Raw genomic sequence first — 71,510 nt, 5'->3', positions numbered from 1 at the left:
ACATAGTCCTCTGCTTTTTCATTTTGTCTATCTTTCTGTGATTGTGGTTTTTGTCCCGCCGGCTGCAGGATTGTAGTTCTTCTTGCTTCTGCTGTCTGCCCTTTGGTGGATGAGGCTATCTAAGAGGCTTGTTCAAGCTTCCTGATGGGAGGGACTGGTCCACATACATTCTTTTTTGAATATTCTTTTCCATTATGGTTTATCCCAGGAGCTTGGATACAGTTTCCTGTGTTATACAGTAGGACCTTGTTGTTTACCCTTTCTAAATGTCATAGTTTGCATCTGTTAACCCCAACTCCCAGTCCATCCCTCTCCACTCCCCCCTCCCCCTTGGCAACCAGAAGTCTGTTCTCTATGTCTGTGAGTCTGTTTCTGTTTTGTAGATAAGTTCATTTGTGCCATATTTTAGATTCCACATATAAGTAATATCATACGGTAATTGTCTTTCTCTTTCTGACTGACTTCACTTAGTGTGATCATCTCTAGTTGCATCCATGTTGCTGCAAAAGGCATTATTTTGTTCTTTTTTATGGATGAGCAATATTCCATTGTATAGATGTACCACCTCGTCTTTATCCATTCCTCTGTTGATGGACATTTTAGTTGTTTCCATGTCTTGGCTATTGTAAATAGTGCTGCTATGAACATAGGGGTGCATGTATCTTTTTGAATTATAGTTTTGTCTGGGTATATGCCCAGGGTGGGATTGCTGGATCATATGGTAATTCTATTTTTAGTTTTCTGAGGAGCCTCCAACTGTTTTCCGTAGAGGCTGCACCAACTTACATTCCTACCAACAGTGTATGAGTGTTCCCTTTTCTCCACACTCTCTCCAGCATTTGTTATTTGTAGACGTTTTAATGATGGCTATTCTGACTGCTATGACGTGATACCTCATTGCAGTTTTGATTTACCTTTCTGTAATAATTAGTGATGTTGAGCATCTTTTCATGTGCCTACTGGCCATCTGTATGTCTTCTTTGGAGGAATGTCTATTAAGGTCTTCTGTCCATTTTTCAATTGGGTTGTTTTCTTTTTGTTGTTGTTATTGAGCTGTGTGAACTGTTTGTATATTTTGGAGATTAAGTGTTTGTTAGTCACATCACTTGCAAGTATTTCTCCCATTCAGTAAGTTGTCTTATCATTTTGTGTATGGTTTCCCTTGTTGTGCAAAAGCTTGTAAGTTTGATTAGGTCCTATTTGGGGTTTTTTTGTTTTTATTTCTATTGCCTTGGGAGACTGACCTAAGAAAACACTGGTACAGTTTATGTAAAGAATGTTTTGCTTATGTTCTCTTCTAGGAGTTTTATGGTATCATGTCTTATGTTTAAGTCTCTAAGCCATTTTGAGTTTATTTTTGTGCATGGAGTGAGGGTGTGTAAAGAACTTCATTTACTTCTTAGTCAAGGACAGAAACTTTCTTCTGGGAACCTGGATAGGACAAGTCTGAATGGGTTGAGATCAGAGTATATACACTGCTGCCTCATCTTGCTTTCAGAATATGGACAGAAAATATAGCAAGGGAAGAAGCATTTTTGGTGATGAAAAATATTAGGAGAAAAATAGAGGTGACTTGGTAATTAGTCTTAGAACTTATACCATCAAATTAAGTAACATTTACAAAATGTCACTTGTCACCAATCAGCATCTAATTTTACCTTTAATTTATATTTCAAGACTCAGAAAGAAGTAACTTTTATTTTATTTTAAAACTTTTTTGTAGGTACCTCATTGGGAAGGCAATTACTGGGACTGCCCTTCTGGACTTCAACCCAGTAGCCCTTTTCTCTTTTTTATTCTGCTAAACAGAGTCAGAAACCCACGGTCGTTTTTATTTCCCACGTAGAGTCACATCGATGATTGGTCCACATCTTCCATCATCATAGAGCAGCCATTGTCCTTGCTATTAATCCCTTTCATTAATCCTATTGTTTTCCTCCCTCCAAGGAGATGGTATTTTTCTTCTATCAAATATTCTAAAACAGTTTCTAAATCATTTCAATATAAGTAGACCTCTAGTCAGACAAAATGTTCTTTTTATTTTTAAAAGGGACAGATTAATTTTCTTCCTGTCATTGAGAGAAAAATCATGCAATAAAAACAACAATAACAAAACAAATAAAAACATCTAACACATACGGACTGGAATGCTGTTGCTACTTTAAACGGAGCCTTCACTGTTATCATAGTAAGGCTGCTAACATTTGTCAACAAGCCCTTTTAAACAATCTCTTCTATTCATCTGTGTCGGATTAAAATAGCAAGAGAAAGTGTTGTGAGAATTCTTGAACCTAGAAAAGAAGGACAAAAATTTGCAAATACTTGCAATGAACAAGGCACTCTTTCAGGTGTCTTATATGTGTTATGTTATTTTCTATTCACAGAAAAACCCATTTTACATAGAGAAAACTAAATTTCTGGGACTACATTTAACAACCTAGCCAAAGTCTCCATTGCTGGGTTTTGAAGAAAGGATTTAAACACAGAGATGCTTGAATATAAAAACAGTGTGCCTCTGCTCCCACACAATAGCTTTTGAATTCTCAGACAAAAGCAGAGGAAACTAAATCAAGACTACAGGTAAGATGCTTTAATTAATATGACTAAAATCAGGACCATGAGACATTTAAGAAATGCTGAAAGTGAGATAGGAAAAAAAATCCTGCAACTTTCCCTAGGGTCTGCTTGAATCATAGAGGATTTTTTTTTCTGTACATTTTACCAGTGAAGGACAAACTGTCTGCAGGCCAGTATTTACATCTCATTTTGAATTATCAACAACAGCTTGTCTTTTTACACTTCCGTCCTTGAAAATGTTCTTCAAGCCCCAGCTTCTTTTTCAAAGTCTGTCTCTTAATTTGTAGCTCAAATGCAGAAGCAGAACTTACCCTTGAGAAAACATTCGGAGCCATCCCTTAATTTAGGGTATGAGTCAGAAACGAGCAAAGCCATCCCATAATTCTACAGTGTACAATTCAGCTTTGGGTATCAGACTAGCAAGACAAATTCATAAAAATAATGAGAAATAAAAATTCTTCTAAAATCTCTTGAAAAAGATAAACTTGAAAACTCATAAATTCTTATTATGTTTATCGGCATCAATGGATTCAATTATAACACTGTACAAGAAACTTTTCGTGTGTATCCAAACATTTTCAATAATTAACTCGTATTTTTTCATGTTGCCTACCACTTGCTGGCACCAACAGTGCACTAATCTCCATAGAGGGCCAAAGAAATCAAGGGTAATGATCTCCTACTGTTAATCCACAGGGAGGTTTGCAGTTTTTACTGTAGGAAGTAAATTGCAGATTCACCATCACTGAACAAACAGCTTGAAATGATAGCTGAAAGAAAGGAGATGAAACTAGGGGGAAATGCATGGATGCATACATAGCCCTAAATTTACGTCACAGAATCTTCTAGATAAATACATAGTGAGGAAAAGTAGTCTAAGATTAGGGCTTATGACAAAGATTTAGAGACTTTTTAGGTTTAAAATAAATTACTGTAATAAAGAAGCTTTCAAAAAAGCAAATGCTATTTCAGGCTTTATTAATAAACGTATAGGCTGAGAGTAACTGACATTCTATCTGTGTTGATTGCCCCACCTGCTAAAGGGACTGTTCTCCAGATGGACACAGTAAAAATTTGGAAAATTTCCATATGGGGAATGATCAAAGGAAATAGGGATTACTCCATATAAGTGGATATAACATAAAAATAGAGGACCATTGCCCTCAAATATTTAAAAGACAGTCATCTAGAAGAAGGATTAAAATTAGTTTCCATGGCTTTGGCAAGCAAAATGAAGACCTAAGGATAGAAGTTATAACTAAGCTCCTTTTGACTTAAAATATGGAAATATCTCTAATGTTAGTCATACAAGTGACCCAATTGTCCCCAAAGTATTGTCTTAGATTTCTGGTGCTAAAGGAGGAGATATGGTTAGAAAAGATGCTTATGTCTGATACGGATGTGCTTCTAAATGGCTTCTGTGTTCTAGACTGTGGAAAAGGCTGAGCCAGGTGTCTTTAGAAGAACAAACTAAAGGGAGAAGATGATACTAATTTACAAATGAAACTTAAAAACAACAATCTAGGAATAGGTATAAGTTCTTAACCATAATACAAATACCCTATGACACATGTCTTAAGGGTATATTGAAAATTCTCTTTGGTTCCATGTTTGTTCATTTGTATTTTTAATGTACTTTCATGCTCTTTTTGAATATAAAAATTCTGAAACAATGAGGTGAAGCTTCTGCTCATTGTTTTTTGCTTAGTAAGTTTCTACAAGGTAGTGGTTAGTATTCTTCAGACAACCATGATCTCTCTTTCAACACATACAATGACACCAAACCCTTTATAACTGAGCAATCCCAAATCACTCTGGATTTTTATCTCTGATAAAAGATTTTATGATATCTACAATCCAATCTTCTCAAACCTGCATCAGTCTAGGTTACTGACTGACTTTTTAGGAATAGAGATTAAAGGTATCATTTCCTCACCCCTGAAACGCTAATTGATATCAACATAATGCCATCAAAATGGCCTTTTGGGGGGAAGTTAAATGTACTTCTAAACTAAATCATGCAATTCTGTATTACCTAAAAGCTTACTGTGGGTATGCACTTTGTGAGCTTTAAATAATGACAAACCTTTATTTTGAGCAGTGTCAGAATTGGAGTCATGAATAGGTGCATTCATGAAAGAAGCATGATTATAGACATCATTAGTTAAAAATATATTGTATGAACACTATAAAACATTTATACATAAGGATACAGGAGATTTTAAGAAAGAAGTAGTTTTCTGCAATTCTCTTATTTCCCTAAGAATATAGGGAATATGTAGAATATAAGAATATAAATACATGCCTACCCATTATTGAGACTTCCAGAATGCAGTTATTTCCCCAGGGCTATGTCTCCCTTGCGTCATTTTTACCATATATTCTTAAATAGTTATAAATCTTTCCCTTCTTTCCTCACCTTCTTGTCTCTCTTTTTCTCTCTTCCTGTCCTTCTTTCATCATCATTTCCCTCAAGGTCAAACAAGGACGATTTCTTTGGCTTCTCTTTCGGCCATCTGTGTAGTAACATAAGAGAATTAGACCCACTTATTCTCTAGAAAATGAGTGACATTTTATGGGGTTCGGAGCAGGTCACCCCAAAATATGACACTTTAGCATATTGATTATTTTGAATTAAAGTTACTGAAGAAACAGCCAGTGAAAGAAGGATACTCTGACCCTCCTCTATCCTCCTGAGAGAAGGAATAACTCCCATGTGAAAGGTACTCTCCCTGCACCAGGAAATAGAGAAACATCATTATTCCCAGAGATCCGGAGTGCAGGGCCAGGAAGGCTACGTAAGCAAACTCTGCGTAACCCTTTCACTAATTAGTACACAAGCCTAAATTCCTTTGTCTTGTCAGTTCTTCACAAATTTATTGCTTCTTTGTCTAAAAGGTACAGGTGTCCCTTGCTGTTCACATGGGGATTGGTTCCAGGAGCCCCCTGTAGATACCAAAATCCACGGATGCTCAAGTCCCTTATATAAAATGGGACAGCCTTCCACATCTGCAGGTTTCTCATCCATGGATTCAACAAACCCCGGCTCGAAATTTTGATCTGTGGTTTGTTGAATCCATGGATGCGAAACCTGTGAATAAGGAGCGCCAAGAGTATGCTTATTGAAAACAATCAGCGTATAAGTGGACCTATACATAGAACTTGTGCTGCTCCGGATCAACTGTACAAAAGCTGCCCGCTCTGGTCATTTCTCTGAGTCTCATATTTCTATAAACAACTGTAAGTACAAAATGAAAATTTGATTTTCCTCTGTAATCTGTGTCATGTCAGTTTAATTATTCGGCCAGCTAGGAGCACCTAGGAAAGAAAGAGCGTCTTCCCCAACAGTTGGCACAGTGAGACGGATAAGCTTCACTGGCTGAACGCTCTTTGAGCTGCGGCTGCTGCAGCTTGAGGAATCCCGGGACCTGTGACAGCACCGGCTGAACGTGCGGCTTCTTACCTGTCAGCCTCCTAAGTCTCTGCCTTCAGGGCCTGATGGAAATGAGAGTAGTTAGAACCCTTTTTTTTTCCTTTTGCTAAACTGAGATTAGCATGGGGCTTCCCTGGTGGCGCAGGGGTTAAGAATCTGCCTGCCAATGCAGGGGACAGGGGTTTGAGCCCTGGTCTGGGAAGATCCCACATGCCATGGAGCAACTAAGCCCGCGAGCCACAGCTACTGAAGCCTGTGCACCCTAGAGCCTGTGCTCCACAACAAGAGAAGCCACCGCAATGAGAAGCCCACGCACCGCAACGAAGAGCAGCCCCAGCTCGCCGCAACTAGAGAAAGCCCGCACACAGCAACGAAGACCCAACGCAAAATTAAAATAAATAAGTAAATTTATAAAAAAAATTTATTAAAAAAAATAAATTTAGATTAGCAGGAGAAAATATTTGTGGAACTAGTTTCTTTGGCATAGCCACTTTGGTAAAAAGTTGGTTTGAGTACTCTTGTTTTCTATTGATCGCTTTCCTCCCAGAGATAGTCACCGTGTTTCTCTGTCTCTGTTGTGTCATTTGTCATAAGGAGGAAAACCATAGGATGCGATTTTCCTTTTGCCTTGTTCTTTGTCTTGAGAGTTTGGCTTTGTGTCCGTGAGAACATTCTCTCTGGTCTCCTCAAGTCAGAAGATGCACATACTGGTGGCAGCCAGTCAAATAGACTGGAGTTCTGAGACACAGTCACAAGCAGCACTCTGTTTGGCCATGCCAGATCTTGGGGGGAATTTGTCTTAAAGTGTCTCAGTCCATAAGAGACTGCCCTGTAAGGCTAGAAAAGCCCCATTCCAATAGCACCTGCCCAGGTCAGAGATTAGCTGGTCTGTAGCTGGAGGCTTTTCAAGTTCCCATGAGAAGCTGCAGACACTCTTTTCCCTACACCATCCTTACCACCTGTATGACCAAGGCCTCTGATTTCTTAGGCTATCTTTGGGAGTGAAATTCATGGATCTTGTGAGGGTTACATCTTTCAGTCTCTTGTGGACCCCTCTTGAGCCCTTGGTTTAGCCATAAAAAGGCTTATTAGCTTGAGTCACTATTGAGATTAATAGATCCTACTTGTCAATGGCCAGATGATAGATCCTTTGAATGGATTATATTTAAAAGAAAAAAAAAAAATTTTTAGAGAGCTCTGATCCTCAAAAATTGTCTTATTGGTACATATGGAAAGTCCAAATTGAGAAGAGGACACAAAGAAATGTAATGGCTAGCCTTTGAAACTCTCTTAACAAGATGAAACAACAGAAATTAAACTTAGAACAAAATTAAAGTCCCCATCCAACATAAATTCCTCTTCTCGAAATTGGAACACATCTCATCAGCAAAACTGCTTAACTTTCAAAACCCCTCCATTTTCCCCAGAAAATTCAGTAAACACCCAGCTGCCTGTTTTAACTTTCCTTTCCTACAAGATTTACAGAGAGCACTCAGCCTAATCTTTAAACCTAAGATATACAGGTCACTCATGTAAATACTAGAAGTCAGGAAATAAATTTAACACAAGCACTCAGAACAGGCAGTAAGTCTCAAACATAAGATTTGTTTTCTGGGCTATATAATCAGGCCCTGCCAGCTTCAGACTTTCCTATGCAATGCTCCTTGTGGATATACCTTAGACCCTAACCACAGAGAATTTATTTCCCGTGGACAGCAACAGATCCTTTAAATTATAAAGCCCTTTTACCTTCACTTCAGAAGATCCTACCAAATTTAGAGAGGTCAAGAAAAAAAAAAAAACAAAACCACAAAATTTCTTTCTTTTTCTGTCCCTTGAAGTTGTAAGTTTTACCACGTTTTTTAAATATAAACACCATGGCTCACAATCGCCAGAGACTGAGCCTGGTTAATTTAATCAGCAAGGGGATTAAAGAGGGGAAAAAAGAAAAGAAAAGAAAAAGAAGAAAACTAGCCTTTTTAAAATACAGACTGCTGGAAAAGCTCTTTTCCCAAAATCTAGTTCACAGCCTCATTAAGATTACATGTCAAAGACCAATACAAATCTTAAACGTATTCTCCACAAATAGTAAAAACCTGTAGCCATCTGAATGGATATACTTAACTTATTCCAACTGTTATTTATAAACTTGTGAGTTTTATATTTGACTCTTGGCTAAAATTTTTAAATGAAAGCTATAAGATCTTTGTGTTTGTATGTATGTCTACCTATGGACATTACAGTTACGGTATTTTTCTACCTCTGGATGGTATTGCCAATATTAATTTGTAAAAGAACTCTAATTCGCTTAAAAATAAGCACTTATGAATTAAGCATTTCTAAATTTCAGAGATATAACAGAAACAAACTCAAATTTTTTGAAGTTCACATTATGTAGTATAATTTTCAGTAAGTAAAAAGAAGCTTAAGTTTGTTGGTTTAATTAATACAGGCACACCTTTAGAGTAATTGACACTAAGTCTAATACTTTTATCCTACCTAGATTTACTAAAAGTCAAGTAAGCTCATGTTATCTCTGTTACAAAATTTGTCAGCAAGAAAAATAACATAAGATGATGGCTAAGTGCTTTAATATCTTATAAAATGTTCATAAGCATAATTGTTAAAAACAAATGAATTCAATAGATGCAAGTAAGATGAGAGTTTTAAGGTAAATTTTTAGTGATGAGTTTTTAAATGATATATCTACTTAAATAGTTCCCCAAATCTCTTTGGTCACTTCCACACTTAGAATTTTGCAAGTTAAATTAAATGATGGGGGTCATTGATAGTCCAGATTATTTCCAGATAAGATAAGATACTGAAACCTTAGTTGCTAAATACATCTAAGTTTACCAACTTTTGACCTCTTATTATAGAGACTAAAGATATTTGCGTCTCTTAGTAAAAATAATTTATGCCACATTGAGAAATTGTACTATAAGGAAGCATATGTCTCCAAAAATTATGAAATGTACTCATAAATTTGCCAATATAAAGAATGCTGGTATAGAAAAAATTGACAGTTCACAATTGCTTCCTTCTTAGATATCACTAGAAATTAAAGTTTTTCAGATCAAAGAATTCTAATGAATACATGTAATTATAATTATTAGAACTAACAAAGGAAACAACCGTGTACACCAAAAAAAGTAGAATATATTTTTTGGTAAGAAAAGGTATGAAGAATGGCGATACATTTTTATTGAGGAAAGAGAAAGTAACATTTTTATTGAGGAAAGAGAAAGTTAGTTTGTCCTAAAGTAAAGCTTATTCTTTCTGAATAGGCAAAAAACAAGGGACAAACCAAAATGGACATAAAAATTTATAGAAGGGGCTTCCCTGGTGGTGCAGTGGTTAGGAATCCGCCTGTCAATGCAGGGGACACGGGCTCGAGCCCTGGTCTGGGAAGATCCTACATGCTGCAGAGCAACTAAGCCCGTGAGCTACAACTACTGAGCCCGTGCGCTACAACTACTGAGACTGTGCTCTAGAGCCCACGAGCCACAACTACTGAGCCCACGTGCCACAACTACTGAAGCCCACGTGCCTAAAGCCCGTGCTCCCCAACAAGAGAAGCCACCGCAATGAGAAGCCTGCGCACCGCAACGAAGAGTAGCCCCCGCTCGCCGCAACTAGAGAGAAGCCCACGCGCAGCAACAAAGACCCAATGCAGCCATAAGTAAAAAAAAGAAAAAAAAATTTATAGAAGGTTTGTGAAAAAGGAATCTTGGGAAAGTAGTTTTATATGTGATCAAGCTGGATAAGATTGAATCAATTTATTATAAGGGTTTTTGAAATAAGCATTACTGTCAATAGTGCACTCATCTAACACTGCATCTGAATGTTCTTTCACCTGCTAGAAAAACAAATTTCACTGGGACTGCTCTTATCACTCGGTTGCCTCAACTTGCCGTCTAAGCAGCTGATAAAGTTATGCCAAGCACACATAAAGGTTGAAAACATATTCCCTTGTCCCTTAAGATTATCTTTGCTGCAATTTTGGCTCTTGGGGCTCACAAACATAGCAGTGAGATTGAGTTATTGGTATAACACTGCCATAAAATGTGCCATGTTATGAAGTAATTTATTAGGTTGGTTGCCTAAGAGTTAACCTGCCAGAAATAAATGATATGAATCACAACTGTTTAACTGAACTAACCTATTCTCAGGACTGAGAGACCGGTTCAATGAGATATGGAACAATTTACTAAGTCAGCTACTAACCTAATTCTTGTTTCACAGCCACCAGCTAAGTTTAGGGTTAGGGTTAGGGAAACAGCAAGGTGGATACTCTGACCCCCCTCTCTGTCCCCCTGGAAGCAGGAAATACATCTACTAAGTGAAAGGTACTCTCCCTGCCCCAGGAGGTAGAGAGACAGCCTTGCTGCTGGAGATCAGGAGGAGCTGAGGGCAGGAAGGCTATGTAAACACCTCTGCGTAGCTTCTTCAGCAATCAGACCCAAGCCCAAGTCTTTGTCTTCTCAGTCCTTCACAAATTTATTGTTCCTTTATCTAAAAGGTTACGAACGCCACCTGCTTTGGTCATCTCTTTGAGGCTCATATTTCTGTAAACTCTTGTGGTTATGAAATTAAAATTCAAATTTCTCCTGTTAATCTGGGTCATATCAATTTAATTATCAGCCAGAAGGATCTGGAAGAGTAGAGGAAAATTTTTTTCTCCCCAAACCATTCAAAGGTCCTGGAGAAGATGAAGAAATATATATATTTGATCCTTTGTATAGTTCAAAGTGATTATATTTTTAAACTGTAAGCTAAATGTTTCAATAATTCACACACATTTTATAACTAAAAGTGAAATGAAAATAGGGAATACGGTTTATGCAAAAAAAGTTTTGGCTTTCACCAGCCTAGAAAGCATTGTTTATTTTATCATCAGTGGAAAGAAAAGCCCGGCGGCAGTTTCCAGCTCTTAGCGTCCTCTGGCCGCACGTGTCCACTACACGGATTATCACAGTGCCAGATAGGAACATTAGGTTACCAGCTCAGCGGCCACCCTAAGGATCACACCCTCCTCCCTGTCAATATAAACCAGTATTAAAGCAACTATTAAACAAGTATTAAAACAAGCTCTGAGGACAGCGACTTTCTGAAATGAAGTCTGTGCTAAAGGAGAGAAACTGCTCTCAGAAAAGTTGCCATCCAAAATACTAACTTCTCCTGGGAATGAGTTATAGAAACCTTCCCTTAGTTGGAAAAAAAAAAGGTACCTAACAAATTAGATTGTCAAGGCAACTGACGCTTATGCATACTTATAGGTTGCACAAATGCTAGGCTGAGAATAAAAGCTTATAATTTTGGTACCAGCTCCCCACATGAGAGACTAAACACAGACAATTACAAATGATAAAAATATATACACAGAATCCATTTCTTTGTTTAAAGATACATGTACCCAAAGCAATGGGAAAGCTAGCAAGAGAAATAGTCTGTCCAGAAAGGCTTCCAGAAGAATGTAAGCAGTGTAGAAAGAGGGCTTCAAATTTAGAACCTGAAGGCATCTTAAAATTATTCAGTCCACACTTCTGTTTTTCAGATATGGAACTAAAGAAATGATGTAAATGAAACAAAGACACAAAATTCAAAATTTCACACCGAAACTTGGATCTCTTGAGGACTCATTCAGAGTTCTTTCCACAACGACAAACATTCTATTCTGTAAGCACTTATTAAGGGACTAAAACATGGGTGGCAGCTGGTGACCGGAGCACCTAAAGATGAATCTTCACCCAAAAGACGTACACTATAGGAAGAGGATGCCATATGAAGAGCCTTTCTAACACAGTATAAAGTGGTGTGTGCCAGAAAGGAAGAGTAACCTAAGTTCTACCACATTAAACACAGCCTTTGAGAACTGGCAAATACTCAGCCAGTTTATAAACATGGTCCACGACCTGATAGTTTTGTTGTTGTTGATGATGATGACGTTTGAAGATATAAAAAGTCAGTGTTCTTTGGTTCTGGCTACTTTTGACTACAAATTATTCAGCCTTATTGTTTCCTTTATCTTTCATAAATTATTTGTTTCCCTTTTACCTTGCTTATTACCCTGTAATACATTAATACAACCTGGCTTGCGATTGGCATCTGCAGTGAGGAGTGGGGCAGTCTTGAGGGACCAGTGCCAGAGGGTTGCTCGGTGGTGCAGGAAAACCCGCCCCACTGGGTGCAGAACTTCAGATACTACTACCTAAATCCAAGCACAGGGCAGTACATTGTTTCCAACTGAAAATTAGTTGTCAGTAATACGATACACTCTAGATTTACTTAGTGGATTACAAACATTAAATGAGACTTGAAAGGAGAATATATTCAACTACATATTCCCTTTGAAATGAATCCGCCTAGCTTACATTTTGCATATAAGCTTTACTATAGTTTGGCTTTTACATTGTTCCTAGAATTCTCTCCTGAAAAGTAAGCTGGAAAGGAGGCTAGAAGTTAACTTGTTATCCACAATGAAGGAGGTGAAATGTGGACCAAGAAGTTTAGGGATTATTTGGAAAATGTCATTTATGTTAAATTTTTCCTTTGTTATCTTAAAGAAATAATGGAGAGGAGAAAACGCTATAGTTTCATTAAAATGTAAATTTCTATCACAATAAATCCCAGAAGTAATTTTATGGAAATTTCACAAAATATAAGAGAAAATCATTTCTTCATTTCTTTCTCTTCTTGTTATCAACACGTTCCTTACTTTTTTTCTTCCCAGTCATCACAAATTATCCCCATCAGTTTTCATAAAAGCTCAGGCCTCTGGAAAATTCTGGGAGCTGTTTATTTTAAAGGATTTTCTTAAAATATGTTTCTTCCACATGTGAGGATGATAGATAAAAACGTTCTTTGTTTAAATTAGTCGAAGACAACTTACTATGTGCTCTGTTATGTACTAAAATCCAGCTAAACCAATAAACAGAATATAGTATATCTGTACAGTGAATACGCTGTATCAATAAAAAGGAATGAAGTACTGATGCATGCTATAGCATGAGTAAAACTTGAAAATATTATGCTAAGTGAAAGAAGTCAGTCACAAAGGGCAACATGTTCTATGATTTCAGTTACATGAAATATTTAGACCAGGCAAATCAACAGAGATAGGAAGTAGTTTAGTCGTTGCTTGGCCTCAGGCCCGGGGCAAGGATATGGGGGCCTGGGCAATGACAGCTAATGTGCATGGGATGTTTTAGGTGAGTGTTGGAAATGTTCTAAAATTAGACTGTGGTGTTGGATGAACAACTATGTGAATTTACCAAAAAGCACTGAATTGTAAACTTTAAATAAGTGGATTTTATGGTACATGAAATGTTTATCAATAAAACTATAAAATGCAAAACAACACCGACATACACATAGATATATTAATTTGTATGGTTCTGTGAAATTTAAAATAATGTAAAATAATCATTAAGGTGATACAGGCACCTGATTATGAAATTAAACTACTCAGAATGCACCAAAAAACAATATCCTTATACATAAATTCTTTACACTGGTTGGTATATAACACTAGACTGAATCTCTAAAACTGAACTTGTTACATTGAAGAGTATGTAGATTTTAGTATGATTTTGTCAGATTGCTCCCAAAGTTGTACCCTTACCAACGAAAGAGTCCTAATTTCACCACACTCCCACCAATGGGCATTATATATCTTTTATTCTCATCTGTTTTTATCAAATCTGATGTCACATTTTTTAGTATTTATCATACATGCACTTAAAAAAAAATCCTGACAGCCTTCTACCTTCTTATGTCATTTTAAAAACTATGTAATTCCCTTGACTTCATTGGTTCTGGTTCTACAAAATATAAATTCATTATACTAGCCACGTAAGCCTTTTATCTTATCAATGTTTTTTTCATATTTCTCTCACAAATGTGTTACTTATAAGACTCAAAAGTTACTTTTCTATTCTGTGCTTTGTCATAATTTACATAACTATCCAAATAAGGAATCTGATGTTTCAGGTTTCCAATTTTAATATATTATTTTGTATTCTGACAAAACAATTTAAGTTAAATTATAGTTCCTTACTTGCACATAAGTTTAAAAAACCAGATTGATTTTTTCATGAATACATATTTTACCTAATATAGCCCATTGATGGTAAAGTTGCAAATTTATGTTTTAAATGTCTTTCATTTATCCCTCTTCTCTTTCTCTTACATATTGTCCTTTCCATGCACACACACATACAACACACATACGTACACATGCATGCACACACGTACATACAATTTACAGTAGGTCAAGAATGCAAAATGAGCATTATTGCAGGTATAACTTTCCTTGTTTGTAATTATTTCCTTAGGACAGATTTCCGTAAGTGGTATTACTATGTCAAGTATTTCTTTTTTATTGTTCTTGATATTATAATGTTGATTTCCAAACAGTGGTTATATCAACTAGTTACCATTAATTTTAGAAAATATAACTGTCATTGGTTATATAATAACTAGCATTGGTTTTTTATTCTGTATATCTGGTTAATTTAATTGGTGAAAGTGCTCTCACATTTATGTTTTAATTTGTATGTCTTTTTTGACTAGCATCATGGTACCAGCAAACAATGTTTCTTTACTAGTTCTATGTATCCTTGAGGAATATATAAACATGATTATCTATTCATGCTTTAAATTTGCATATTTTGAGTATAAAATATATAAATCTTATACTTTCCCATTTTTATATTTTAAGTATATTAACTCTTCATCATATGACTTTTTTTATCATTCTTTGGTTTTCTTTTTGTTGCTTTAGGATATGTTTGATTATGAGATTTGTGACACACAAAATTTTTCAGTTTTGAAGGAGTCACATCTGTCCTTTTCTTTTGTGATTACCACTGTCATTTTTAAGCTTAGACAGATATCACCTCCTCAAGACTTGGCAATTAATTAGCTTTAGTATCGTCTAGATTTTCCTGGTGTGCTGTTTGCATGCAAAATCTAGTTTAGGAAACAAATTACAAAAGCAACTGATTAATGATAAAACTCTTTCCAAATGACACAATCTGTTCCTATTGAAATTATTTTAGAAAGCTATTTAAAATAAATAGCTTAGCAATTTGTATGGGAGCAAAAAGGTGGACACTTTGATCCTTTTATTCAGTGAATCTTAAATTGTAGGTCAAAGTGGCAACAGATGCAAACACGCGTAGAGAGATTTTCCATAAATGTTGCACTTTAATATAAACCACTTTGCTTTTTATAGATTTTTAAATTGAAGTGTAGTTAACTTACAATTTTGTGTTAGTTTCTGGTATACAGCGCAGTGATTTATATATATATATATCCATACACACATTGTCTTTTTCATATTCTTTTCCGTCATAGGTTATTACAAGATATTGTGTATAGTTCCCTGTGCTATACAGTAATTCCTTGTTGGTTACCTATTTTATATATAATAGTGTGTATTTATATTAATCCCAAACTCTTAATTTATGTACTTTAAAAGAATAGAAAACTTTTCACTCTTTTATTTATTTTAATAACTTTTTCTGATTTAAAAGTAATACATACTGTATTAGTTTCCTTAACAAATTGCCACAAATTTAGCTGCCTGTAACAGCACATTACAGTTATTGGGGTCAGAAGTCAGAAATAAATACTTCTGGACCTACAGTCAAGGTGATGGCTGGGTTGGCACCTCCTGGAGACCCTAGGAAGACTCCGTTCTTTGCCTCTTCCAGGTCCAGAGGTTGCCACCCTCCAATCTCTGCTCCTGTTCTCACATCACCTTCCTTGACCAACTCTCCTGTTCCCTCTTATAAGAACCACTGTGATTCTATCACCCACCCAGATAATTCATGATAATCTAATTTAGATTACCCTAGATCACAACTGCAAAGACCTTTTGCCATATAAGGTAACATTCACAGGCTCTGGGGATTAGGACATGGAAATCTTTAGACCATTATTTAATCCACCACATGTCCTTATAAAATAGAAAAGCTTTAGAGAGCATGAAGTTGTTACAATTAAATCCACAAAGACAAAAAGTTATATTGTATTTCTGGAATGATTGATCATCCTAGTAAAAAGAAAACGTAGAGAAAACAAAGAAGCGGAAAAACAAGCTAAAAATATCATATTCTTTATTTTCTCATTCTTTCCTAAGTTTACACACAAATGGCTTTTTATTGTGCCTCTGTATTTGCACCCTCTTCATTCCATCATTCAATAACAGCTGCCACTGAAGCTACCCTCTAAAGCATTGGAATGGATGGAAACTCCACCCAATTTTCCCAGAAGATCCAAAAAAGAAAAATGTAATGACATATATTTAAATATTGCTCACTGATATTTCACAATAACATAGATTTGCTCAATTCACTTAGTAAGAATATGTAAGGAGGAGGACAGTAGACAACAATGCAGAGGATTGTTCTCGGCTGCATTTGCCTTTGCAAATTCATCAGAATCACTGCTTGATCTGACCCCTTGTAATAATACCCTTGGGATTCGTAAAATTGTAATTCAGTTCTAAATTAGCTTGCATGTCATGGAGGAGTTTATTCTCCATCAATCTTTATCTCCACCCTACTCACCTACCACCTACAACACTTTTCAGATGTCCTTCTGTGCAAGGGGTTTCTTCTCGCTTTGCCATTTTAATGGTTCCAGCCATATTGTTCACTGTAAATTCCTCAGATGCATGTTTTCTATTTCCTTTTGTATCTCCAGTGCTTACTAAGTATTTCTAACAGAGTGAAATGAAAGGTCTACCTATCCTAGAGTTTCACATTTTGTTCTTGATTCCAATGTAACCAGTTATTGCCTGAGCAGCAGAGTAAAGTGATAGCATAGTAAAACTAAAATCCGTTTAACAAAGACTTCCTACCAAGCGCAAAGCACTGTGCTACCTGCTATGACGAAAACAGAATCTATATGACCCTGGTCCCAGTTTATAAGAGTTAACAGCTTCACTGAGGATCGTGGCTGCATTAGGGCTCCTAAGTGTTCTCCGCTGAGAAACCTCTCCAGGCGCGAGGGCTTGTGTTGTTTCCCTGCAGACCCCTTACCACCGCTGGGAGCTGGCACAGGTGTTCTCCTTGCTCCTTGCTGCGGCTCAGATCATCCGTCCTCCCTTCTCTGGGTTGACCCTCATCCTTCACTGAGGCCGTCATCTGTGAAAACCCGGTCTCAAGCCTGCGTATCTCAGACACGTGCGCCTGATTTCCGATCTTGTCCGACTTCTTGGCTGTCCACCTGCGCACAGGTACCTCTTCCCCGCCCCTGGGCTCTCCGTTCCTGCACTTCTCTCCTCGGAAGCTCTCATCCTCCGCATGTCTCAACCACCCCGGCCGGGTCACCTCTAATAAAGCAGCCCTCCTGTGACCTCACTTCCCTTCACCCGACTCTTGGACCACCAGCTCCTTTCCTTCCGCACATCTCAGTTCTCTAACTCCAAAGCCCACCGAAACGTCTAATCCTGTGATGCGACCGCTTTTCACGCCCTTTCATCTTCTTCATTTCCTTTTGCTCCTGAGTCAGCTTAAATTCCACTGTCATTACAGTCACTCCCATGAAATCATCCTCAGCTCTCTCGCTTTCTCCCACTGGGCACCTTACAACAGCAGCTAATCCAGCTCTGCGCGCAGCTCACACCTACAGCAGAGCTCGCGAGCGAGGCTGACGGCAAACACGCAGCCCGGCTGCCCGCGGTCCCCCCCGCCGCGCCCGCGAGGACCCTCCCTGCCCCCTTCCTCGGACTTCTCACACCTCCGCGCTCATCACTCCCGGCCGAGAACCTTCTTCCTCTGTAGCTGAGAAAGCCCAGGCTGTCAGAAAAGAAAGGCCAGATTCCCCTTTTCTATCTCCAACTCACCAGCGTCTGTCCCATGAACTCAGCTTTACGGAACTACTGGTGTTTTTATCTAAAGCTCATTCCTCCACGTGCGCACTAGAGCTTACTCGCCAGCCATCTTCCCTCTGTTCCTGTTTCACCAAATTTTCTCCCGTCACTGGATGATCTCCAACAGCACGCAAGCATGCAGTTGTTTCTCTCGTTAGAAAAAGTAAAATCTTCTTTTGACCCCGCTTTTTGCACCAACCACCGCTCCTTTTTCTAGTTCCTCCTTTGGTGCCAGAACTTCTCAAAAGGTCATTTATATTTGATGTCTCCAGTTTTCCTCCTGAGTTTTTCTTTTAAACTGAAAAAAACAATAGTTTTAGTTTTTTAAACAATTTGAAGTCATTCGTGTAAAGTTCAAAAGCATGTAGGACTAAATGTTGAAAAAATAATTGTAACATTGACAGCAATTTCTGATTACTAAGCTGATTATATTGTGGTCTCTATAAAGATATTCAATAGATAAAAAATTATGAGTAGTATTTCTTTGTGATATCTCAAATGAAAATGACAAGTTTGAGAGGGACTGACGTTCTCCTGCATTAAATGATAATTGTATACATTTTATTTTTTATTTTGGACTTGTACTGGTCTAAACGTGGTCCGGTTTCTCAACATCTGTTGGATAGAAATCTATACCTTAGGGACATGCTTTCATTAATGTAGTAGTAAAGATTAACAATTAATTACGTAGAAAACTTTGATTATTGTAATGAAGTTTAAATTTTTTTCCACTTTAAACTGGTTCTAGACTTGTCCTGAAAATAAGCAAATGATTTTCCTGGGATAAATTTCAAAACCAGTTTCTAGCCTCAGGATGTATGCTTTTAATTCAAAATGTTAAAAGCTCTATTTGTGGGAGCATTTTCCCCAATGTTTGATTTCATTTCAAGGTAAAAGAGACGTGAAACCTGAAGCCACATTCTGGGAAATTCTGGCCTTTCCAGCCATCCTCACAGTTGCCAAACTTGAATGTTTAGAATAAAGTAAATGCTCCCAGCGCCAACGTCAGGGAAATGTTTGCACAGTTCTCCTCTGGCGCGTATCAATGTGAGTGCCGCTCTTATTTAATCTTTGTAAAGCATCAGATTAAAAAATTAGTTTAGAACAGGGAGCATTTCTAAATAGTAAGATTATAAATCACCTAGTTTCCAGTCATAATACCTATCTCAGTTTACTTCCCTTAACTCTAAATCTGGAACTGATGACTTCACGGAAAGATAAATTTCTAAAGAGCATTTGTGTAAGCAAGGTATTAAATGCTAGATACGAGGTCTCAAAATAGTGCTCTCCTTTGTCCTTATATTTACCAAACAAAGGATTTGCCGGTAAGAGGAATATGTCATTTTTATTATTTCTATATTAAAATATTTAATTATATTGCTTTGAATTATTTAGTGTTTAATAAACTGTAGCTCTGTTCTTGGGTGGCCAGTTCACTGTGGAAGAAGAAAGTAATTATAGTAACATATTTGAATAGACCATCTGTCTTTGAAAGTTTGCCTTTGCTTGTAGGAGGTGCATCCAAAAGCTGCTTAGAGCTCTGACAGAAGATTGTCAGTAAGAATGGAGAGAGACAGCAGAGGAGAGTGATGACAGTCACGTTTCTAAAGCTAATAAGTCAGTTATTTGAAGGCAAATGGATGTCGGTGAAAAAAGGAGGGGATTCGGGATGACAGGATAGTGTCTAGCTTGGGTGCCTGGATAGATAGCAAGGCAATAAATAGATAACAAAGAAGTGGAAACTGGTTTGGGGGAAAAACAATGAACTCACCTTTCATTTGAAATGCCTAAAAAAATACAAACCATCATTAAAATATTTTAAGAAAGAGATAAAAATGTAAATTCTGGAGTCATAAGAATATAGTCAGTAGGTGAAGCCCTGGGGTCATGCCTATAGGAAATGCAGGGAATCTGGCCAAGGAGAGAATCCTGGTCCATGAGAACCTCCCCCGAGCTCACAGCAACCTGACCCGGCAGCTGACCACACACCGTTAAGCACTTCACCCAGAATTAGCCTTCTCTTGGCACCTTAACCTTCTTAATTATTGCTTACAATTTCAGTCTTCAATATATATATAATCTTACCCTGTCCTCGTGTTCCCAGCTCACCGTATTCTGTGCTACTTTTCCCAATGATACTTATCATGTTCTAGGGGCCATATACTTTATTGTTGTTTATGTCTGCTATTTATCAAGTAAATGCATTAGGATATCTTTCCCGTACAAGGGCAGGAGTTTTAATGTTCCTTCGTTGATATGTTGCTGGAGTTAGAGGAGTGCTGAGCACGGACCAGGTGCTCAGAAAGTCTTTTAAGTTAGTGAGTAAATGGATGCTTCCTCTGTGGTCATTTCCAGCAGTGGCTGTTCCCTCCCTCCCAGGGGCCACTGCTCCTCCTCCTCTTCCACACCACTCTCTCTCCCTCTACTATAACATCACCATATTTCCCTGTTGCCATCATCTGTCTCCTACGCCCCTGCGGGCATCCACGTCGCCCTCCCCCCATAAGTCTGTCCTACTGTGTTTTAGCTCCTGGCTCACTGGCAGCGTCTTTGACCCTACTCATCCCAATTCTTGGCGATTTCAATATCCACGTATATGATGGTTGGAACCCTTTAAAGAACCTTTTCAGTTCTTGGCCTTTACTTGTCCTCCACCCCACCCCAGCCAATAATTTCCGTGGTCAGACCCTTAAATTTTTTTTTTTTAAACATCTTTATTGAAGTATAATTGCTTCACAATGGTGTGTTAGTTTCTGCTTTATAACAAAGTGAATCAGCTACACATACACACACGTTCCCATATCTCCTCCCTCCCGCATCTCCCTCCCTCCCACCCTCCCCATCCCACCCCCCCAGGCGGTCACAAAGCACCGTGCTGATCTCCCTGTGCTATGCGGCTGCTTCCCACTAGCTATCTATTTTACATTTGGTAGTGTATATATGTCCATGACACTCTCTCATCCTGTCACATCTCACCCCTCCCCCTCCCCATATCCTCAAGTCCATTCTTTAGTAGGTCTGTGTCTTTATTCCCATCTTGCCACTAGGTTCTTCATGACCTTTTTTTTTTTTTTCCTTAGATTCCGTATATATGTGTTAGCATACTGTATTTGTTTTTCTCTTTCTGACTTACTTCACTCTGTATGACAGACTCTAACTCCATCCACCTCATTACAAATACCTCCATTTCATTTCTTTTTATGGCTGAGTAATATTCCATTGTATATATGTGCCACATCTTCTTTATCCATTCATCCGATGATGGACACCTAGGTTGCTTCCATGTCCTGGCTATTGTAAATAGAGCTGCAATGAACATTTTGGTACATGACTCTTTTTGAATTATGGTTTTCTCAGGGTATATGCCCAGTAGTGGGATTGCTGGGTCGTATGGTAGTTCTATTTTTAGTTTTTTAAGGAACCTCCATACTGTTCTCCATAGTGGCTGTATCAATTTACATTCCCACCAACAGTGCAAGAGTGTTCCCTTTTCTCCACACCCTCTCCAGCATTTATTGTTTGTAGATTTTTTGATGATGGCCATTCTAACCAGTGTGAGATGATACCTCATTGTAGTTTTGATTTGCATTTCTCTAATGATTAATGATGTTGAGCATTCTTTCATGTGTCTGTTGGCCATCTGTATATCTTCTTTGGAGAAATGTCTATTTAGGTCTTCTGCCCATTTTTGGTTTGGGTTGTTTGTTTTTTTGTTATTGAGCTGCATGAGCTGCTTTTAAATCTTGGAGATTAATCCTTTGTCAGTTGCTTCATTTGCAAATATTTTATCCCATTCTGAGGGTTGTCTTTTGGTCTTGTTTATGGTTTTCTTTGCTGTGCAAAAGCTTTTAAGTTTCATTAGGTCCCATTTGTTTATTTGTGTTCTTATTTCCATTTCTCTAGGAGCTGGGTCAAAAAGGATCTTGCTGTGATTTATGTCATAGAGTGTTCTGCCTATGTTTTCCTCTAAGAGTTTGATAGTGTCTGGCCTTACACTTAGGTGTTTAATCCATTTTGAGTTTATTTTTGTGTATGGTGTCAGGGAGTGTTCTAATTTCATACTTTTACATGTACCTGTCCAATTTTCCCAGCATCACTTATTGAAGAGGCTGTCTTTTCTCCACTGTATATGCTTGCCTCCTTTATCAAAGATAAGGTGACCATATGTGCATGGGTTTATCTCTGGGCTTTCTATCCTGTTCCATTGATCTATATTTCTGTTTTTGTGCCAGTACCAAACTGTCTTGATTACTGTAGCTTTGTAATATACTCTGAAGTCAGGGAGCCTGATTCCTCCAGCTCCATTTTTCATTCTCAAGATTGCTTTGACTATTCGGGGTCTTTTTTGTCTCCATACAAATTGTGAAATTTTTTGTTCTAGTTCTGTGAAAAATGCCAGTGGTAGTTTGATAGGGATTGCATTGAATCTGTAGATTGCTTTGGGTAGTAGAGTCATTTTCACAATGTTGATTCTTCCAATCCAAGAACATGGTATATCTCTCCATCTATTTGTATCATCTTTAATTTCTTTCATCAGTGTCCTATAATTTTCTGCATACAGATCTTTTGTCTCCTTAGGTAGGTTTATTCCTAGGTATTTTATTCTTTTTGTTGCAATGGTAAACGGGAGTGTTTTCTTAATTTCACTTTCAGATTTTTCATCATTAGTATATAGGAATGCAAGAGATTTCTGTGCATTAATTTTGTATCCTGCTACTTTACCAAATTCATTGATTAGCTCTGGTAGTTTTCTGGTGGCAGTTTTAGGATTCTCTATGTATAGTAGCATGTCATCTGCAAACAGTGACAGCTTTACTTCTTCTTTTCCGATTTGGATTCCTTTTATTTCTTTTTCTTCTCTGATTGCTGTGGCTAACACTTCCAAAACTATGTTGAATAATAGTGGTGAGAGTGGACAACCTTGTCTTGTTCCTGATCTTAGTGGAAATGGTTTCAGTTTTTCACCATTGAGGACAATGTTGGCTGTGGGTTTGTCATATATGGCCTTTATTATGTTGAGGAAAGTTCCCTCTATGCCTACTTTCTGCAGGGCTTTTATCATAAATGGGTGTTGAATTTTGTCAACAGCTTTCTCTGCATCTATTGAGATGATCATATGGTTTTTCTCCTTCAATTTGTTAATATGATGTATCACGTTGATTGATTTGCATGTATTGAAGAATCCTTGCATTCCTGGAATAAACCCCACTTGATCATGGTGTATAATCCTTTTAATGTGCTGTTGGATTCTGTTTGCTAGTATTTTGTTGAGGATTTTTGCATCTATGTTCATCAGTGATATTGGCCTGTAGTTTTCTTTCTTTGTGACATCTTTGTCTGGTTTTGGTATCAGGGTGATGGTGGCCTCGTAGAATGAGTTGGGGAGTGTTCCTCCCTCTGCAATATTTTGGAAGAGTTTGAGAAGGATAGGTGTTAGCTCTTCTCTAAATGTTTGAAGAATCCGCCTGTGAAGCCATCTGGTCCTGGGCTTTTGTTTGTTGGCAGATTTTTAATCACAGTTTCAATTTCAGTGCTTGTGATTGATCTGTTCATATTTTCTATTTCTTCCTGGTTCAGTCTCGGTAGGTTGTGCATTTCTACGAATCTGTCCATTTCTTCCAGGTTGTCCATTTTATTGGCATAGAGTTGCTTGTAGTAATCTCTCATGATCGTTTGTATTTCTGCAGTGTCAGTGGTTACTTCTCCTTTTTCATTCCTAATTCTATTGATTTGAGTCTTCTCCCTTTTTCTCTTGATGAGTCTGGCTAATCATTTATCAATTTTGTTTATCTTCTCGAAGAACCAGCTTTTAGTTTCATTGATTTTTGCTATTGTTTCCTTCATTTCTTTTTCATTTATTTCTGATCTGATCTTTATGATTTCTTTCCTTCTGCTAGCTTTGGGGTTTTTTTGCTCTTCTTTCTCTAATTGCTTTAGGTGCAAGGTTAGGTTGTTTATTCGAGATGTTTCCTGTTTCTTGATGTAGGCTTGTATTGCTATAAACTTCTGTCTTAGCACTGCTTTTGCTGCATCCCATAGGTTTTGGGTCGTCGTGTCTCCGTTGTCATTTGTTTCTAGGTATTTTTTGATTTCCCCTTTGATTTCTTCAGTGATCACTTCGTTATTAAGTAGTGTATTGTGTAGCCTCCATGTGTTTGTATTTTTTACAGATCTTTTCCTGTAATTGATATCTAGTCTCATAGCGTTGTGGTCGGAAAAGATACTTGATACGATTTCAATTTTCTTAAATTTACCAAGGCTTGATTTGTGACCCAATATATGATCTATCCTGGACAATGTGCCATGAGCACTTGAGAAAAATGTGTATTCTGTTGGTTTGGGGTGGAATGTCCTATAAATATCAATTAAGTCCATCTTGTTTAATGTATCATTTAAAGCTTGTGTTTCCTTATTTATTTTCATTTTGGATGATCTGTCCATTGGTGAAAGTGGGGTGTTAAAGTCCCCTACTATGATTGTGTTGCTGTCGATTTCCCCTTTTATGGCTGTTAGTATTTGCCTTATGTACTGAGGTGCTCCTATGTTGGGTGCATAAATATTTACAATTGTTATATCTTCTTCTTGGATCGATCCCTTGATCATTATATAGTGTCCTTCTTTGTCTCTTGTAATAGTCTTTATTTTAAAGTCTATTTTGTCTGATATGAGAATTGCTACTCCAGCTTTCTTTTGATTTCCATTTGCATGGAATATCTTTTTCCATCCCCTCACTTTCAGTCTGTATGTGTCTCTAGGTCTGAAGTGGGTCTCTTGTAGACAGCATATATATGGGTCTTGCTTTTGTATCCATTCAGCCAATCTGTGTCTTTTGGTGGGAGCATTTAATCCATTTACATTTAAGGTAATTATCGATATGTATGTTCCTATTCCCATTTTCTTAAATATTTTTTGTTTGTTATTGTAGGTGTTTTCCTTCTTTTGTGTTTCTTGCCTAGAGAAGTTCTTTTAGCATTTGTGGTAAAGCTGGTTTGGTGGTGCTGAACTCCCTCAGCTTTTGCTTGTCTGTAAAGGTTTTAATTTATCCATCAAATCTGAATGAGATCCTTGCTGGGTAGAGTAACCTTGGTTGTAGGTTTTTCTCCTTCATGACTTTAAGTATATCCTGCCACTCCCTTCTGGCTTGCAGAGTTTCTGCTGAAAGGTCAGCTGTTAACCTTATGGGGATTCCCTTGTGTGTTATTTGTTGTTTTTCCCTTGCTGCTTTTAATATGTTTTCTTTATATTTAACTTTTGATAATTTGATTAACATGTGTCTTGACGTGTTTCTCCTTGGATTTATCCTGTACGGGACTCTCTGTGCTTCCAGGACTTGATTAACTATTTCCTTTCCCATATTAGGGAACTTTTCAACTATAATCTCTTCAAATATTTTCTCAGTCCCTTTCTTTTTCTCTTCTTCTGGGACCCCTATAATTCGAATGTTGGTGCATTTAATGTTGTCCCAGAGGTCTCTGAGACTGTCCTCAGTTCTTTTCATTCTTTTTTCTTTATTCTGCTCTGCAGTAGTTATTTCCACTATTTTATCTTCCAGGTCACTTATCCATTCTTCTGCCTCAGTTATTCTGCTATTGATCCCATCTAGAGTATTTTTAATTTCATTTATTGTGTTATTCATCGTTGCTTGGTTCCTCTTTAGTTCTTCTACGTCCTTGTTAAATGTTTCTTGCATTTTGTCTATTCTATTTCCAAGATTTTGGATCATCTTTACTATCATTATTTTGAATTCTTTTTCAGGTAGACTGCCTATTTCCTCTTCATTTGTTAGGTCTGGTGTGTTTTGACCCTGCTCCTTCACCTGCTGTGTGTTTTTTTTGTCTTCTCATTTTGTTTATCTTACTGTGTTTGGGGTCTCCTTTTCACAGGCTGCAGGTTCGTAGTTCCCGTTGTTTTTGGTATCTGTCCCCAGTGGCTAAGGTTGGTTCAGTGGGTTGTGTAGGCTTCCTGGTGGAGGGGACTAGTGCCTATGTTCTGGTGGATGAGGCTGGATCTTGTCTTTCTGGTGGGCACGTCCACATCTGGTGGTGTGTTTTGGGGTGTCTGTGGCCTTATTATGATTTTAGGCAGCCTCTCTGCTAATGGATGGGGCTGTGTTCCTGTCTTGCTAGTTGTTTGGCATAGGGTGTCCAGCACTGTAGCTTGCTGGTCATTGAGTGAAGCTGGGTCTTGATGTTGAGATGGAGATCTCTGAGAGATTTTTGCCGTTTGGTATTACGTGGAGCTGGGAGGTCTCTTGTGGACCAGTGTCCTGAAGTTGGCTCTCCCACCTCAGAGGCACAGCCCTGATGCCTGGCTGGAGCACCAAGAGCCTTTCGTTCACATGGCTCAGAATAAAAGGGAGAAAAAAATGGAAAGAAAGAAAGAAAGAGGATAAAATGAAATAAAATAAAGCTATTATAATAAAAAATAAGAAAAAATATTATTGAGTATAAATATATTCAGAAAAAAGTATTTTTTAATTTTTAAAAATAGATTTATTAATTTTTTATAGTAAAAAATAAGAAAAACATTATTAAGAAAAAGATTTATTAAGAAAAAAAATTTTTAATTTAAAAAAATATGAAAAAACTTATTAAAAAAATTTTAATTTCTAAAAATAGAAAATAAGGAAAAATTATTAAGAAAATATTTATTAGGAAAAAAATTTTTTTTGAGTAAAAAAAAAAAAAAAAAAACCACGGACAGACCTAACCTTAGGACTAATGGTGAAAGCAAAGCTATACACACAAAATCTCACCCAGAAGCATACACATATACACTCACAAAAAAAGGAAAAGGGGAAAAATTAATATATCCTGCTCCCAAAGTCCACCTCCTGAATTTGGGATGATTCGTTGTCTGTTCAGGTATTCCACAGATGCAGGCACATCCAGTTGTTTGTGGAGCTTTAATCCGCTGCTCCTGAGGCTGCTGGGAGAGATTTCCCTTTCTCTTCTTTGTTCGCACAGCTCCCGGGGTTCAGCTTTGGATGTGGCCCCGCCTCTGCGTGTAGGTCGCCTGAGGGCGTCTGTTCCCCGCCCAGACAGGACGGGGTTAAAGGAGCAGCTGCTTCGGGGGCTCTGGCTCACTCAGGCGGGGGGAGGGAGCGGTACGGAGGAGGCGGGGCGAGCCTGCGGCGTCAGAGGCGTCGTGACGTTGCAGCAGCCCGAGGCGCGCCGTGCGTTCTCCCGGGGATGTTGTCCCCGGATCACAGGAGCCTGGCCGTGGCGGGCTGCACAGGCTCCCGGGAGGGGCGGTGTGGAGAGTGACCTATGCTCGCACACAGGCTTCTTGGAGGCGGCAGCAGCAGCCTTAGCGTCTCACGCCCGTCTCTGGGGTCCACGCTGACAGCCGCGGCTCGCGCCCGTCTCTGGAGCTCGTTTAAGCGGCTCTCTGAATCCCTCTCCTCGCACACCGGGAGACAAAGAGGTAAGAAAAAGTCTCTTGCCTCTTCGGCAGCTGCAGACTTTTCCCGGACTCCCTCCCGGCTCGCCGTGGCGCACTAGCCCCTTCAGGCTGTGTTCACGCCGCCAACCCCAGTCCTCTCCCTGCGATCCGACCGCAGCCCGAGCCTCAGCTCCCAGCCCCGCCCGCCCCGGCGGGGGAGCAGACAAGCCTCTCGGGCTGGTGAGCGCTGCTCGGCGCCGAGCCTCCGTGCGGGACTCTCTCCGCTTTGCCCTCCGCACCCCTGTGGCTGCGCTCTCCTCCGTGGCTCCGAAGCTCCCCCCTCCGCCACCCGCAGTCTCCGCCCGCGAAGGGGCTCCTAGTGTGTGGACACCTTTCCTCCTTCACGGCTCCCTCCCACTGGTGCAGGTCCCGTCCCTATTCTTTTGTCTCTGTTGTTTCTGTTTTCTTTTACCCTACCCAGGTACGTGGGGAGTTTCTTGCCTTTTGGGAGGTCTGAGGTCTTCTGCCAGCGTTCAGTGGGTGTTCTGTAGGAGCAGTTCCACGTGTAGATGTATTTCTGATGTATTTGTGGCGAGGAAGGTGATCTCCGCGTCTTACTCTTCCGCCATCTTGCCCCTCCTCCCCTTAAATATTTTAGCTTTCTCGGACTGATGTAACAAAGTACCACAGACTGGGGGGCTTAAACAACAGAACTTCACTTTCTCACAGTTCTGGAGTCTGAAGTCTGAGATCGAGGTATCACAGGGTTGGTTCCTTCTTTGCACCACGAGGGAAGGACCTACTCCAGGCGTCTCCTTTTGGCGTGTAGATGGCTGTCTTCCCCCCATATCTTCACATCATCTTCCCTCTTTTCCTGTCTGTGTCCAAAGCTCTTCTTCTAAGGATACCAGTCGTATTAGATTCGGCCCAACCTGATGAGCACATTTCAACTTATTCACCCCTATAAAGGCCCCGTCTCGTCTCCAAATATGGCCACATTCTGAGCTACCCGATATTAGGACTTTAACCTGTGAACACTGGGGGAGACACAGTTGAGCCCACGACACAGATTACCCTAACCGCAACCATCACCCCCCTACCGGATAACTCCTGTTTGCGCCCCTAGATCATCTCCCCTCTCCTCCAAGCTGTGCTGTGTCCTGTGTGGACTGCATCAAAAAACTCCCTCGTCCCCTGGCTTCCTGATGGGTTAGGCCAACGGGAGTTGTTGTAGGAAAGTGGGGGCAGGGGTAGGGTGGAGCCAGATCTCTGCAGCCCCAGGATCCCCTCCCACCCAGTAGGTGGGTGGGCTTGGCATCCTCTCAGCTGATCTGCTCCAGATGGTCACCTTCTCCAGCTCCCCGCTTCCTCCATTGTAATAATGCATTGGTGATCCCAGGTGATCCTAAACTGGTTCATTTCAGCACTTCCTGGCTATGGGACCTTGGACAGGTTACCTAGCTTCTCCGAGCCTCGGCGTTCTTATCTCTAACATAAGAAGAGCAACAACTACTGCCTGCCGTGCACATAAAACATCCAGTGTCTGTAAGCATAAGTTACCTTCCAGGATGGGATGATGAAAGATTTTACCAGATATTTTAAACACCCTCCTAAATGTTCAGAAAAGAGACAGAATCTCTTCTAGATCAAACTCTCGTTCTGCTCCTCTGAGACCCCTCCTCACCCAAAGCCTCCCGGGGGCTCTGGCCTCGTAAGGTCCAATTTTAGCAAGAATCCTGCTAAGTCGGTTTAGCCAGAATCATCCACTCTTGATATCTGATCGGATCCCTCATGCCCCACCTTGGGCATCTGATCTCTGAGCCGCCTTCAGCAAGAATCCCGCCAGGCTGGTTAGCCAGAATCCCCGCCGCCTGCATGCTCCTCTTAGTAATCCCCGCACTGACCCCTACCTGGCCCTGGCGTAAGTCCTCACGTTTCTTTCGTCGGGAGCTGAGCCTGCTCTCTAGCTCAGGGGCCCCCCTAGAGTAAAGTCTTCCTTACCGTCTTTATGAAGTGTCAAGGAAAATTCTTCTTTAACAAAAATGATCAAAACAAACAGGTTTATTGTATTTATTGTTATCTAGACCCAAGTGAGAACTTTTTACCAGGGAGAGACATGCAGAATAAAAGATGTTTTTGAGTGAAGGGAGCAAAAGTATTATAAAATGTAATAAAAATCAGGATGTAATAAGTCTATTAAGATTGAAAGCCACAAATAAAAAGATTATCCTTGTTGTTTATACATTTGGGAATAAATTATTGGAAGAGAAAATTGTCATATATGAAAATATAGTAGTAACCAGAATGTAATTCCCATACCTCTGCAATCCCTCTGAACTAAAGTCAATGCCCTTTAGGCCCCTTGGAGAAAAAAACTCTAAAAGGCCTATCACGAGAGGAGTAGCCACTGTGTTTCCCCACATCACAGGGCCAATTACCGGAGGATCAGAAGAAAAGAGACCAGGGCTCTTTCATCCCACTTGGATTTTCACTTGAGGGTGAGTTCAGAAGGTTGAGTAGAGATTGTAAGACAATCCTACTCTCCTGTGAGGACACAATTATTTTTACAATGGAGGCAGATAAGTCAGTAAACCAAGATATAAGGTGCTTGTTTATCATCTCAGCAAAGAACAAGACATTGTAGCCAAATGGAATTATATTTTTAGAAAGAAAGAGAAAGTGAGGAGGCCTTTATTCTGCATAATATGTCAAAGAACTAGGATCACAGTCACTAACATGTTAGATTTTAATTACACATCATACACATTTCAGATGAATAATGTTCAGTCTGTCAATCAAGATTCTAGTATTTAGTGATCAGAAATATGCGAATTGGATGTAACCTCTGCAGGTTATATTAGAAGCAGTTTTAGGCCCGCCTGTGCTCTGAGTTGATATGTGACCCCCGGGGAGGGTCTCTCTCCGATTTCTCTGCAGGTTATATTAGAAGCAGTTTTAGGCCCGCCTGTGCTCTGAGTTGATATGTGACCCCCGGGGAGGGTCTCTCTCTGATTTCCCTGAGTGTTTAGCATCCTCACATTTGTTCCCGATCATTTCCTCATATTGTCCGTCTCTCCAACTAGGCTGTGGGCTCTTTGCGTATAAGAACCTGGTCTTCTTGTTTTGGTAAATCTAAGGCTTAGCACTTGAATATAACAAAAGCAGATTTAGAATACAACAAAAATGAGTAAATTATATTTTCAATATCAGTCACCATAAGGAATATTTATAATTGTAAAGCTTATTAAATGTAATTAAATAAAAATTGATAGCCATATGCAAGTTTCTGAACTTGTTATTATGGAGGATAGATAGAAAACAGAGATAAAAAAGGACACACTTTTTTCCTTTCATCCAACCCACAGTGTAACAGGCAATTACACATGTTTAGTTTAGACACATAATTATTTTTAAAAATGAGATTAGTGCCATTAGAAAAATATCAACACATTTGTGGATTTAAAGAAGAGGTCACCTATGTAGGGGTCCGAATAATGGCCACCCAAAAGCAAAGGTATCAGATACTAGTCAATGGAATGTGTAAATCTTGCCTTACCAGGAAAAAGGGCCTTTGCAGATGTGATTAAGTTAACAATCTCGATTTGGGGAGATTATCCTGCACGAAGTGAGTGGGTCCTCAATCTAGTCGCAAGTGTTATAAGAGAGAAGCAGAGGGAGATTACACAGACAGGAGAAGAGAGGGTTAATTAACGTGAAGAGCAACACAGACGCTGGCCTGGAAGACACTGGCCTGGAAGACGCTGGCCTTGAAGACGCTGGCCTGGAAGACGCTGGCCTGGAAGACGCTGGCCTTGAAGACGCTGGCCTGGAAGACGCTGGCCTGGAAGACGCTGGCCTTGAAGACGCTGGCCTTGAAGACGCTGGCCTTGAAGCCTGGGGTGATGCTGCCACAATCCGCAGAACGCCAGGACCCACCCGAGGCTGCAAGAACACAGGGACGCTTCCCCCCTGGAGCTTCTGGAAGGATCATGGCGGTGCTGACGCCTCAGTTTGAACTTCTGGCCTCCCGAACTGTGAGAAGATAGGTTTCCGCTGTTTTAAGCCGCCAACTTGGTAGCAACTTGTTACAGCAGCTCGGAAACTAGTACCTCCTTGGAATAAGCAACAGGCAGTGAGAAGGCCCCGGGAGGCGCATGTGAAGCGGTCGTGGAAAGAGCGCAGTGTCGCGGCGGGAGGGGGCGGCAGAGGAGGGGACGCCGGTGAAAGTCCGTATTCCTCATCTCAGCTGATTCCGGGAGAGTGCTGTGATCAGACAAATGGAAACACAAGGCAAATTCTGTCCTTTTCTCAGTGAAGAGAAGCTGCTAAAATCCCACATTCAGGGGCAAAAATCCCTCTGGACCAAGCACTGTTCTGAGCGCGTTATAACCCTTTGTCTTAGTCAGTGTCGCTGCCCTCACCAAGTGCCTAGACTGTGTGCCTTCTACACAGCGGTTACTGACGCAGCGCGGCTGGATTGTGGTGAGGGCCCTCGTCCACACCGCAGGCTGCCACCCTCTCCTACCCTCCCACGGCAGAGGGCTAGGGCTTCAGCTCTCTCTCGACTCTCCTAGCAGAAGCGCACTGATGCCGTTCCCGAGGGCTTCATCCTGGCAACCCCGCCTAACCCTGACCACTCCCGGAGACCCCACATCCTAAGACTGTCACACTGGGGGATAGGGTTCCAACATATAAGTAGCACAAACATTTATTCACATAAAAATCACAACACGTCTGGTATTATTCCTCCTGACAGACGAGAAAGCTGAGGCACAGAGATGTCAGAAGAAACTTAGTCCGGGATGATTCACCGCTCTGCACCACTGCGTCCCCTGCAAAGGAGCTGAATTTGGTTTTGCTGGTGGGGGGAGGATAATGCAGATCAGGGTAAAAATAATCTGACTGTTGCCTTTAGGGATGGTAATTCTAGTCAACCTTACCCTACTCTCCAGCTAACTGGCCCTCTGTTAGCTTAATTGAAATAAAAACGGACCAGCAAGTATGACTCAATTAGTTTTCTTTACTATTTTCCTTCCACTATCAGGAAAAAAATAAATGCAAATTGTTTATAATTGGAGAATGAAAAGTAAATCGATACCACACATTGTCAACCTCTTTAAGAAAAATTCTCTTCCATGTCATCTTGAACTGTACTTTAGTTGGAGACTTATTTTGTCTAGCAGAGGGACAGGCATTTTGATAAACAAGAGTGTGTAATATTTTCTATGGAATTTGTCAGCTTTCAACAAGAAATTAAATGACCATTTTTAAAGGATACTCAGTGTCCATAATAACACGCTTAGGTATGTTATCACCAAGAGCTTCTCCCACTGCCCTGGGAAATTCTGGTCTGGAGGAAGTGATGATTCAAATAACTGGATCTGAAGAGAAGTAGGTCCTGCACGTTTTGATTCCTGCTCCTCTGACTTCAGGCATAATTCTCCATAATCCTTCTTTCTCACACACCTTTGATTTGCTTTTGACCAACAAAAATGAATGAGAATCTATTTTCATTATTAATTTGTGTGACCCATTGAGTTAAAAAAGCAGAGAAGTTAAAAGTAGAAGGACAAGTGCAAGTCAGCCTTCGCAGGGGTGTGGTCCCTTGATGGTCACGGTGGTTGAGAAGGTGGTGCTTAGCTCTGCAGGTAAAGAGACATATTGTCACCTAACGTAGGGGCGATGAGACAAAGGAAAACAGAGACATTTTATAAAACATTGTTATATAAAGCCAATTCCAATTCTTACTCTTGTAAACGGTTCATGCATCCTTCACCTAATAGGAAAGTATATAGTAAAATTACCGTCTAAAAATTACTTTGTCATCATGGGATTGGGAAGTTATGAAAAGGCAATTTTATCAAGTTCATCAAACAATATGCAAGCATTTTTAATGTGATAAGGGTACAACTACCAAGCAAACTAGAATACTTTTGATGGACAGCACTGAAGACACAATAAAACACCCTTACTGACAAATGCTCTTTTTAATATAATCCATGGAAAGTGGCATGGAGATGGGATTAAAAGCATGACCTTAGAGTCAAATTATTGCTCTGTGATCTTGAGGAAAATCTCTTCAAATCTCAATTTCCTCACCTCAAATGGGAGCAATAATATCTTGTTCACAGAGCTTTGATCATGAAATTCAACAACGAAACCAAACATATAAAAGTGTTTTTCTCCTTTTTTGCAGAACATTGTTTCTGACTGATGTCCGTGTGCATTCCAGTCAGAAGGCCATAAACCATATCACCTTATTTTTCTATATTTTCAAATCTTAATCATCAGTATAGTTATAAATCATAGTTTACGGGGGACATTTCCCTACTGATCAACCTGAAGGATTAAGTATTACTTCTTCTTCTTATTTCCCTTTCAGAAAGTAGCTTTCTTTTGAAGGTCTTAGAACCCCACACAATAGCCTTCAACATAACAGTTAAATTGACTAGATAATTCAACTGTTGTTGACTTTTGATTCTCATGTACAATTTCCTAATCTTTGAGCATGTGTCTTATAAATAAAAGGCAAATGAAGGTGATACGTATAATTAAATTAATTAATCATCTAAAAATGAGAAGAACATAGCTTTAAATTATGCTTACATTTATAGCTATTTTTCCCACGGAAAGGTTAATGGTATAATTTGGTGCAGACAAATGTTAACAAACCTTTGCTATCTGATAACACAGATTACAAAATTCAAGTATATACAGCTTGTGAAGTGGGATTCATTTTCTTTGCTTTGATTATCTGCAGTCAATCTTAAAAGCTATTTTGAGAATAGTTTAAGAAGAATAATTGGGTGTATGTTTAAAACCTGGACTTTAGGGTCAGTTCTGGCCCTAACATACCCGATAGAGTGTAGCTTTGTGACCTTACCTCTGATTCCTAGTTTCCACAACCGTAAAGGTGAAATGTTGGGTTTCTAGCATATGCAGCTGACTTAGCACTGCAACTGGCCCAGCAGTGCTCAATAACCGCTCAGTTATTTTTATCAACTACAGTAATTAATGTTAGGACTTTGGCCCCAAACCATGTAAACCGACCTACATATTATACACACATGTATGTCCACAAAGACATTTATAAACATGCAAAACACTAAACAGCCACATGGCACAAGTGAACAGGCTGTCACATAAATCAGTAAGAACGTAAGTGATATTTGGCTTGGCACACAGTTAAAACTACAAGAAACATCTGCATCCCATCCCGTACTCATAAGGGGGGGGGGGAGTCAAAAGAATTCATGTTAACATAAGCAGCAATATGTGTCACCATCCATTAAGCTCACCATAGAGCAGTGTGGCTATTGGCAACAGAAGCAACAGGAAAAGCCAGCTAGTGGCAAAGACGTGTCACTCTCCATTATTACTAAGAGCACAAAATAGAATCTCTCTTCCATGGTAAAGTCCTTTCCCAGTTTAAATTTAGCACCATGCTCTTTTTGATTATGAAGTTTTGCACGCTGACGGTTTTATATCAGATAGAATGATTTTGCATCATGAACAGTAAGTTAGCTAAGAAAGCCAAGAGAAAAATGTTCAAAAAGATATGTATTCCCTCTGGTACTCTGTCCTTTCCTGAGAGCAAGATGGAGCTAAATAAAACCCATGACATGTGAAAAGCAAAAATATGTTATCCCCACTTCAAGTTCAAGAACTTAGGCTGTTTTTATAGAAAGGCGAACCAGCACATCAGGATGGAATTAGCGGTCGTCTTTTGGAAAGCTGTTAGAAATATAAATGTTAGTTTAGGGCAGTACCAGATGCCCACTTAAAGACTGCCGTAAAATACATTGGCTAGCCCTTAACATCTCAAATAAAGTTTTATGGACCAAAAGTCAGTCATTAAAACAGGCTTTTATTTTTGTCCCTCTGGTACTGCATTTCCACCCTGTGTGCCAACTCATTATGTCCACACTGTGCGTAACACAATCTAAAGCAATTTATTGGCTGACATTATGTACAACATTCATACAGGACATTTTAGCGGAGATCCCACTCAGCATTACTTACCTCTTTTGCTGCCCTGTTCATTCCCCTAAAAAGCCCTGCAAGCCTCAGCCTGGATTGAAACCATCACCTGGGTGTGCTGGTAGTGTGTCCCCAACTATCCTGCTGGGCTGGAGAAAATCACACAAGTGGATATAGGTGGCCCTGCAAAGCCGTGGTATCCAGCCCCATCCAGGTGCTCAGTGCAACCCAGCAAATCCCTTTATGCCCTGGTCAGTGTGCTTTCCCACAAATGTCCAGATCTACCATCCCATCACCTTCTCCCTCATTTACAGTTTCATTCTCTATATCATTTCATTTTCCCTTCACTTGTTTCTTTATCTTTATCACAGAAAGAGAAACCTTCAAAGGAGGTCTCTCCTGAATGTCTTGCTACGTAATCTGTGTAAACTTCAGCTCTACTTTCCTCGCTCTCAGGGAGGAAGAGGCATCACTTCCTGCCCAAGGGAAACCTACACACCCTTCTCCTCCCTGGCTTTAGAGACTTAACCCATCAGATAGCACCTCCCCCTCTAGATCTGCAGAACTGTTCTTATCTCTCACAGTGTAAATATGGTAAAGGGTCCTCAATTCAAAAGAAAACTTCTCATCTCTGCCTTGACTCAACATCCCTCTGCGGCTGTGATCCAATCATCCACTGCTTGAGGTCGCTGTCTGTCCTGTAGAGCCCTTCATCCGCCGCGGCTTAGTCTGCTGGGACTTCTGTCACCACCACTGCATGCCAACTGCTCTTTGTAAGGTCAACCTTCGAGACGTATTATCTAATGAACTATTTTTAGTCCTTATCTGAATTTCTTTGTGGAATTTTGGACCCTGAATTCTCTTTTTCTTTAGCTTTGGTGATTCATCTCCTGCTATTTTGCTTTTTCTCCCATCCTTCTGGCCACTCCTTTCACTCTCTGAGGTCATCTGTTTTCCTTCTGTCCCTCTTTAAATCAGTATTTCCCATCGCCAGTTTGAGGGCCTGTGCCATTCCCTCAGCCAGTTTTCATTGCTTCACAAGAAAATGACAGTACAAAGTTATCAACAGCCCAGACCTCTTGCCTAAACTCCAAATCGACTTATCTTTTAGACATGTCTTCCTCAGTTCTTCAGTGCTTTAGTGCCAAATCAAAGTCAATGTGCTCAATACTTAACTTATTCCCTGTGCATCTCAATCATGGTCCTTCTCTAAATTTCCTACACAGTGTCTAATCACTTACACAAGCCAGACTTGTGGGTCACTCTAGACTTCTTTGTGTCATTCATCTACCATATCCAGTCAATCACCAGCTCTTACAGATTCATCTGCTAAAGATCTTGGGTTTGCAAGTTTTCCATTTATATTAATTGCCATTGCCTTTTTATTTGGCAGATATATATCACCATATCTCTCAGATTTAAAAAGAAGTGAAGGACGGGAGGGAGGGAAGGAGGGAAGGAAGGAAGGAGGGAGGGAAGGAGGGAGGAGGAGGGGGTTAGGGTGGGAAACTTTCTGTCCATCAGATAAAACTCTGTGTCTTTCTCAGTCCAGGTCCTCACCAAATCTATCACAGTCGCCTCCTAAGTGATTCCCTCCCATCCTTATCATTGCTGCTAAAGATATAATTCCAAAGTACAGTCTGATTATAACACAATCCAGATTGAAATATACCAGTGTATTCCAAATTTAGTTAGGGTTGTCCAAACTTCTTTAATAACTAGGCCTGGTCGTAATAACCGCACATTGGTAACACAATAGTTTAGGTCAAGAGTTAGTGGCAGCAATCAGGCCGATAGAGGTTCTGGAACTTTCAACACATGGCGTACAACAATGCTCAGAGCGTCACCATCCCAGGGGGCCAGCGGAGGAAAGAGAGTGGACACACCCACAGGAGGGACATCTGTCTCTGCCCTTTCCATTCACTGGAACTCAGTCACGTGGCGACACCCTGTCCTGAGAGAGGCGATGACCCAGAAAGAAAGATTTTGGAGGAGAATTATCAGCTTTTGCCTTTCTTCCCCACAGATAGAAAATAAATTTAAATTCCTTTTCTTAACACTCTGGATCTGTCTACTTTCCACATCACCCAGCTCCAGCTCCTCTACATTGATCAACCTGTGATACGGCCATGACCAACTTGCTTCCCCAGACTTACCATGCTCTACGACACCTTCATGACATCTACGACAGTCCCCTCTGTCTCCGTCACCAGTTTTCTTACTCCCCCTTCCCCCCTTTAGAAAGGAAACTCTCACCTTCATAACCCAGATCAGACCACTTTCCATGACACCCGATTGGATGTGGATGACCTTCTCCCATGTTGCCAAAGCTCCTTGAACAGAGCACTGAACAAAAGGATAAGTAGATGTAGGTTTACTCGTCCATTTTCCCCATTGACTGTATATACTGATGGAGTTCTTCACTGCAATGATTATGTAATGCTTCTTTTAATACATCCAAAATTATCTCTAGGCTTATTCTAATACTAATTAAATTAGACTCATTTTTTAGACTAAAAGAATTCACTATTGGGCTTCCCTGGTGGCACAGTGGTTAAGAATCTGCCTGTCAATGCAGGGGACACGGGTTTGAGCCCTGGTCTGAGAAGATGCCACATGCTGTGGAGCAAGTAAGCCCGTGCACCACAACTACTGAGCCTGTGCTCTAGAGCCTGCAAGCCACAACTACTGAAGCCCACGCACCTAGAGCCCATGCTCCGCAACAAGAGAAGCCACTGCACTGAGAAGCCTGTGCACTGCAATGAAGAGTAGCCCCTGCTCACCGAAACTAGAGAAAGCCTGCACGCAGCAACGAAGACCCAACACAGCCAAAAATAAAAATAAATAAAATAATAATAAAATAAATTTTAAAAAAAGAATTCACTATTGAAGACAAATTCGCTATTACTGAATATTTTAGAGATTTGTATTTGTCAATTAGGTGTTTCAGAAATTATCCTCTGGTAGTCTCTGTGAAAAATGCATTTCTTGAGTTCTACTCATTACAGGATCTAAATATTAACAGCTCAGAGCCCATGTGCTATTGACTGATTAAGTGTATAGTAGGGAGCAGAAACATACACATACACACACAACCACAGATGTGAGGATATATATATACACTTGTGATTGTAAGTATTTTATATTTATGTCTTCATAAATAAAAAATTATTTTGCGGCATCTGCAATTTCATAGACCTCACATGTCTTAGAGCAAAGAAAACTTTGATTAGAATTTAAATAAAATTAGTTTTTTCCCTTGATTCTATATGTCAAAGAAAATGAGTTGAATTTTAAATAGTTACTTATATTAAGAGAGAAAATTTTAATTAAAAAATCACTGAATTTATGAAAACACTATACTAAAATAATATTTTATTATAATCGTAGTAAAGTATTAGATTCAGAAGACCTGAATTAAATTTCCTACCTTACAGTTTACTAACTGTATGACACTGGGAAAATTATTAACCGTAATCTGTGATATTCTCATCTACTAATTGGAGATTTACCTCACAGACTTAAGGGATCAACCCTATGGAGAGATTCTATTACAAAAAAAAATAAATTAAATTAAAAAATATATATATATTCTTGTTATCCTTTCAATGAGACAATAGGATTTTGTGGCAGACTAGTGTTGAGCCCTGGACCGGGTTATATTCGAACTTGAGAAGGTCATTTTGCCAATTTAAATGTGAATAAACTTCTCAATAAAGTTAGATCTCCATGTGGTCCTTTGTATGTGAGTGTGTGTGTCTGCAGATTTTTCTGTACAGGACACACATATACGTACAGTCGGCCCTCCATATCCGTGGTCCTTGATGTGTTGAATCCATGGATGTGGAACCGTGGATACCGGGGGGCTGTTTTATATAAAGGACTTATATTCTGGTATCTGCGGGCGTCCTAGAACCGGTGCCCTGCGGATACCGAGGAAATACTGGAGCTCGAGGAAGTCAGAGGATGGCAGGGTTCTTTCACACAGGGAAGAGTATTTTATTACCGATAATGTTAATAATCACCAGCACAGTGATAATAAACGTCACCCTGACTTTTATTGGTTTTATTATTATTTTTCACTCGCTAATGACATGTCCCTAAACAGCCTGCCCCCAGAGTAAACAGATCTCACTGCCCCACCATTGATAAACCCACCTTATTTGTGTACACTTATTCACCAAGAAGCAGTATCATCCAAAGACAGTTTTCTGTTACCGAAGCATCTGTAAAAGAGAGATCTACCCCGTTAGCTTTCTGTGGGGCAGGGCAACTGTTTACATCAAGCTATCACAACTCTGAAATCATACCTAATATTCTCTCTCATACTTATCAGAGAACGTCGTCTGTTGGTTAGCGGCTCGGTTACAAAAATACAATTAAAAAAAAAGACTAACTAGCAACTCCTGCCACTTCCTTCCGCACCAGCAGGCCCCTCCCTGCTCCTTTAGCAGTGCCCTCTCTGTCCAGAACAACTGCAGCAGCGTCTACAGGACCGACGCCGGACTCTCCTCGCTTTGGGGGCTCTGTTTGCTGCCCTGATGACAACAGCGCTGGCCTGTTTCCACCAGCTAGTTTTCTGCTGCGGAAGTGCAGCCGCCCAGCGCCACCATCCCAGCGCTTCCTGCGCACCTGTCAGGTCTGCCTTCCCGAGAAGCCTGGGGACCGAGGCTCAGCTCTCTCGGGTGTTCGCGCAGATGCTTCTCCCTCCCTGCCGTGCGGAGCGGAGCCCCTTGATCTCGGTCCCTCCTTGGCAGGGTCACTTTGCATCTGCTCTGCTCCCCGCTGACACAGGGCACCAGGCAGTGGCTGCCTTCTCTGTTCCTGATAAATTAATTAACAACCTCGGAGGCTTAAACGGTTTGGAAGGATTCTCAAGTCCTCTCACTTGATGACTTCCACTAAGTTGAACATGTTTATCCCTTTCACAGGACCTGTATTTTTAGATCAATGACCTTTGGGTGTATGATTCATTCTGATTTCATTTTTTCCCAGCGGGCACAGTTTCACATAAGCCTATTTAAAAACAGTAAAGCAAGCAATGTTTTAAATGGAATATAATCTATTCTACACCTGTTTCCTCAGACTGTTTTGATGGAAGAGGATGGTCTCTACGACAAATTATGCTTCTACAATGTAATCCACAGCTAAAATATTTACGTATCTCTATTTACATGAATATTTTAATTTTAAAACCAGTTAGTTGAAAGTAATTTTCTGCAAAACAGCCATACATACAAAGTGAGATATTTTCAGTTGAAATGACAGAAATATTTTCTAAGTGTAATTATTTAGGGCAAGAATTTTGTAGAATTTTCCCCGGTTTTCTTGTCCCTTATGTAATGAGAAATGCACCCAGATAGAAATAACCTTTAGATAAAAAATTGTGTAACACAATCTGCTTACATTATTTTGTCCATTGTGGTAACCAGCTTTTTTAATATATAAATTTATTTATTTATTTATTTATTTTTGGCTGCATTGGGTCTTTGTTGCTGCACGCGGGCTTTCTCTAGTTGCTGTGAGCGGGGGCTACTCTTCGTTGTGATACGCACGCTTCTCATTGCGGTGGCTTCTCTTGTTGCGGAGCACGGGCTCTAGGCGCGCGGGCTTCAGTAGTTGTGGCTCGCGGACTCTAGAGCACAGGCTCAGTAGTTGTGGCACACAGGCTCAGTAGTTGTGGCACACGGGCTTAGCTGCTCCATGGCATATGGGATCTTCCCAGACCAGGGCTTGAACCCGTGTCCCCTGCATTGGCAGGCAGATTCTTAACCACTGTGCCACCAGGGAAGTCCCTGGTAACCAGAATCTTGATTGTAATAGTTAAGCAGGTTTCATACAGATCTTGATAACGCTATGTAACAATAAAAAAAGGTCCCATTTACCTGGAAACAAGATCAAAACTGTAAAACAATCTCTTAAGTATGACTGCATTTAGAAAGAAAGATACAATCTAGAATGCTAATTACAAAGTTTACTATAACTATCTTCATAAAACATACCACGAACAAAATTCCTCTTTTTTCTCCTAGCGTTCTGTTACATTTACTTCGTATGTAAGAAACAAAGCACCCTTCTTACCACCTCTGCTTTGTGTCTGAAAGATTCACTTGTTCTTCTCATCTGTGGATGATATTTCCAAACTAGATACCATATATTTTTGCGTCATTCTTGGATTGGATACCATATAATTTATCATCCGAACCATGTCCCTGTTGAAAGTGAAAAGGATGGCTCTTATCTACATGAGGGCATGAGGTGAAAATTAGGGCTGCCACATGCAAATCAGACGTATAGTCACACTACCTTTATATTATATAAAAGTTGAGTTCAGTTCCATGCACCATAATAACATTTTAATTCTTGCCCAATTCCTCTTCTCCCTCCACCAACTAACACCTGCTTCAGGAAGCTTACGGCGGGTGGGGCAGTGGGGGGAGATGGTTGGCTTCTTTTTTTCCCCCTTTCTCCACCTTTTCCACTTATGTGATGCTGCTTTGGTATATTCTGAGGTGGAGTGTAGAAGACAAGAAAGACAGGGGAAGATGTCCCTCCTGATTGATATAGTTGCAGCATGGTGTTGGTACCCCTTAAACAAAACAGAGGTCCAAGCAGACTTTACTGATTCCACGCTGGTTACGGCAGTGCTGCAGGCCGTGCGTCCAGCCATCAGGGCATTCATGACTCCCCACTCAGCACTTGAACTGCTGGTGGCTCCTCCCTTTGTGGGACCCATCTTACCTCTAGACAGTCCTCCTGGGTAGGGTCCCTTCCAAACGACTCCAGGCTGTGTCCCTTCCATGAAGTCCATAATTGGTCCATAGCAAACATCCATTTTTGCTCTGCCATGGATGGAAGTATAACTTGCTCTCTTGATCTTCCAGCTCCAGACAGCCTCTTACCATTAGATCTCTCCTAGCAAGAACAGCCCCTGCCTGCGTCTCCCCAGCCCTAGGGAATGCATGCCAGCACTCTGAGGAATGTTCTTGAATCTCTGTCCCTTGGTGAGAGGGAGAGCGGTGGTGGTGAGGAGGGGAATGCATGCCAGCACTCTGAGGAATGTTCTTGAATCTCTGTCACTTGGTGAGAGGGAGAGCGGTGGTGGTGAGGAGGGGAGTCCCCGGCACATCAGCCGCCCGCTCCAAAATGAGCCCCCTGACACCCCTGGGCTCCGTAGCTCTCTTCATAGGTTAGAGGGGAGTGATTGGCTGGTGCTGATAGGTTTGGATTCACTGCTTCCTAGTCCATCTTATATAAGTGATCCAGTACTTTGCTTTGGGGGGTGGAAGTGCTTGCTGTTCTCGGCTTTTAGGTCCACCCAGCCTGGGGTACTCTGTTATGGCAGCCTGAGCTGACTCATATAGTGATGCTGTATTTTATGGTCTGAGCCCCAGGGACCCGCAGAAAACACCCAAACAGCAAGAAGAAAGTTACTGAATCTGTTGTTATATATGAAAATGACATGTGTAAATTAATGTATACATAGTGTCTAGTTCAGTAACTGCCATGTAGTAGATAGCAGCTTAACACTCCCAAATGTAGTGTGACTAAGGGACTTGATCTGATCACCTTTTATCTACCTTTCTGGTTTCCACATGGCTCTAGTCTCATGTGCACTGCTGGTAGGTAACTACTTCCTGCTTGAGAGCTTATGAGTCTAGGAAGTCGCTCATGTATTGTTTAAAGGGCAGTTTCTAGGCAATTTCTCTTTATCCAGACATTTCTGTGGAAACTGTATTCTGAAAATACAAGTCAGAATACAAGTGGGTTGGGTGATATTGTCACACTCTCGATCTATAATGAATCCTTTGTATTTTCTGATTAAGAGTGTTTTATAAGCAAGAGTGGCTTTAAATTTTTTGGAGTCAGAGGGTCCCTTGAGCAGTTAATAAAAGCTATAACCCTTTTCAGTAGAAAATGCACATTTACACACACAATGTGCACATTTCAAAGGGTGCTGTATTTCCTGAAGTCCAGTAGATGGGAATCCCAGGTTACAAACTCCCCAGGCCCCTAAGAACAGGGCTTCTGTACTGTGATGAAGTAAGAGGGCAGGTTGATTAGGATTATTCCATAATCTTTTGGAAGGATAAGAAATTTTTTGCTTGGAATCTAAACTGAAAACTGACCCCCCTAGAATAAACATGTGTTCTCCATGCAAGGTTTTCTTCTTTTTTAAACATTGTCTGATCCTTCCTTTTCCCCTTCCTCTTGGCCACCACTACTGCTATCACTACCCTCTTAATTTTAGGCAAGGGCTTAATAGGGAGTCTTGGTGTTTATTTGCTTCTCGTCCAGTGATGTCACTGCACCAAGATTTTAGCATATACATGATGGAGGTCCCTCAGAAGTTTACTATTTTCTTCAAGATCATCAGTGTCTACCCAGGCAGAGGTATTATCACAACCAGAATCCTTTGAGAGAGCTTCCAAGCAGCTCATTTTACCTGAACAGTTGCATTAAGGAGGACTGACAGCCACAGGGGAGGGGTGACCAGGGTGGAGGCTGGGAGGGAAGAAACACAAACGCCAGGTTCTTGAGGCTGCACCGCAGCAGAGGCTCAGAGCAAGACTGTGCTTGTGACTGGTATTCAGACATCGCAATCGTCACAGTTGAGCCCTTGGCCCCCCTTCTTTGGGGCCTGTTTGGCACTGCTAAACAGCTTTCAGACAGTAAACCAAACTATCAGAGATCATCAAACTCTCCTCAGAGGACTTAAATTTTTCTCATGTCAAAGATCTTGGGACTTCCCTGGTGGTGCAGTGGTTAAGAATCCGCCCGACAATGCAGGGGACACGGGTTCCAGCCCTGGTCCGGGAAGATCCCACATGCCGCGGAGCAACTAAGCCTGTGCGCCACAACTACTGAGTCTGAGCTCTAGAGCCTGTGAGCCACAACTACTGAGCCCGTGTGCCACAACTACTGAAGCCTGCGCGTCTAGAGCCCTTGCTCCACAATAAAGAGTAGCCCCCGCTCACTGCAACTAGAGAAAGCCTGTGGGTAGCAACGAAGACCCAACACAGCCAAAAATAAATAAATAAATAAATAAATTAAAAAAAAAGATCTTTAATGGGTGGGTTTTCTTGCTCTCCTAAAGGTAATAGTTTCAGGACTGAAATTGTATCCTCTCAAATTGTGCCCTGACAATATATCTTCTAGCAGTTGTGCTATACATTTCTTTCTCGTAGCTATAACTTTTTTTAAAGTGTGTTTTATTCTCTGGCTTTTGGCTTTTTCTAAACAACTTTAGGGCAAAGACAGTGGAGGGACTATTGCTAGGGCCGGATGGTCCAAAAATGTGAAATAAATGCACTGCATTCAGTCCTCCCTACCCTTCCTTCAACCTGCTTTTCCCAACTAACCCTTGACACATTCCAAGCAGAATTCACAGTAACACACACCCAGACGTTGACAAAGATGTCTGATGAGCTAACACCCTAGCCATAATGGTCTCTGGACTTTATTGGACTGTAAGCTCCTCAAAGGCAGAGGCCATACTTTTTTTTTTTTTCATATATAGATATCGAGGGAATTCCCTGGATGTCCAGTGGTTAGGACTTTGTGCTTTCACTTCCGGGCACTGGGTTCGATCCCTGGTTGGGGAACAAAGATCCTGCAAGCTAGGCGGTGCAGTCCATAGATACGTAGGTAGATAGATAGATACATAGATAGATACATAGATAGATACATAGATACATAGATACATAGATTGATAGATACATAGATACATAGATAGATACATACATAGATACATAGATAGAGACATAGATACATAGATACATAGATAGATACATAGATAGAAACATAGATAGATATCAATATTTGATCTCCAGTGTTTAAAGGAGTAATTATCACAGAGTAAGTGGGCAATAAATGCTCAAATGAATGAGTGACAAAGAATAGAAATTTTAGGGCTTCCGTGGTGGCGCAGTGGTTGAGAATCTGCCTGCCAATGCAGGGGACACGGGTTCGAGCCCTGGTCTGGGAAGATCCCACATGCCGCGGAGCAACTAAGCCCCTGAGCCACAATTACTGAGCCTGCGCGTCTGGAGCCTGTGCTCCGCAACGGGAGAGGCCGCGACAGTGAGAGGCCCGCGCACCGCGATGAAGAGTGGCCACCGCTCTCCGCAACTGGAGAAAGCCCTCACACAGAGACGAAGACCCAACACAGCCAAAAATAAATAAATAAATAAATAAATTTATTAAAAAAAAAAAAAGAATAGAAATTTTATAATTTTAATGTTGTTTTCACCTTTGAGTTTATTAAAGTGAGCGTTCCGAAGACCTAAGACAATACTATCATTGACTGAAAGAACACAGTCTTCGAAACAGCAGCCCAGTGGAGCAGCTACATCATTTTCTGGCCCAAATATCAGGCATCTTCATTAATATTAAATATAAACAAACATAATGATTGGCAATGCTGCTGAGGTGTTCAGATAACTAAGCTTGGAAAGAATCTATTGTCAGAGTAGGTTTTTCTATTTATCATCTGCTCTAAATAATAAAACAAATGTGTTCACCAAGATCCTCATGACTTTAAAATTTTGATTTTTAAAAGACAGACAGGGACTTCCCTGGTGGCGTAGAGGTTAAGAATCTGCCTGCCAACGCAGGGGACACGGGTTTGAGCCCTGGTCCAGGAAGATCCCACATGCCCCGGAGCAACTAAGCCCGTGCGTCAAAACTACTGAGCCTGTTCTCTAGAACCCGCGAGCCACAACTAGTGAAGCCCGTGTGCCTAGAGCCCATGCTCCGCAACAAGAGAAACCACCACAATGAGAAGCCCGAACACCGCAAAGCCCACGCGCAGCAACAAAGACCCAACACAGCCAAAAAAAATAATAATAACAAATTAAATAAATAAATTTAAAAAAAAAAGACAGACAAACATTAACTTGTACTCAAAGCATTTATATAATTCTATCTTTAGCTATAACTGTGGGTGAGACTCCCTTACAAAAAGTCTTATTCATCCTTTGGATAATTGATACCTTTACAATAGGTCCAGATATACTAACTTTATTAAATTCCACTTTGGGGAAAAAATGTTACTGCCCCTTTCCAATGTATGAGGAATCCATCAAACAGAGATAGTAGAGCTCTGAAGAGAGAATTCTTTCAGAGAACAGAATGAGCTTGCCGATCACTAAAAATAACCAAGGATATTTATCAAAAAAAAAAATTTTGGCCATATAAGTAATACAAATAATCTTCCAGAAAATGTGTTGGTTTTCATCCTAGGATAATATTGAGTTTCTATGGGCATTTGTGTGTTGGCAAGGAAAGGTAGGAGGGGCGCCAGTTATTTTTTATATAGTTATGCCCACAATAGCACCAAGTGATTTATCAGATGCAATGTAAGAAGATCATTTGACTACCTGAAGGTTCCAAGAATTTTTTTTCCAACTCTTCAAAATAACTGAGTTTTGAGAACATATGGTGAAACACTGGCTATTTTCTAGTATATATACCACATACCCCACTACCACCTTCACCCACACTCACAAGATACTGGTATTTTTAATTTTCAAAGTAAATCTGTCTTGTGAATTAAACTATTGGATAGTCCACACTAATAAATCTAAAAAGGTGATTGTTGAATGTTCACATCACATAGTGCTGCATACTCACCGCCCTGGTGGTTATGCTCAGTTACACGTGCGCACAGCTGCTGCTAAGGCCACATAAACTTGGGAGACATTCCCAAGTGGGAGACATTCTTCTGAGTTGTTTTTCCCCACTTGTGGCATTATGTATATTTTATTTTTGTTCACACTTTCCTGTTTATTTACTTTATGATCAATTACAGGCCTCTGTGAGAATTTGTTCCAGGTTATGGGTCTAATATATGGTCACAAGATGGCAAAAATGAAAGAAATTCATATAGGAAGGAATCCAACTGGCATGATTATTCTTATTTTAATTAAATTAGTTTATTTTTCAGCACATTAAATATTCTCAGTGATAAAAGACTGCATGACTTTGAAAAACATAATATACTTTCCTTATGTGACATAGCCTCTGTAGAGAAAATACATTTTAGTCTCTACCACGTCATGGGACAGAAAGAGGGAAGGACGTGGAAAAGTTACAAGACAAAAGTTGCTTGAGTTAAGCATTGATGCGAACTCACGGGGACTCCCGAAGCTTGTGCAGACCTGCAGGCATGTAGAATGCACGAATATCTGGAGGAACTTCTGTTTCTATATTTGATAAGCAAAGGTCATCCTGCACTGAGTCATCATTTCAAGTTAACAATAGCTCTGGAATTTATGCTGTACTACCAGTAATTGTGTAGTAGCCTACCCACAAGAAATCATGTGAAAGATGAAGTCATTAACTGAGATGAGATTACGGTCAACCCCACCATAATGTCAAAAAGCAAAAATACAATTTTTTAAAAAAAGTTATCTTCTAAATATGTGGTACCACAGAAAGAGACAAAGAGTCTCCAGTTCGAGATGCGCCACCTTGTTGTGTGCCTGCATAGCCATCCCATAGCGCTTCTGGGCTTCAGTCCCCTTATTTACATAGCAAACGAGTGGGACTGAATTCACTAAGTCTCCTTCTATTTGTAGATATAAGTCCATCTGTAGCTTTTCTATCACCTCTTTTTGGAAATTCTAAGAGGAACAGGCCGATCCTGTCAGATCCTTTAGCCACCTGAGGTTTAGTTCAAAAAGGGGGTTGTGGGTGTTCCTGCCTCGAAGAATCACTTTATGCTTCTGCAGAAGAAGACACTTCAGCGAGCCATTAAACTTGTCTTTAATAAAAGCTACTTCCCTCATGTTCGCAGTCATGACATTTGAAAGACGGCTGAAATTCTCTACTTTGGATTTTTTTAAAAAGGAAGGGAGGTAGTAAAAACACAAGTGCTACCTGGAAAGCAAATATGCTAGACCAAGTTTTTTAAGTTTTTTGATCCCAGGAATATTTTATACTCTTAAAGTTTTTTGAGGACCCCAAAGACATTTGTTTTTGTAGGATGTATACATAGATACAATGTTAGAAATGTAAAATGAGGCAATTTAAAAACTATCTTAAAGTGTTTTAAATAATAAAAAACCTGTTAGATATTAAGAAATAGCATATTTTATGAAAAACATATTTTTCCAAACAAAAAATTGTTGAGAAGGGTGGCATTGTTTTATATTTCATAAATGTCTTCAGTGTCTGGCTGGATCAATTACAGCTAAGTTCTCATATTTACTTCTGTGTTCCATCCATTTGAATGTGCTGCTTTGGTTGAAGCATTTGACGACAATTTGATCTCCCCCAGACATAGTTGGAAAGATAATTGTGGATCTTCTTTTTGCTACTACACCAGAACTTAACAACTTGTATTTTTTTACAGGCTAGTGCAATATGGAGTCAGTCATATTAATAACTTTTTGTATTTTGATACATCAAAATCCATTGTTCTACCTTGCAATTTGAACGGGTCTTCTCCTGTGCTTTATTTTGTAACCCTACATACTGATCATTCGAAAAATATTGGTTTGCTAAATTATAAAGATCTTCCAAATTCAATATACAATATCAGAACACCATATTCACTAACATCACCATCAATCTCATCAGGAAAGTCCTTAACAATTAAGAGGGTGCCAAGCTCTCAGGTGCCGAGTTTTCTAAAACTCTAATTTTTGGTTAAGATCTTGAATTGTATTGTTGACAACAATACTGTTTGGTTCACTCTGCTCATTTTCACAAAAATATCTGTCAAGTGCCTAAGTGTGAATAACCATAGTCTGTCGGTTATTCTTTCAAGTAAAAATGTGTTTCTAATAAAGAATCAGCTAGTTCAGCTTACAACTTAATCACATAACAGCTTTTTCTAAAGACAACCATTCTACTTTGGAATGCAAGCAGAAGTTTTTTATGGGACCTTCCCATTTTGTCACACAGAATGTTAAGAAGACTTGCCCTCAAGGATGGGAATTTAATAAAATAAATGTTTATTGCTTCATCAAGAACACCCAAATGGGGTCTTCCCTGGTGGCGCAGCAGTTAAGAATCTGCCTGCCAATGCAGGGGACACAGGTTCGAGCCCTGGTCCCGGAAGATCCCACATGCCATGGAGCAACTAAGCCCGTGTGCCACAACTACTGAGCCTGCACTCTAGAGCCCACGAGCCACAACTACTGAGCCCACATGCCACAACTACAGAAGCCAGTGCTCCGTGCTCCACAACAAGAGAAGCCACCGCAATGAGAAGAGCACGCACCGCAACGAAGAGTAGCCCCCGCTCGCCGCAACTAGAGAAAGCCCGCATGCAGCAACGAAGACCCAATGCAGCTAAAAATTAAAATAAATAAATAAATTAATTAATTTAAAAAAAAGAACACTCAAATGAAACTGACCTTTGTTTTTTTTTAAGTTTAATTTAATTTAATTTATTTATTTATTTATGGCTGTGTTGGGTCTTCGTTTCTGTGCGAGGCCTTTCTCTAGTTGTGGCAAGTGGGGGCCACTCTTCATTGCGGTGCGTGGGCCTCTCATTATCGCGGCCTCTCTTGTTGTGGAGCACAGGCTCCAGATGCACAGGCTCAGTAGTTGTGGCTCATGGGCCCAGTTGCTCTGCGGCATGTGGGATCCTCCCAGACCAGGGCTCGAACCCGTGTCCCCTGCATTGGCAGGCAGATTCTCAACCACTGCGCCACCAGGGAAGCCCGAAACTGACCTTTTTAAAAAAATAGTTAATTTGTGACAGTAAAATGTACAGTGAGTACTAGTATATTTTGGTGTCAATGCTTTGTTTTATGCTAAGATGTCAGCAGTTTAGCTCTCATTGCTTTTATACCATCGCTGTAGATAAAACGTAGTGGAAAAGGCAAATGAACTATAGGAATAGTTTTGACCTCATGGGTCCCTTAAAATGATCTCAGGGACCCGTGGTCCTAGAGTTCTGTGGTCAAAGTTTGAGAACTACTCCAGAAGATTAATAGTCTCAAAGAGATGCAATTTATCAGATGACCCTGAGCAGAGAGGTCCTGGTTGTACCCCCTGGAGACCTGAGCAGAAAATGCTTGACAGATGGAGGCCAAGAGATAAGCAAAAGGGAGACGCAGTTACAGAAAAGGGCAGTGGAGAGTCCTAAAAGCATTTCATAGTTAATATCTTCTACAGTTGAGTGCTTCTGTGTGTTATTCCCTAGATCTCACTGTGGAGGGCTGCAGGATATTTGAAAGATGAAATAATCAGAACCTGAAAGCTTGGCTTTAAATCCTGGGTTTTCTTTGTGGATTTAAGCAAATCATTTAATATCCCTGAAAGTGTTCATTCTTTCTTCAGTAACATGTGAATAAAATTATCTAACTTAACTACCTTAAATGTATGGAAAGCCTTACAGTTTATCCTATCTCTTGAACTAGTAAATTCACTTCAGTGAAGTTACCTAAAGATATAAGGCCAGGAAACTGGTATGCACAGAGGTGTTCCCTGTTCTCTATAAAATGTACAGACCTCCAGTCCGTTAAAAGCAGATAAACCAGAACAATAATTTACACACACACACACACAAAACCTGTGGTGAATCTGCTGTGAAATATTCCATAGCATTTATATTTACCTATGTGAGGATTACCCAGTAGCGTGCATCATGCATCACACTCGGGGCCACACTTGCTTCAAGTACCAGGTAACAGATACCTAATTACTAGTGACTTTCACAGATTGTGGTTTATTTTTCCCATCTAACAAGTTGTCCCAGGTAGGGGGCTGCTGGCTGGCTTTGGTTCAGCCGCTCAGCAAATACATCCAAAACCCAAGCTCTCCATTTTTCTGCTCTGTTACGTACACCCCGCTGACAGTTCATTTTTTGACTTATCACCGCATGATCACAATTTGGCTTCTACAGCAGGCGTCAAAACCAAATGCCAAGGAAGGGGGCAAAGCAGTAAACTTTGGTGGCAGAAGATTTTCTCCTTGTGTACTTGACTCTTTGCACAGAATAAATCTATCTTCCCTGCTGCCTCCAATAACCTCTCCTGACATCTCAACAAGCAGAATTGGGCCCCAGAGTCAGCTCCTCTGCACAGAACTAACGTGAAGATGGGCAAGGAAGGTGGAATTGGATCTGTCACAAAATGTTATATGCAAAAAATACAACACTGTACAAAATGTGTAGTCATAAATCGATTTTTAAAATAAAGCAAAAAGAGACTTCCCTGGTGGCATAGTGGTTAAGAATCTGCCTGCCAATGCAGGGGACACGGGTTCGAGCCCTGGTCCAGGAAGATCTCACATGCCTTGGAGCAACTAAGCCCGTGTGCCACAACTACTGAGCCCATGTGCCACAACTACTGAAGCCCACGCATCTAAAGCCTGAGCTCTGAAACAAGGGAAGCCACCGTAATGAGAAGCCCACGCGCCGCAACTAGAGAGAGTCCGCGTGTAGCAACGAAGACCCAACACAGCCTAAGATAAATAAATAAATAAATTTATAAAAAATATATTTAAAAAAAAAAGGAAAAATATTTGCACTTGAAAAGTGCTTGGAGAAGGAAACATGCCAAAGTTTGATAGTGTTTTTCTTAAGTTACCAGGGCTAAGTGTACTTTATTTTATTTTAATTCGTTTCTCTATTCTCTACTTGGTCTCCTTGAGGACTTCTGAACATCAACGGTGAAATGGAACATCTCCTACATTTGATGCTACGTGTTCCACTCAGTGTCATTAAGTGAAATTGAAAACTGTGTTGTTCTCATGTGTAGCTGTTATGTCCAAGTAAACACATATGTAACCTGGTGTTATTAAGCCATCATTTCTGCCAGTCCCTTGGGTCCACTACTCACATGTCTAATACTATAATGAATGTCGCAAATACAGGCAAATAGCAAAGCAATTTGTCTTTCAAATATAAATTATACACGTATACTAGAAAAATACTATGCATCTGAAATATCACAAACCTTTCTCACATCTTCCCTTATCTCGTCCTTTAATTCACAGATAATTACCAAATATTGACCACCTTGGCACACTTTAAGATTAGATCAAGACTGTAATGTTTAAAGTACATTTGTGGCATTTGATATACAGATACTTCATATATACTTCCTGTTGGTTAAAAAGAATATCTTTATGGTAAAATCATTCTAATGACTATCCCGTTTCTGCTCTTGCTGCAGTTAATAAAAGGACCTAGAGCTAAATATGGTCTTTGTGTTTTAATTGGTGTTCCCATTCTGCTGGGTTGTGCATACCACAGAGCAGGAGACCATATCTTAGGGGAGACTGAGCTCTTTTTGGTAAAGGACAGCAGTATCTTGGGATGTAGTACCTATAACCCTATACCACTAACACCAGTCAACTATTCTTATGAAATACTATGATGGTGAGGGAAGCAATACTGAGATATGTATGAAGAGCTGGTTTTCCTCAAAGGGGACTAATGGTTGATAAGTTAATTTTGGTCCTTTTGAAAAGCAGAAAAACCACCTAATTTGTTCCACATTTTTTATTATTTTTAAAGGTTTTGTTGAAGTAGAGTTGATTTACAGTGGTGTGTTCACTTCTTCTGTACAGCAAAGTGACTCAGTTACACATGTATATCCGTTCTTTTTCATATTCTTTTCCATGATGGTTTATCACAGGACATCACAGGATACAGTTCCCTGTGCTCGTTGTTTACCCACCTGGTATATAATAGTTTGCCTCTGCTAATCCCACACATCTTTAAAATCATGTGAAGTTTGAAATAGTTGTAGACTCACATGGAGCTGTAAGAAACAATCAGAGAGATCCCATGCGACCTTTATCCAGGGTCCCCAACAGGAAGCTACAGTGATGCAGAAGCACAAGGCAAAGTGACGCCACCGGCCGCACGTTGGTGCCGGTGCAATAAACACACTCAGCAGGAGCAGCCCTCACGGCGCCCTTAGTAGCCAGGTACGTTCTCCTTGCACCTCCACACGCTCCTACACCTGCTAACCACTAATTTGCTCTCCATGCATGGAGTTCTGTCATCTCGGGGGTGATATTTACATGGAATTACGGGCTATAACCTTCTGGGATTGGCTATTTTTCACTCGGAATAAAGCTCTGGGGATCCATCCAGGTTGCTCCACATATCAACAGTTCTTTTGCTTTTTTGCAGAGTAATAGTCTAACGTATGGATGTACCAGCTTGTTTAACCGCTCACCTGTTGAAAGATGTCTGGATTGTTTTCCGTTATTAGCTGCTTCAAATAAAGCTGCTGTAAATATTTGCGTAAAGGTTTTGGGGTGACTATACATCTTCGTTTCTCTGGGATAAATGGCCTGGGGTCCGGGTTTTCCTCTTGGCCCCCGTGGACTCTCAAGTTGAGGGCCATCTCCGCACTCGTTAGGCTTCCAGGGCAATCCCCACCGGGACTGATAAGAGGGCTTTGTTGCCACTCCCTATGTGGGCTCTGCTAACAACCCCACCAATACCACTAACTGCCAGCACCATGTGGGCCCCTCACCGCCCGGTGAGATCAAAGGCCCAGGTCCCCTCCCAGCTCTCTGTGACATCACCCTGGAAGGGCGATGGGTGCTTTGTCGCAGGCCGGCTGTGGTGGACGGCTGGGCTCCCCACTTGGCCCCTGGGGGTGTGGATGGGGCAGAGTCACAGCCCTTCCTGTACGTGACCTGTTGCTGTCGAGAAGCTTTCTGTCCTTCAAGCTTCTGCTCTCAGGGTCCTTCGGCTGGAGACAGCAGGCTTCTGTTGGAGATTTATCTAGTTATTTATCTGTCTGTTGGTGTTTCTGGGGCTGGTTTCTTCAGCTCCAACTCTGGGATAATGAGGCAAAAAGAAAGCCCAAGCCACTCATGGCCGTGTTGTTCCCTGGTCCTTAGGTTCTTGGCTGGGCGGTCTCTTCTCTCCACTTTTCAGAGTCTACTTATGTTTGTCTTACAGATAAAGGTACAGGCTTTTAGTTTTACTTAATGAGAGGACTCAGGAAAAACATGTTTACTTCATCCCTCTAGAAGCAGAAGTCCAGCTTCATATTTTTTGAGGCATAAGGAATCTTTGCTCTGTCTGGCACGCAAGCGTGGCTCAGTTTACATCCCACACACTTCTCATTGCTTCACAGTAGAGGAATCTTCCACTCACTCTTAAAAATAATGAATAATTCCTATCTTTGAACTTTTCTTTTGCTTTTTTGAGACTTAATGTGAAATCTTTCTGTGCTCCTCCTCTCTACACTGGCGTGTCGACGCCAGCAGGAACCCACCGCATCCCAGATGCCTGCCTTCGCACCCCACCGCATGCCGGCATCTCGCTATCCCCGTAGCAGTTTTGTCTGCAGTACGCATTTTGTCCTTTAATACACCTCTGGTTGTCTAGTGACTTTTGTCATTTAACGACTTTCCCACCACCTCCTTGACCTCATAGAGATTTTGTTTTTATGGTCTTCTGTGTCACTTACTTTTTATTTTACTAAAAATACTTCCTTAAATCCCTATTTACTTTCATATAAATGACGCAGTAGTTTCTGAACTATACTGTAAATAAACTTCTAAATATATAGAAGCTTCTTAAAAATAAATCTGGAATTTTCAGGATAAGATTAGCATAATGCACAGAACTTCCTAATATATCTGATCACTTAAAAAAATCCATTAGGTAGTTTACTTAATAAATTTTCTGAACACTAAAAAAAACAGTAACAACTGCCTTTGAGTTACTGTTTGTATTTTATACATGAGAATCTGAAGCTTTAGATAAAATCAGCTAGAAAGGAAAAGGATCAGGGATTGTTAATCAGCTATAAATTACATTGATCATATATTATCACCTTAACCAAACCAATAACCAGTGATTGAAATATACAACCAAACTCTCTTAATGCAGCATATTATTAGCTTCTATTTACATATAATTCTCAGTAATGACTTTGTAATTTTTAAGCTGTTTCTTATATTCGCTGCTTTGAATATCCGATGATTTATTATTTAAAACTTCATGTTACTGCCTATCTTTTATGATTTTTGAGCATTATTCCAGGTTGTGGTAATAAAAACATTTAAGGATTACTTACTTTTATCTAGCAGAAAATTTGCAACAGTGAAAATAGGAACCAGACTAGTTTATAAAACTGATTCTCTGATTTTGATGAGAAGTTTTAAAGGGGAAAGAAAAAAAGACTTGAGGTACAAGAAGTACTTTATACGTCAAGAGTAAACATAGCTTTCAGTCAGTTTGCTCTGCTCTTAAACATTGGTTCCCTTTATGGAAAGTCACATGTAAAGCAAACACATATCGAATCATATTTTCCATTGACAGTTATAATTTATAGAGGCTATTGCTGCAAAAAAAATCCAAGTTATAAAAGTATTTTCAGATAAATACATTTTTGGACATCCACCATGTACTGTTTAGGTTAGGAGGAGATTATAAAGAAAATTTTAGGCGGGGGGAGAGGGATAAATTAGGAGTTTGGGAGGAACATATACACACTACTATATATAAAATAGATAATCAACAAGGACCTACTTATAGCACAGAGAACTCTACACATTATCTTGTAATAACCTATAATGGAAAAGAATTTGAAAAGAATATATACACACACACACATATATATATATATATATATATAAATGCGTAACTGAATCACTGTGCTGTACACCTGAAGCTAACACAACACTGTAAATCAAATATGACTCAACAAAAAACAATTAGAACAGTACTTAAAAACACCGGTAGGAATTCCTTGCATTTCTATAGTGCTTTGTAATTAGCGGTCATCTACCTACATTATTTCATTTAATTTGATTTTCAAAAAATTCTATATGTTAAGCATTACAGTTATTTTAGAAACTTCAACATTCGCTTTGAAAATCACTTTCTTTGCTAATCAGTGGATTTTCTGTGTGCTCTAAATGCCCATGCCATTTGAGATGATTTCATCATATACACCATCTATCCTTATATTTGCACATCCATTTTAAGGCAACACATTAAGAGGAACCACACAATTAATTTCTGTTTCATAGGGTGTCTGCTTGTTCAGTGGTACCTGGGTGACTAAGTAACCACAGTGCTGCTATTGTTCCGGGTGTGCACCTAACCTCAATGACTGAAGGAGGCCCGGAGGCCGGAATCTTCCTGTTCCTGGTGACACGATGTGGACAATCTCTTAGATTCTAAAGTCTGGAATATACAGCTCCTGTTTGGGAGACTCAATTACTAGTACACCTTAGAGTGTAAGTCAGTATTACACTTATGTGTGTTTATTAAATAATTGCTGGGTAAATACAGTGCTAGAATAAGATTGTAAATCTCATGCCATATCTTTTTTAGAAGACTTTTTCATGCTTCAGCAAAATGGTTGTGTATGAAACAGGACATCTGTACAGACCATAAGGGGCATTACATGAATGTGCTTGCTGCAGAGACTCACCCCTCTCCTTCCGGAGCACCGCACTGGACGACACGCCCCTGTCTCACTTCAATTTCCTTAGGGCACCTGACTGACCCAGCGGGCTGTGAACAAAAGTGAAGGGCGTCACTCCCCGGTCTGGCGCACAGAACCCGCCACTCTGCGTGTTTCTTCTCCTCCGACTGCCTGGGACGTTGATGACCCCACGGCTCCCTTGGAAGCCATACTGTGGATGCAGAATACCTGTCACCCTGGGCCCCTGAGTGACTGCGTGGAGAAAGGCTGCCCCCCCCATTCAGCCAGCCTGTAGCATCACATGAGCAAGAAAACATGTGCACAGTGTTGGAGCTTCTGCGCAATTTTGCATCTACTTGTTACGGTCAGGGATCAATCCAGGTTTGTCAGCCTCAGGTTTATACATTTTTAGAGGCCAGCTCTATGAAAAGGAATACAAATTACAAATACAAAATACACAGAAGTGAATTTTTTAGAATGAGATTTTTAAAAATCCCAACAAATTATAGAAGACTGAGAAATTTAGGTGCTTCCTTCCTGAAATCTCTTTAGGCAATCACCAGGATTCCTTACACAAAACTGCTTCCTGGTTTGTGGCCTGGATTACCATCCCACCTGGAACACCTTCACCCCAGCAGCTCCCAGCTCCCAAAGGGGTGTGGGGGAGGGGGCTGTGGACGCTGGAACTTGAGCTTCATTAGCTTCATCGTAAACCCGCCTTTGGCTCCATCACTGAGCAAATCCCCACACGGAACAACAGTTCCTCAGGTCCACCAGGAGCCGAGATGAGAGGCACAGTGACCCGAGACCACGAAGCGTAGTGGTCACTCAAACCAGCAACACCCTCCTGAGATAAGGGGACCGTTACCACACAGGCAAAGTAATTTTGCCAACCGTTTTCAAGTTTTTAGTAATTGATGTTTCTTGACAATACGACATACTTGAGGACAAGGTTTCTACTCCTGTTACCTGGAGGACTGCTAGCCCTTTCACTACTACTAATCCAAACACTGTCAAATTTCAGACCCTTTGTCCTAAAGACCTGAGAATTAATTAATTTCACCTGCTTTCAGATTATACTAGGATACATTATGGAGGCATATATGTGTGTGTGTGTGTATATAACACACCAACACGTATACCAAATGTGTCAGTTTGTCCAAAAAACTCTTTCACAATTCCTGTTCTTATATTTTAAAAAAATATCATTCACTAAATGCCAATATAATCTTTAGTTAAATAGACTGCGTGAAAATCCTTGAATTACGAGGAGTCACATTATCTATAAACTGCCCATACTTTATTTCCAAAAACTTCTAAGATTTCTTAAATAATACAGTATCCACCAAAATTTCGTGATCTACAATATCCATATTGTAATAATGGTCCAACGATGCCCCACAGTGTTTGAATTTCCGCAGAGCTCATCACAAGGGCTTAGATCTTTCTGTGCTGGGTCTCGGCAGTGAGCCTAGCCTGGCTCTGCTCAGGACCCTCATCCCCTCTAACTGGTCCCTTTTCCTCAGGGTAGACGCACAGATGCTTCACGGCAAATACTCGTACACCTGAGAACCTTTTGGAGTCAGGCAACGCTTTAAACTCGCTCTGAAATCTAGGAGAAGGAACCCAGCCGTCCTCTCAACCAGCACCAGGAATCCTGACCCTTCTTTCTCTTGCTTCCCCAAGGGACCTGACAACAAAAAACAAATCTCCTCTGAATTCAACGCCCTCTGCCATCAGTCCTGAATGCTCCTCTCCTTCCACTCCCCAAACTAAGTAGAACTCTGTGTCCTGAAGTCTGTCTTTCCATTTAGCATCTGCCAGAAAAGCAGGACAAAGAGGGAATGATAAAATGACACAACTTGCTTTCTCCTCTAGTGACCTTTTCCCTAGAAACGGTTCATTAGCCAGATAGAAACCAATCCATAAAAATCATCCTGAGGTTTTGAATGTTTAACATCCCTGAGGGTTGCAGCATTGAGCCATACTGCCCCCTAGAGGTCTTTTGTGGGCACTGACCAGACAGGCTGGGTCACTGAAATAAAAGATTCTGTGTGTTTCAGATATACTGAAAGATTTGCTGAGACACATCCCTCAGTTTGAAAGATTTGTGTTCTTGCTTTCAAGTCCTGTTGGGATTGCAAAAGGGAATTTTCTGCTGTTTGAGAGAATAAGAGGCTTCCTCTTACTAAAATTTAGAGTGAGTTTAGAGCTCTGGATGACACAGAAATCTTGTGGAAAAGAACATGAATGCTATTATTACTCGGATGCAGATATGTTTAGATTGGGGACCATTTATTGTAACAGGGCTTTTATTTATCCATGAAAGGTTTTGCATAATGCCTGGCACATAAGTGCTTAGAATATATTGAAGGAAGGAAAAAAAGAAGGAAGGAAAGAAGGAAGGAAGGAAGGGAGGGAGGAAGGAAGGAAGGAAGGGAGGAAGGGGAAATTACCATATGAAGTGGCCAGCCTGAGATGCAAGGCATACATCTTGTGGGGCCGGGGGGAGAAGGGGACTCATTTCCGGTACAGACTTGGACTGTGCTTGCCCAGCCTGGCCAACACCCTATGCAGCAGCCCACTCCCTTGGTGGCCCTGTCTCACCTCAGCCTGTCTGGCCCCCTGCTTCCATCTCTACATGCTCTGGGAAGGGGAAGACTGTATTATAAAGGAAAGAACTGTGTCTACCAGCTGTGCTGCAGGAGATATAACTAAGAGCTGGTGGAAGAAAAGCAGGAGTCATACTGCAAGGCAGAGAGAAAATCCCTGGAGGAGATAGCAAAAGGGTGGGCAGCCAGATGGAGTTGGGGGGCAGCCCAGGAGAATGGCAAAAGCTATGGATGCCACAACAGAGGAAATAAAGCTCTTCAGACAGACTCTCACGTTTGCCCCCTCCCAGGAAATGCGCGTAGGATGAGTACTGAGTAATGGAGAGGGTCTCAAAAAAGAAACACACAATTTTCTGCATGCCAAGTACACAGTGGTTCAGAGCACCTCTAGATTTGGGATTCTGCTGTAAATATACCTTTACTCTCAGTAGCAAGTGAAGCAGGAGGAATTTGAGTTAAAAGGTAATAATTTTGTATGTCACTTTATTTCTTACTTTTAAAATAATATTTTAGTAGAGTCAAAAATATATTGCTCTCCTTTAATGCCATTTTAAAGTTTCAGAATAATCTAGACACACAGCAATGATAATTATAAAAATAAAACATTATTTTAATATTCAATGTTTTATTTTTACTCAGAACAGCTGAGTTATAAATTCCAGTCAGTTGCTTGTTATGATATTTTCAATTCTAAGTAAATTTGAAGACAGAGAGCATTGTCACCATCAAACTTGTTGCACTATTTTATTTTCACAGCCAAAGGTGCAGAGACACAAGATTTACCAATGAGTGTTGGTAAAACTGGAAAAATTTGATGGAAAACACACTCATTGTTTTTTAATAAACTGAGACAGATTTTACTCATAAACTTTCCAAAGTGAATTTCTGAAAGTTATTTTGGTTACCAAGAAATTTTATTAAATTATAAAACCTCTTCTTAGGGATCTTCCCACAATGGGCTTCCCTGGTGGCACAGTGGTTAAGAACCCACCTGCCAATGCAGGGGACACAGGTTTGAGCCCTGGTCCGGGAAGATCCCACATGCCGCGGAGCAACTAAGCCCGCGAGCCACAACTACTGAGCCCGCGTGCCACAACTACTGAAGCTCACTTACCTAGAGCCCGTGCTCCGCAACAAGAGAAGCCACCGCAATGAGAAGCCTGCGCACCACAACAAAGAGTAGCCCCTGCTTGCCTTAACTAGAGAAAGCCTGTGCGCAGCAACAAAGACCCAATGCAGCCAAAAATAACATAAATAAATAAATTTATTTTAAAAAAAAGATTTCAAGTAGCTAATCTTTCCTCTGATATCCAAAACTAATTTAGTTTAATTCACTATAAATCCTAAGGGGGGAGAAGCATTTCCAGAACACTACAGGCCTACTCTATTTTTTTAGCTCATTTTACTTGAAAAATTTTGACCCCAATACTTGTGTTGACCTGAAACATATAGACCAACAGATATTTCTACAGCAAAGATGGGTTTATCTGGGATCAGTAGAGAACTGCAGTTTGAGGTCTGCAATCATGGTGAGCCACATGCAAGTCCCTGCATAGCAAGGGAAGGAGAACACTTTCATAGAGAGAAAAAGGAAGGTGGGGGGCTATAGTAAATAGTCCATGGATTTTCATTGGCTGAGTCCTTGCCAGAAAAGAAGAGGAGTCGTTCTTCTCCTTTTGGGCTCTGATATCATCCCAGGGCATGAGAACTCCCCTTGTGGTCTCCCAACTCTACTTAAGTGGGGTTTCTGTTTATTAATGTTTTACATTTCCCCTTTTGATCAAGATCTTTCTCTGAAAGCATCACTGATCAAGAATCAGGTTTTCTAGCTGCAGTGGATTTTTGCCCTCAATGTCAGGAAAGACCATTCCTGGGTGTATTGTCTCACGTCGGAGGGAAAGTGCATAAATAGGAAACCTATTAGGGTCACTTTCAAGTAACAAGGAGGGACAGTAGGGAGAACTCACAGGCACTTTTTATCTAAAGTCCATATGTTATGGAGATCATTTGAAGCATTATATCATCATCAAAGTTTGGCAACAAACTTGCAACAAGCCTGGCCCAAGTATCTTGGTAAAACTGCCTCATCGTGGCATCTGCTTCAATTCTGAGAAGTCTTTGTTTTCAGGCAACAGATGAGGGTGCAGGTCCAGTGAGGGTTCATGCTTTCTTTAGGTCTGTCATGTGGATCCAAGAGCCTCTTCCTTGGAGTTTGGTGGCACAGAATTTCTTAGCAGTACTTGATAGGGGCCTTTCCAGTGAGGTTGGAGAGAATACTTCTGGAAGTGTCTCTTCCAATAGACAAAATCTCCAGGTTGCATGGTGTGATGCTTAAGGTCTTTGTTGTCTCTGAGGATGAGCTGTGAGAAGATTGCTCTACCAAAACATGGCAATTTTAATAGAAGGAATTAGGCATTTGCAATACTGGAGTATCTCTCCTTTTATCAACTGGTGTCAAAAGAAGCAGGAGCCAAGTGCATTGGGCATCTCAAGGGTGAGAATTTGTGAGCTCCAAAAGGGGTGGATCTGAACTTTAGAAGAACCAACAGGGACTTCCCTGGTGGTGTAGTAGCTAAGAATCTGCCTGCCAATGCAAGGGACATGGGTTCAAGCCCTTGTCCGGGAAGATCCCACATGCTGTGGAGCAACTAAGCCTGTGCACCACAACTGCTGAGCCTGTGCTCTACAGCCCGTGAGCCACAACGACTGAAGCCCGCGTGCCTAGAGCCCATGCGCCACAACAAGAGAAGCCACCGCAATGAGAAACCCGTGCACCGCAACGAAGAGTAGCCCCCACTTGCTGCAACTAGAGAAAGCCCGCACACAGCAACAAAGACCCAACACAGCCAAAAATAAATAGATAAAATAAATTTATTTTAAAAATTAATTAATTAATTAAAGAAAAAAAAAGACCAACAACAATGCTTTTGGCCAAGGTGTTTGGGTGGCCTCTACAAATTTTGAGTCTTAATGCTGCTAGCGGTAAGCACAGTGAAAGTGTTGTAAAACTGGCCAACAGCACAGAATTATTAAAGCACCTGGTCAGTAAAATGGGTTCCTTGATCACTATGAAGTTCGAGAGCAGTTCCTCAGGTAGGTAGGGATAGTCTTTTCCAAAAGGACTTTAGCCTCAGAAGTGGCAGTGGCCTGTCTATATGGAAATGTGAAAACATACAGATTATGACTAAAACACATTTTTATCCATTAGACAGAAGAAGGTGTATGGAATCCATTTCTAGACCTTGAATAGTCCATTAGGCAGTTTAAAATGTCCAGGAGCAGAGTGAACAGGCTTCCCTGGGTTGTGTTTTGGACAAGTGGGAAAAGTGAGGCACTTCCTGCGACCTTGTTAATATTTCCCCACCAATATAGATTCGTGAATGCTGTCATTACTTTTCAGTAGAAAATCGTTCAGTACATGTACAGTGGTGAGGAGAGGAGTGGGAATTTTAGAGTCTCCAACAGGAATAGGTTGCTATGTGGTTCAAACTAGAGCTTTCTCTTTTTATCAAACCAACAATTGTTGAATTTCCAATCTTTTTTTTCTTTTCTGAGGCCAATTTTTGGGCCTCCCTAGGCAGTCTTTCTAAATTACCATTTGGGGAAATATCCCTTGGGACCATGGCAGTGTTTTCACTGCTGTTGGTCTCTTTAAAGGTATAATTCCTTGTGAAAAGATCAGCAAGGTGACTTTCCTTAGCTTCCAGAGTCAAGTTTAGAGTGCCCTGGAATATTAACAGCTAAAGTGGCAGGTAAAAGTATTGCATTCAATAATTCCTGAACTTAGAGACAATTTTTAATTTTATTTCCACTGGAAGTAAGAAAGCCACGTTGCCACAACATTCCAAAATCATGAGCTACTCCAAAAGTAAATCTGCTACCCATATAAATACTGGCAGTTTTGTCCTTGGCTAAAGTACAAACCCATGTAAGAGCATCTAATTTAGCCTCGTGGGCTGAAGTAGCCATAGGTAAAGATGCTGTCTCAACAGCATCAAAAGGAGTTGTAATAGCATATCCAGCACAATACTTGCCATTGTCACCTTTTAAATAAGAACCACCAGTGAACCATGAGAAGTCACCTTACCCAATGGAATTTCCTGCAGATCATTACAAGGAGACAGGAGGTGGCCCATCAGCAATAAACAGTCATGCAGGGCTTTGTTGGTGATGGAGAGAAGAGTAGCTGGGTTAAGGTTATTACAATGTAAAAGAATTATGTGAGGGACAGTTAACAAAAGGATTTCACAGGAGGTGAGGTGGTTGGCTGAGAAATTTTGAGTGTGATGAGAACTCAGGAGAGATTCTACTGCATGAGGTACAAAAGTGGTTAAAAGGTATCCCACAAAAATTTTCTTGGTGGCCTTAACCAAAAGGGCAGTGGCTACAATGGCTCTAAGGCAGGGGGAGTATCTCTATGCCACAGGGTCCAGTTGCTGGCTGTAATATAGGTCCATGATGGTCTCAGTGTTTTTGGGTGAGTACCCCAAGGGCAAATCACTTCCTTTTTACATACAAAAAGGAAAAGGAAATCTAACAATTGGGATGCCCAAGGGCAGATAGTTTCATCAAACTCTCCTTTAAGTCCTTGAAAGCTAAGTCATTTGGTTCTTCTTATAAAATTGGGCTGGGGTTGTGGAGTAAAACTCACAGAGGTTTGGCCATAAGTGGGAATTTTGGAATCAAATTTCAGCAATTACTAACTAGCCCAAGACAACCACACAGTTGGTGCTTAGTTGTGGGTTTTGGAAAATTTAGGACACCATGAAGTCTATCTGGATCTAGGTTTAGTCTTTGTTCTGACAGCAGATGCTCTAAATATCAAACCTGAGTTGGGGCCAACTGCAATTTTTCATTGACAACCTTATGTCCCTTTAAGGCTAAAAGCTTAACAAGTACACGGTATGTTTCTATGAGAAGGCTTGAGAAGGAGAGCAAAGAAACAAATCATCCACATATTGCAAGAAAGTAGAACCTGTAGGGAACTTTATGTTATCCAGATCAGCCTTTAGGGTTTTTGAGAAATAAAGACTCTTAATATAGCCCTGAGGCATTACCACCCAGATAAATCGCTTTTCTTCCAAAGTGAAGGCCAGAAGGTATTGGCAAGCTCCTTCAATTGGGATACTAAAGAAAGGACTGGGTAAATCAATTACCTCTGGTGGGAATGAATGTTAGTAATGCATGAGGGTTTGGAACAAGAGGGTCTAGGATAACAATGTTTATTGCTCAGAGGTCCTGGACAAACCTCTATCCTTGGTCGTTAGATTTTCTCACTGGTCAAACGGGAGTGTTACAGAGCTAGTACAGGGGATAATGAGGCCTTGAGCCTTGTAATCTTCTATTACGGGCTTTATGCCTTGAAGGGTTTCTTTACTTACAGGGTATTGATTAATTCTGGGAAGAGGTCTTGAGGGGTCTCTCTGAATTTTGATGGGAGGTGTGTTGTGAATTTTGCCAATATTAGTTGGAGATTTTGCCATAAGAAAAATGGTAGTTGATTCAATAGGGGCAAATGATCAGTGTTTCCAGAATCAGTTCTATTACTATCAGAGACAAAACATGTCAAAGGTTCATTTAATTCACCTGGTAGATAACTTAGATGACTACTGACAAATTCTAGAATTATTTCCCCCTTTTGGGAGAAATAAATTCTGGCATGATAATTCTCTAAGAAGTCTCAGCCTAATAAATGGATAGGGCAGAAGAACTAAGGAAAAAAGAGTTGATATCTCTTAAATGGCCTAAACAAAAGGGAATAGGTTCAGAGACAGGAACACCTTGAGGTTCGTTAGAGATCCCTACTCTTTGAACTGTTCTAGGGGCTGCTTTAGAGTACTGCAGTTGAGCACCCAAAGTGTGGCTCTGCTGTCAGTTAAGACTGGAAGTAATTCATCCCAAACGGGAGAAATGTTTCTCCAGACCAATTGAAAGGGGTGACTGGGAAAGGCCCGAAGTTCCTCAGAGTCCCATCATTGAGAATTGGGAGGACACTGAAAAGGCTGGTTAGAGGGCTAAAGGCACCCAAAGTGTTTAATTTGTGACAATATCTTTTCAATGTCCTGGATCTTTGCAATAAGATCCCCCAAGAAACTGGGGTGGGACGTTGGTTTCCTTTAGAAGCCTTCATTTAATGGAGTTGAAGATTAAGAACTTCAGTGGTCTCCCTTTGAGGTGACTCATCTAGGGTATGAGAGAGCTGGTTTGCCAAAGTAACCAAACCTGGAGTGGAAATAGTTTCCCTCTCCATCCTGGTCCTTTTTACTGGAGTGTGTGTCCTCACAGAAGGGACACCCTGTTTCCTCTCTTTAAGATACACATTCTCAGGACTTCCCTGGTGGCGCATTGGTTAAGAATCCACCTCCCAATGCAGGGGATGAGGGTTGGAACCCTGGTCTGGGAACTAGATCCCACATGCATGCTGCAACTAAGAGTTTGCATGCCACAACTAAGGAGCACATGTGCCGCAACTAAAGGAGCTAGTGAGCTGCAACTAAGGAGACCGCCTGCCGCAACTAAGACCTGGCAAAAGGAAGGAAGGAAGGAAGGAAGGGAGGGAAGGAAGGAAGAAAGAAAAGTTCAATTCGTGGACATATTTTAAAAAAAAAGATACACATTCTCTCACCCCTCCTCCCACAGGAGTCAGAGAAAAGAGAAAAAGGACCATTTGAAGCCCTTCCTGTTGTTGCCTTTTGAGACTTTGTAGCTGCCGGATGCATGACCTATTTACACCGAGGTTATGCAAACTTAGTCATGCTTCTTTTTTTTTTTTTTTTTAATGAAAGCTTCTTTCTTTCTTTCTTTTTGGCTGTGTTGGGTGTTCGTTTCTGTGCGAGGGCTTTCTCTATTTGCAGCGGGCTGGGGCCACTCTTCATCGCGGTGCGCGGGCCTCTCACTATCGCGGCCTCTCTTGTTGCGGAGCACAGGCTCCAGACGCGCAGGCTCAGTAGTTGTGGCTCACGGGCCGAGTTGCTCCGCGGCATGTGGGATCTTCCCAGACCAGGGCTCGAACCCGTGTCCCCTGCATTGGCAGGCAGATTCTCAACCACTGCGCCGCCAAGGAAGCCCGGTCATGCTTCTTTTGAATGTTTTGTTTTCCATCCATTTTTCCCTGCTCTTCTCACCTTCAGTCTTAACTTTCATTTCTATTTGTCTGACACTTGGCCAAATCAACTTGAATGGTGCCTAAAGGGAAGCAGAAGAAAAAAATGATTTTTTTTTGTTTTCATTCAAAATATGAGACTCCAATGTTGAATCAAATTTTTTAAATAACATGCGTTTCCTTGCATGCTGACTGCCTTTACAATTATGATGACGCTGCACCGTGTGTCTCCTTGGAGATGATCACGAGAATAAAGACTAAACATAATAGACACCAATAGTGGAAGTTACTCAGTAATGTACCACATATTCAATCCCCCCCCCCACCAAAAGATCTGACTATGTATTAGATCTATAAATAGGACAGTTGTTTATCATTCTTACTTCCAATTCTTGGTCGATGTAATCAACTAACTATAAATTCTAAAAACATTATGAATCATATGTCATTTATAATGTATCCACATTATCCTAGTGCTTATACACTAAAGTTGCTCTTTAGAAATCTTTGACAAAATCAGGAAAGCTCTTCTTTTTAGCAGGCTCTATTAACTAATTGAATCTTTTCAAGAACAGTAAAATAAATATTCACAACTCAAACAAATAGAAATCAACCAAGCTGTGATGTTTTTCTAAATTTCTACTGAATTCATACAGCACACCGTATGATAAATATCACTCACACTAACTTCTCAGTTATTTTATGGTGAGACTCAGTTTAATTTCAGAATTCTGAGCAGTGCCTCATTACTCTTATCTTAGAGAAGGTGGAGGAAAGGAGAGGTGTGGCCATGCCCAAGTTCCACTGATAAGATACGGTAACACTTCCCCAAAGAGGGGCAGAAACTTGACCCCTTGCCTCCCTTTTTTATAAGCTAGACAAGATGATATCTAATTATAACTTGTCTTATTTTCTTGGGGAATTTAGTGGCAATCTTCTTCTATTTAAAAATAGATTAATGAGTAATTATCATGCATGTTTTTATACAGAAAACAAAAAAAATTCTTAGATTATTTCAAACTTCCATTTCTTTACCTTGTAAGCTGGATATACTTTTGCAATGGACTAAATCCTCAAGGCCTTGTACCCCAAGCCCAAGAAACAACGGTAAGAGCCTGTCAAATCCATCTTCCCCAAATCAAGCATATATTTTTACATGGCAAACATTCTAGAGTTTTGGTCTATAAGACAGATTTATTCAAAGAGGTCCTGGATCAGTGAGCCAAATCTCTTCCAAATCCACCCACACTCATACCTTTAGTCTTTCACAATTTCTACCAAATGGTCATTCTCTCCTCCTAGCAAACTTAAGCTAGTTTGGAAAATCTTACAGAATGGTTTAACTTTCCACATTCAAACATTCCTATGTCTAAGACATGTTTTATCTTCAAATTGTTTTATATGCAGCAAAACAAAATAAATGAAATTCAGCAGAACTTTAATTCACATTAAATATACTTTCCCGATTGTGTGATAAATGCTTTAGGAATTGTCTGTTTTTTTAGTTAACTTTCACTGGATCTTTTACTCAGGAAAATACTGGTTTACAAACTTTATCAGACCACCAAGATCAATTTTATATCTAAGTGGAGTGAGTAGATTTGATCACAGCCCACAAACAGAATCACATTAACCCTGAGAAGAGAGGCTGACAGTGAAAAGAACCCAAAGTCGAGAGAGATGTAACGAACCTGAGTGTGACCACTCCATTCCCTGCTAGTTACCCCACTGGTGGAAATTCAAGCACTTTAGCCCATCCATTAATTCCAATATAGAACTAAGCATAATGAGATAATAAAAAAGGAACCAGTTTGTGTGTCAGGAACTGAAATCACCTCCTCATATCTTTTTTAATACAGAAGATATCTTTGTGTCTTTCATTCCTTCTGTACACACTTACTCAGAGATTATTATGTCCCTGGTAGTGTTGGGATACTAGGCCCCTGGGACACATCTGGGGGAAAAGAAGCAGGAGAAGATTTCTGTCTTTGGGAGGGGGAGACAAAATTAACAATAAATCTGATAAAGAGATAAACAGGGTAGCATGCAAGAAGATGGAATTCTTAGGGGAAAACGCAGAACAGTGTAAGAGGAACGGGCTGTCAGTGTGAAGAGGTGTCTGCCGGCAATTTAAAAGGAGGGCACCTGGGCAAGCTTTGCTGAGACGCTTTCAACTGACGAGAGAGATGGAGAGAGCGGGGAGGCAATCCGTGCAGGTACCCGGAGCGCGGGTGTCAGAGAGAGCGCGGCCGGGCCGAGAACCTGAGGAGCGGCTGCGTGGCCCATCGGAGGATGCGGGAGGCCGCGGGCTGGAGGGGACGAGGGCTCCATCGGGAGGCGTCGCAACAGTCCCGGTGGGACACGGCGCTTGCGGCTTGGGCAGGCGGTGGAGCAGGTGGAACGTGCGGGCGTCTGAAAGTGAGGAGACTCGACAGCGTTTCTTCACAAAACCAACTCCGCATCCATCACCACTCCGCCAGAGTTCACCGCCAACGGGCCGCCACCAGGGAAGGAAGGAGAAGGAAGGAGAAGGAAGGAGAAGGAAGGAGAAGCACAGGGCGCCGCTTACCGAGCGCCGGGCCGCTGCTGAGCTCGGTCCGGACGTGGCAGCAGCAAGCTAACCGCAGGCTGACGGTGAGGCCGACACTGGTCCCTGGGAATAGATCGTGAGTGTCCAAGTCTTCTCCTGAGTAAGTTCCCTTTTAAATGGCTAGAATGTAAAGGTCTCTGAATGCGTGAATGAGTTATGAGGAATGCTCTCCCAGCTGGTGGTGTGCTTTGTCTTTGCAGCTGTGTTTCTTGGTTGAGTTTTGTTGGTTGGTTGGTTGCTTTGTTATTTTTGTGCCAGAGGAAGACCTCAGCATCTCCCTCCGTCTTCTGGCTGGGGTCTGCCACACAACAGCAGTGGCTACCGTGACGTTATGCACATATTTACCTTCAGGGCTTCGTTTTGGACATCTTTTGTCCACCTGGACTGGCCTTTCAAATCACAAAATGCTATTTCAACGGAAAACCAAAACAAGAGTTCCCCAGTCCCCTTGGAGAACATGTGGGCACTCACCAAGAGCCACCTGTTGTATGATTTCATTGACGGGAGACATCCAGAATAGGTAAAGGGACAGAGAAAGAACGAGGACTGGGGGTTGTCAGGGGCTGGGGGGGCATGATTTCAATACAGGGTTTTACTGGGGGTGGGGGGGAATGAAAGGGTGAGAAAGTAGACAGCGCTGATGGTTGCACAGCGCTGCAAATGTCCTTAATCTTTCCGAATTGCACAATCAACTTACAATGGAAAGAACCTACATTTTATTATGTTAACCTTGAAAAAACAAAGTAGAGAATGCCATAAACAATGTGAAAGAAAACAAGAAAATGACAAACAAACCAAGTGAAAACCACCTCAGGGGAAGGGAAGCCCATTTGGATGGGGGCGAGCGTTGATGCTGGACCTCGGGAGCAGGCGGGGTGGTGGCGGCAGAGCCGGCTCCGCCCCTGGGGGCGGTGTTTCCAGAAATGGCTCTGGGTCTCCTGCCGAAGCAGGTGCGCGTTCTCCCTGCAGGGGTGGGGTGATCGTCGTGTGGCTCTGGGGCTTTTGCAGGAGCCGGGGCACGTTCTCCCCACAGAGGTGGTAAATCAGCCTCTGGCTCTGGGTCTCCTGCCAGGGCGGCTGCAGGTTCTCCCTGAGGGGTGGTGAATTGGGACCTGGCTCTGGGTCTCCTGCAGGCGCACATGCCGGCTCTTCCTGCTGGGCTGGTAAATCCTCCCCTGGCGCGGGGTTTTTGGCAGGCTATTCCTTAGGCTTGGATTTCCCTTTCGTTGGTCCGTGGTCCTGCACCTGCAGCTAACGCCTCTGGATAGACAGGTCTGGGAGTTGGAGCCAGGTTTAAGTTCCGGGGAAGTGGTGGAGCTGAGAGAGAAGGAAAGATGACCCACACGCCTGCCTTTCCATGTGCCCTTCCGAGGACAGAACTCTTCCCAGAGCTTCCCAGAGAATTCCCGGTCCAGGAACTCACAGCAGGATGTCCTCTCTGACGGCAGTCCATGAGATGGGCGGCCTCAGGCCAGCCTTGGCTCCGGGCCCAACCCCAGCCTCTGGGGACTCCCCCCACCCCGTGTGGCCCAGCACTCACCCCTCCCCACGCCCTCACATGCACCCACTCCCGGCCTTCTCACCCTTGTGCTCTGCCTGGGTGGGCTCCAGGTCCTGCAGCTGACTCGGGGGAAGGTGCACGTGGTGCTCCAGGTCAGAGCCGGGTGTGCTGAGCTCCGTGGAAGCCCGGGGCTGGAGCCTGGGGAGTGGCCTGGGGGGCGTCTGGGCAGGAGGCCTTCCCCGCTTACCTCTGGGCCCCGGTTCCGCGGAACCCCCCATGGCCACACTCACCCGAGGCTGCGCCGGCCCTCGCGGGCAGCGTGGCGCCCCGGCCCCTCACTCGGGGAGATGGTCGGGTGTCCCCCTGGATGAGCTCGTCGCCGATCTCCAACGTGAGGCTCTGCCATGACAGGGACCAGCGGCTGGCCCGGCCCGGAGGTACCAGAGCCCCGCCCGGCCGTGATCGCCGCCGCCGCCGCCGCCCCCTCGACCTCCTGCTCCCGGCTCAGGCACAGACCTGTGTCTGCTCTCCCCCCACCCGGGAGGAGAGAGATCCACCTAGAGGGCTTGGGGTGGACCTCGGGCAGAAGGGCGCTGCCCTGGCTTTCCCCATCCCGCCCAGCCAGCTTTGACCGGAGGTGTGGACATGACCGGCGCCCCCGGCCTCTGACCCCTCATCAGCCTGCTCTAGTGGCAGGCAGACCCAGCCCACAGAAGCCCCGACCTCCACACGTCCAGGGAGGGGGACATAGGGCTACCGGTGGGCTCAGAGTGGTGGCCTGGGCCGGCCTGGCCTGGGACTCCCTGTGTTACCTGTGCATTCCTCCGCAAGAAGGTCCCAAGGCCCCTCAGGTGAGACCTGCCCCAGCGCTGGCGACAGCGTTTCCAGACACTCTGGCTCTGACCTTTCCTGAGGCCACGGCCTCTGGATCTGTGCACCCAGCAGAGCATGTTTCCAACCCAGTGAGCCGGGTAGGGGGCTCCTCTAGGACGTTGATGCCGGGTTCCCCAGGTGCCAGGTTCTGTTGGGCTCTATGGCCAGGGAAGTGACGTCATTTCCTGGGGTCCCCTTGCCCG

The 71,510-nt window shown here is 41.3% G+C and overlaps 1 long non-coding RNA gene across 4 annotated transcripts; it reads right to left on the bottom strand.

Annotated features, from left to right (window-relative positions):
* Positions 1-27,755: 27,755 nt before the first annotated feature.
* LOC309628365 lies at positions 27,756-40,773 on the bottom strand. 4 transcript variants are annotated; one of them, XR_014244452.1, is made up of 4 exons: positions 39,569-40,773; positions 31,388-39,484; positions 31,150-31,310; positions 27,756-31,014 (listed from the first exon to the last, which is right to left on the bottom strand). It is a non-coding gene; the product is annotated as an uncharacterized lncRNA (long non-coding RNA). The 4 variants fall into 4 exon arrangements; XR_014244453.1 differs by having other exon boundaries at positions 39,891-40,773; XR_014244454.1 differs by having other exon boundaries at positions 27,759-31,014; positions 31,388-32,920; positions 39,417-40,762.
* Positions 40,774-71,510: the final 30,737 nt, after the last annotated feature.

Source organism: Balaenoptera borealis (genome assembly GCF_965194805.1).
Source record: "Balaenoptera borealis genome assembly, chromosome: 4".
NCBI lineage: Eukaryota > Metazoa > Chordata > Mammalia > Artiodactyla > Balaenopteridae > Balaenoptera > Balaenoptera borealis.
This window is presented reverse-complemented; position numbering and strand designations above follow the sequence as displayed.